The sequence below is a fragment of the Theropithecus gelada genome, chromosome 4 (assembly GCF_003255815.1).
Source record: "Theropithecus gelada isolate Dixy chromosome 4, Tgel_1.0, whole genome shotgun sequence".
Classification (NCBI taxonomy): Eukaryota; Metazoa; Chordata; class Mammalia; order Primates; family Cercopithecidae; genus Theropithecus; species Theropithecus gelada.
Window position 1 is genome coordinate 83,716,780 of NC_037671.1, and position 52,206 is coordinate 83,768,985.

Genomic DNA, 52,206 nt, shown 5'->3' on the forward strand with positions numbered 1-52,206 from the left:
CTCAGAATTTTGCTAATTGATGTAAAGAGTGAGTATGATCCTTCCTTATATAGGTTACGCTGTGCCCCAACCTCCTCTGGGGGCCACCAAGGATTCCTGACCCCCTACATTCCAGAAATCAAGGGTCAGCAACTGGGTGCCTCACTTGTGAAAAGCTGTTGACCTCTGGAAGGCAGCTTGTAAGGAAGCAAGTGTTAATTTTCAAAATGTGACCGGTCTTGATAGCAGCAACCTCACCCCATCACGATGTCCCTTGGAATGTTTACTAGTCAAGGGGCATAGAAGTAATCTGTCATCACTAGTCAGTGGTGCAAGCCACTCATTCTTGTAACCTTGCTTTTCTCCCCTGGACTCAAAACAAAACATACCACCCCATCCCTTTCCTCTCACATTCAAATTTTCATGTGTTCAACATTTGTCAGGGCCTTCACCTTCAATGACATGGTCAACACACCAAGAAATTATATTTAACACATGAAGAATGAACAGCAGGCCCATTTCTTTCTGCCATGTGATTGAGAGGTACAGAATTTGCATTTGGGGTATGCATGTGTGTGCTTATTCTAGAAACAATATTTTTAGACACTAAAATGATTACCCTCGAAAATCATAAAAGGGTTTAATAACACACTTTAATATAATTTTAAGTACTTTTTAATAAAATACAGATATGTAACTATCCAGGTATGCATGTCATTTAATTCAGCAATAAAAGGCTAGTCTCTGAAGTGACATGGTGATTAATATTTACAGTAAAACCTAAAAAACAAACAGCATTTGTACAAGATTGCTAAAATTTTACCACAAAAAAAGGTTAATAAAAAATTATACTCATATTGTAGTATCATCTGAAATTATCAACAGCAAGAAGGAAAATGTTCTTATTAATACATATGGGTATAGAGCATTACTTTCCATGTTTTTTCAAGATGGGAAACTCTCTGTTCTTGAATTACACACCAAGCACTACGGCTGAGATGGACTCATTCTTAACGCCTTTCCCCAAATCTTTGTCAAGCTATTAATGCCATACCCAAACATCTTACATAGATCTACCTACTGCAAATATTTCATGTCCCTTCAAGCTAGTTTTAAATTTAAAAATTCAATACTAATTTGATGAACTGCTAAGGAATCCAAAAGGAAATTTGTTAGTATGTATAAACAGAATCACATCCTGTGCAATTTCAACAGTATATCCCCCTAAATATCTAACAAATTGTATTGTTTCAAAGTGAAACAGCAAATCAGGAGTTGTACCCTTTCCCCACCAAATCCAGGGATGAGTTAAAGCAATTCTGTTTAGCAATGAGAGGAAATCATGCTCTTTTGCTTAAGATATATGAAATGTAATGAATGGGTCAATGCACAGACATGTTATTTTACTTTCTCCTCAGAAGGGGAATGTGCCTCATCATGTATTCTTAGCCTTTTTCATTTATCTCATAATGTGCTCTCAAAGTTACTTGTTTTTAACTATTCAACCATGCATATATTATTTTAGGAATTAAAAACATTTAATACTGATTTTAATTTTTCCAGTTCTGAGGTTACAAATTCTGTTGAGGTTAAAAGTTTTACAGTTCCTTTATCATAATTAGTATCTTCCTCCTTAGTCCTCCAAGAGGGCCTTTATAGTAATGGGCTTTGGCCTTTGCACTATAGCTCCCAAAAGACAGATTGCTGGAGATAACCCACTGAAATTCCTCACCGCGTTATTTAACACCATACAGGCTTAGGAACTATCTGTTTTGGCAAAGACGCAGGCAGACGGACAAGGTTAAGGAGGGGGAAAGGATTGAATGTGTAGAATTACAAGATATAAATAAGTAGCATAAATGCATTTTTTACTTATATACTATGGGTCAGGAAGCTCAAACTATACAAAAACATAAGGTATAGTTAACAAGAGTATTACTCTTGATTTAAAAGATAGACATTTCTCATTGGAATCAATGAATTTGAGGTGGATTTATTTTCCTTTTGCCATTCCATTCATATCACATATTCCTCTCCTGGTGAAAATTGGAATTTAAAAATGTTTATAGAACATTCTTTAACGGTCTATTTGATAATTAAAATAAGCAAGAAATAAAAAATACTGGAAATTTGTTCTCTACAGATGAATAAGAACCTCTTATGTGCCCAATGCAAAGTCAAAAAAAAAATCATAAGCCTCTCCTTTACCTTCCTTAAGAAAATAACAATTATTATGGGTTATGATTTTTTATAGACCCAAGGTCATATGGTATCTGTGGTAAATAAGAATAAGCAGGAGTGAAAAAGTTGATTACAAATACCTCAGAACTAACACTAAGACTTCAACTGGCTTTTGTATTTTAGATTCTCACACTGTGTCCAAGAATAACAGAAATCACAAGACTCTACATGCTGGTTACTATTGGCTATCAACACGTCAAGTATGAAACCGTTTAGAGTATTTTTCTGATAAATTAAGTTATAAGTGTTCATCTGGATAGTATCATTGCCAAGTTTTAAGTTTACCATCTTGTTTTTAAAAGAGTCTGAGAACTTTGCTTAAATATACTACACACATGCCAATACTCTGTGCAACTGGATGAAGCAGGGGAACAATAGGGGCTGTGATACTCCATGTGCTATGTATATACAGCATACATATATACCATAGATAATTACAATCTTACCATGATAAAGTCAAAAAACCCAGTGAGCCTTCATTTTCTATTATATGTACATTTTATAAACTACAGAGAGTTTCCACATAGCTTTTAAAAAAGAAAAAGAAAATACATTAGACAGATTCAAATGTCATTTAACTTAAAGGCTTCATCAGACCATATGTGCAGATACTTGAGATGATGACAGAGTTAAGCTTCCTAGGGTCCTAGAGTCAAAGAAACTCTGCTGACCCCCACTGCTAAGCAGGTGCACTCCTTCCACAGGGGGCAACATCTGCCGATCCGTCATGGTCCCACTCGGTGAGGACCCCAAGAAGCTTCCTTGGGAAGAAACAATTTTCTCAGGACTGGCAGCCAGTTTGGGGGATGTGGAGAAGTTATATCCATACAGTGCACAGGGGCTGTGTAATCTGAAAGTATTATAGGAACCCTGATGGGTCTGGTTAGTGGCGAAGGCGTTGCTGGAGGGTGATGGCATGATATACTGGAGCTGGGGGGACATTCCTGAAATCTGCATGGATAAGCTGGTCTGTGGGCAGCTGAAGGTGTCCCCGTCAGTGCCACCCATGGACATGTTCACGGAGGTGCTGCTGCTCACGCCCACATAGGAGGGAGTCCTGGGTGGGGCGAAGGTCTCACTAGCCTGATTGGTGAGCCTGTTGTAGGTCTCGGCCAAAGATGTGCTGTATCGGTTGAGGGTGAGGCCCGAGCGGGCACAGGCAGAATAGTCAGCAGGGGCCAGACTACACAGCTGGCTGGTGTTGGGCCCCAGATGGAAGGCAGGAGAGGAGCAAGAGGAGCCAGACAAAAGGTGAGGGTGAGTGGCAGGAACGCCATTCCCAGTACCTTGGAGCAAGGTGGAGGAACTTGCATTGCCTACAAAAGAAGTTGAAATGTAAAGAATGACTCCACAGTCATCCTTTCCTTCAATTTTGTAAATATGAGCTAGACACAGCTTGTTACAAGGCAAGGGTTGGGGGAATGCTACAGAGATGAAAAGGAGATGGTCTCAGCTTTCAAGGAATTATCTGGTTGAAAAATCTCATTTCCAATTAGAAAACAAGTTGTTGAATCACATGCTAATACAAGAGCAGAGGTCCAACAAATAAACAGTCCTGTGAAACTCAGAGAGGGTAGTTAACCCTGTGTCCAACCAATGGCAGCGATGGTGCCCCCTCTGGATCTGCTGGCAGACTGATGTTTGCAAACTTGACAGAACTTAAGGGGAGAGGAGAATTCCAAAGGGCTGGACAGGTTGTAAAACCTTCATTGCTCTGGTGATGGTGTTTTGCACAGTGTCTCAAAATAATCCAAAAGCCCAGTCCAATCAATGATTATCTGAAACCCAGCACAGCAAATTCTCACTGGAAGCTGGGCAGGATGGTGGTAAAAAGCCTAAATGTAGGAGTGAGCTGAGAGTGTTACCTATGGAGCAGACCAGAGAGGAAGCAACATCGCTTTCCATGCAGTTCCCTCTGAGGAGAAATCAGCCCTGGGCTGCTGAGAAATATTCAAAGATGAGCCCAGAAGAATCTGCCTGAATGTGCCTGACCTTCTCATCATTAACCCAACAGGAGAACCCTGCCCAGAGGCAATTCTGCTGAAGAAAGAAAACAAACAAGATGTGAAGAAAGGGTGGAGTGGGGGCACCATCAACAATTTCTTGTGAAGAGCACCTGGCATGAGAGCACCTCTAATTTTAATACGAGATTTAAGGATGAGGTAAAGGTCATGAAATATATAAACAGCCTAAGACATCTAAGATTTAATCTGTGACCAAGAGAGCCATTTTTTCCTGATCCATCCCTATACCATGCAGAAGACAGGTGGAATCTGTAGGACAATGTTGGTGATGAGGTCATTATTGTAAGTATAAATAATGACTTGTACACTTTTAGTGCCTGAGTTTCTAGGCAGGAACGGGCTGTATATATGACCCAGGAGACTTTGTGAGTTACCTTGCTTGGGAATTCCAGGGATATCTTCAAAGGTCAGAGTCCGTAGTGATGGTCTCCAGAATGCATATGATTCCACCAAGGCTTCCAAACCCATTCTAAATGGAAGGGGTCAGGATAGGGGTGGACAAAAGAAGTCTAGTTAGGAGCATTTGGAGCTTTCACCAGCAGCAAGCATCTCAAAACAACACTGGTATTGACAGTACCCCCACATTGTCAGGTTAGGAGCTTGCATTGGCAAGAAGAAATGCTTCAGCAATGGGCTAACATTTCTGTTACCAGCAGCAGGAGAGAACTGAAACCACCCACCTAAGTTGCCTGTTAATGTTCTCTGGAAAACTCAGCTGACCTAAGGGGTGAAAAGCTGTTCCCTTGGGCTAAGAAGCTGAGGTGAAGAGAGACCATTCTGGCTGCTGTGAGTCCAAGGCTCTGCTGTGATCTGGCACACACCCTCTCTCCTTGTCCTGTTACTTCTCCCTCTAAGTGAGGAAGGCATTGCCACGAAAGCACATTCCTGGAAAACCAGCTCTTCTCTAAGAGGCATTACTGCCCATCATTTGGTGCCTCGGCAGCCAGTTCAGGGGAGCACTTGTCCAAAGAAGATTGATTGACTTCTTTCTCAGGAGCACAATCTCTACCAAACCCAGTATAGCCAGGCTGGGCTCCCACCAGCAACAGGAGGGCCATGAAGAGACGGCACTGGCCTATCCCTGCAGTGTTGGAGGAGAGCAGGAAGGTGACCTCACAGGGCTATCTGGTATATGGAGTTACTATTAAATCACAAATTATTTTAAAGGCCTGAAATACACTTAATGAATGGATACTTAAAGAGACAGGATAAGCTTGATATAGGCTATTTACATGACATATGTATATTTTAAAACAAGGGCAACTACTCTAAATACATATATCAACCATCTCCTACCATGAATGATTCAGAGACTTCCCTTCTGTATATCAAGTGACTAAGTCCTCTGGGTTCTGGGAACGAGGCCATTCACTCAACTAGATCATTCTCAAGACAGCCACACCTGAGACCTCATCGCTCTTCCTTCAACCACCTCAGCCCTAAGTAATTTGTTGGTCTAGATAACATTATACTTTTCATGAAACCTGTAGCTCTACTGTAGAAAATACTTGCTTCCTGGGATGTCCAATAATAGACATCTCCTGTGATTTCAGGTATCTTTAATAGTTTGACTCAAGGTGCTACCACCTCTGGAGTCCCTGCACCCCAAGTCATAACCTGCAAACTAAGACTACAGTAATCCACCCCAGAGAGTCATACCACATACACAATATGGCGAAAGCTCTCTAAACACCAAAGGTAAGTGACTTGTGCTGTTAAAATTATCTTACACTACTTATTCATCTGTTCCAAGGCTTCACACACAGACTTTGCTTCCTTAGAGTGTTCAGGGTATAGTCTCTGTTAATTGATTTCTGTACTCACTCTGGAGGAATATGCCTACCCCATCTTAGTGATAGAATGATGTAGCTATGCATATGTGGAGGGGTAGTGTGTATACATGCACAGACTTGCATGCATGAACACACCTCATGAGGCTGCACATAAGCCTGACTCATCTCTTAAGTCACAGGCTCTGGGGGTGCAGCTCTGGGAGCACTTCAAAGAGATGTCTGCAGTCCCAGAGGGGATAGTGCAGGATTGCCAAAGAAAAGAGCAGAGCACAGAGGGGACCTGCACCTGCTCCACCTGGCCTACCCTGAGAGAGAACAGAATCTGGCTTCTGATGTAATCAATGTGCCACAGAGACAGAATTATTTAGTGGTAAGGATGCTAGACTGGGGTCACAGGGACTGGGCTGGCACTGCAACTCACTTAAACTCATTGTCTGACCTTAAGTAAATTTGCTAATCTTCCTGGACTAAAGTTTCTCACAAAGAGAGGATGAGATTACAAAAGCTCTGAAACCCTTATTAATCCTAACACTGTTTCATTCTAAGTGATTTTTTTTCCAAACCACTCATCATATCTGTGACCAAACTACAAGCCAAATCCAAGTTCATGCCACTTGATAGTATTTTCTGTACTAGTGTATTGATTTCTGGGCAGTTTGACAGACATGGTGAGTTCCAAACCCCATGTTGCCTGTGGGTGTGTTTAATACTGGACTAATGAATTCTGGGTCCTGTTTAGAATATCACCCTCTATTCAGTTTATACCAATACTAAATTTTGTGACTTTCTAGAAATACAACTATTTTAAATGCAAAAGAATGTTAAGACACAGCTTAATATAAAACAGCTTATTATTATCACATAGATGAGTTTGAGTAATTGTAGTTTTAAATATTAAAAATACTAAAGTGATTATAGAGCAGTCTTGAGGGAAGTTTACTAAGATAATTAACAAGCAACCACTGGACTTAGAAACTGACTACAGAGATGTATCTTACTGCATTATTTGCTTTAGCAGTGTAAACTTTATTATGATTCAAATACAAATCCATAAACTAAATTCTTAGGGAGAAGTTATTGATCATCACAAATATATAACCCTAAGCTTTAAAGAGATGCTCTGAAGGTGACATATCTACAAGTGATCTGATTTGGAGCAATCGATAATTTTCTTAAGGCTGCTGTTTCACACTGCAAGTTCCAGAAAGGATTTTAGATATTTTGCAGGAAACAGTTATAAAATATTTATTAGCTGAATCTGGACATTTTTTAAAAAGCCTTCATTTTCTCCAGTAATGGAGACCTTTCCTGGCTAGTTAAAGAAAAGATAAAAGGCACCTCCTGCAGGAGTGCAGCCAAGGCGATAATTTATACAAGATGCCTTTGAACAATTTCACATTTTATCACCACCCTAATTTCTGCTATCAAATGGCCAAGTTTATTTAGTAAAATGGTTATGTTTTTCCTGAAGTATTTAAAGAGAAGAAATTTTTGTACCTTCCTGAGTAAAAAATTTTATAGGGTCAAACCTAAGGCCTAACTGAAGAATGAAACTATTCTCAGCACATAAATTCTCTCTCACATAGCAAATGTCTTGCAGGAGAGCTTTTAAGGGCCGAAGCTACTGATTCCTGTAAAATAGGCTGAGGAGTCATAAATAGCCAGAAAAGGATAATTTTTAATTAAGGCAAATTGTTTTATAAAGTTTAAACAATCCCAAGTCTATGTTTATTTCTTGTCCTGGTCAATTTGCATATTTCATGTACAGGGTGGGAAAAATAAAAGTAGAATTTATTTTAAGAAAAACACTAACAACAGCACAATAGAACTAGGGGTAATAAAGAAATACGTTAAATTTTTTCTCATAGCCTTACTTCTCTACTACTATATTTTAAAAATCATGCCCCTTCATGCCCATACTCCCCAAACAACTGTGCCCTCCACCAAGTCATACATATAACTTGGTCTCTTTTTTTTAAAGAAACTAATACATAAGTTAGAAATGTTCGCTTATGTAATTCAGGTGACTGAATTATCTCTTCTCCCAATGTGTCTTTTGCATTTGTCAATGGGAAATGTTACAATCAGATTTTTAAATAGAGGAATAATGATTTATAGATAGTTAGCATTCCAAAGTGAGAAGTGTTAGTAAATAGCTTGTCTATAGTAAGGAAGAGAGTTTCAACAAGGAAAAAAGTTGAAACTTTATTTCACTAGCAAGAAAGTCATATATAGGCTCAATGTGCTTTTCATGTAATATAATATTGTTTAAACACTTGGAACAAAATAAAAATTTTAAATTTTAACAAAATTTTAAAAGCATTAAAACATAATTCACTGTCTTCTGTATGTTCCTCCAAAATTTTTAAAGTTTTAGAGTCAGGGAAGAAATAGTAACAAGCACCATGGATGTCATGCCTACATACTCCTGAAATAGCCAAAGGGATAGAAGAATCCATATCAAAGCTAGCATTTTGAACTCACCATATCAAACACTAGGCCTAGTAATTTATATTCAACAACACCACTGTCTTTTTCACTGACCAAATTTAAGTAACCAAATGTATTTTCATTATGCTGAATATCTAGAATTCTTCCTGAAAACTTGTCATATGCATCTATCATCTCCCTTCTTGTAGAGGTTTGTTCATTATTATCTGTTCAAAATATACTTCAAAAAAATATTTTAAATGTATTCCTTCAAAAATGAACTGACTATATACAAGCATGTGACCCCTGAGTCAGTAGCAATGAAGTCTTTGCTAGAGTGATTGATAGCTTGGATATAGTTGCTGGTTGTATATTCTTCAAGCCTGAATATTTCTCTCCTGGAATTTCAGTGTTTTAATAAATTCCTTTTCTGCCTAAGAAAAAACTAAAAGTAATACAAGACTCTTAAATGGACAAATACTATTCTGCTGTAACAAAAAATCACAAAATAATTCCATCAAAGCATTTGCCAAGGTAGAACAGAAATCATCCCAAAGGTTCTCTTCAGTCACCTCATTAAGTGGCCATTTCCAGTTATTAAATGATGGTTCAATTTACATTTAATTTTCAGAAACACCTCTGAAAAACAAGGTTAACCAGGAGCTAATGTAATAAAACAAAAGCCAAGCAATTTTTTTCTCTACATTGAAACAGACATCCAAAAAACAAAATAATTTCAATACAGCAGACAACTTTCATGTGTTAGGAATATCTGCAAACTTTCCTACAGAGTGAAAAATTTCAGAGGGAAGCCCTGCTATTAGTCTTCCTGATCTGCCTGCACTAAGTTGAAAGTTACTCTACTCTCAGTGCATTTTAGCTGCATTTCAGTCCTTGTGTTGCATGGTGTTTCAATGATGCCACTGCATATAAAAATGACATCACGTCTCTGCAAGCACTTGAGTGTATTCTGAGGAAAGGTCTCTGTCACCCATCTTGTCCAATTAACCAACTGAAAGAACTAAGAATGGCTTGTTTTCCCTCTAAAATTTCAGAAGAAACTGTCTCTAAAATAATTGGGGATTTTCAAGAAGTATTAGAATAATTTCAAGAGTAAAGTCATAAAGATCGTTCAAATACTTCTTTTTAAAAACAAGTTGCTTTTAAAAACATTTAAGCAGAAGCCTTACGCTGAAAAGGCATTTGTAGAAGTGTAGTCTCTTATTACTCTCTATTACTACTTACTAACAGTTGCTTTAGAAAATGTTGTACTGAACTATATTGGAATAGAGTCATATCAATAAATTCAAAAACCCTTTGGCACATAGACCAGGTGATCTGCTTTTTGATAAAAGTAATAGAGTGGAATTCATTATTGTGGCTCTACCACTTAGTACAAACACCACAAAACATGAAACAGAAAAAATAAACAAGTGTGTGGCTGTCAGCAGAGCCAAGACAACTTTGGAAACTAAAGAACATCAGCTCTCTTGGCAATGGAGAGTAGTTTCATATTCCAGCTGGAAATATGACTTAATGAAAGACCCTATCATACTCCACAGACAATATCAACAGATAGTTGCATCATCACCAAAGAAATTCTAAACCAATAGTAGAGGCAGAGAGGATATTTAATTGGGATACTGAAGCTTCTGTGCCTGTAAGGGCAGGCTTCTTCAAGGCCCCTTCAGAAACAGCACGCACTGTACACCCTGAGAGCTTCCATTTTCAGCTCAGCAGCACACATGAACATTCACCTTAGGGTAGGTCACACCATTACACTACAAAAATAAGTCATCTCCGCGGCACAATGGTCCTCATCAGAAATGATTTCTATATCGTATTAGTAAATTTAGCCATTTACTCTGTAATAGAAAGTTCATAATAAAATATCAAATATATTTATCACAACCAGAATGGTCTTCACTAAGACCCACCTGTTGCGCCCAGAGTCTCGGAAGCCTTTAGCAAATGGATTCCTATCTATCTTCAGGCGAGTAATCTGCAGAGTAGAAAAAATATATATCAAATCTTATATAAATGTCAAGCAAGGTTTTTACTTGGTTGCAAAACTACAATGACTAAAAAATTAACTGTTAGAGGACTCTATTGTATACCCCTCTTTTATTCCCCAAGTATTTTAATATCCTAGCAGTAAAGCTAAGGAAAATTTCAGAAATCATCTAAAAAATTGATCTGCTCTAAAAAAGATACTTCACTCCTTTTCAATCTGCATTAATAGATATGTTAGTTTTGTTTTTTAATATTCCTGGAAAAGGAGATTCTGAATCATCTGTTGGTAACTTGCCCTATAACTGACAATTCCCTCTCCCAATTGAAGTTCTTCCCTTTAACTCTGAGATGTGGTTTAATCCTGTTTCTCTCTCAATAAAGGTAATGAGGAATAACTAGTATCCAACTTCTATTTAACAGCCATTGAAATGTTGTTAAGCTTCTACACAGCTTTCTCTTCTTCAAAATTAGGTAATAATATGCACACTCCTTTAATTTTCTGCCTCTGTATTTTTCTTTGTCTCTCGTTTAATATTCTTTGTGGCTCTTATCTGAAAGTTTTATTATTTTATCTGTGGAGTCCTAACCTGGTCAGAGCACTACAGTGAATGTCTAAACAGAGGTAACCACTACTTGAAGGTTCTAATGACATCAAATCTCATACTGAATGAAGTAAAAATAAATGATGCTTTCATTTTAACTTTCTTTCAAAATAAATTGTATTGTGTTATACTGAGTTACACAACATACTATGAGATATGCATAGGTAGTGAAATGGTTCCTATATATGACGTTTTAGTTTTAACAAGAGTTCTAATTTGTTGACTCATAACCAGCTTTTTGCCCACTAAGACACCACGATTTAGGGGGAAAATTTTTACAAATGGTTTAATCATCTCCATTAATAGTTTTTTTTTAGTTATGACATCCTGAACTTGACACTAATAAATACCATCCCATCTGCGTATTACCAGATCTCTACTTTGCCCAGAGGAATTTACAGCCTATTTTCTAAGAGACACATCATGTTTTGGCTTCTAAATTCCTGGGCTTAATGAACTCTACAAAGTTAATGAACATACTTCTAATTGCACCATCTTGGCTAAGGACAAAAACTGTTGGATAAAAGTCATCTGCAGTCCCCCTACATTGCCTGTGCATACTCTCCATTCGGCCATGCAACACTTAAGACATATGTGTTCCATATGATGTTATATTAGTATGTGGATAAAACTACATTATAAATGATATAATGAAAAGGTTTGCTAATTAGGTCATCATGTCTGCCACTCTGTCATTGAAACAATTCTTCTTTACAGATCAATATAGCTCAATTTTGTTTATTTTAATAATGTTTAAAAATCATTAAGTAATGTAAATGTTCATTTAAAATATTGTTTTTTAAAAAGTACAGATTTATATAATGGTGCCTTGTTAAAACAGAGATATAACACAATTGCTGCTATCATCATTTTTATTACTAACATATGTATTGAGTGCATAAAATGTACACTGTGCTTAGTTTTATGCACACTACTCATTTAATTACTAGAGCAACTTATATATAGCTATTATCTCAGTTTTGTGTTTTATTTTAAACTGAAGCTTAAGTAAGCCAGGACCACAGGCTGCAGAGCTCATGCTATTAACCACTAATCTGCTTACAATGTTCCATTAAGTTCTTAAAAATAGTAGCCAGGAAACTAAAAAGTAAATATGATTGCATGTTATCATTATCAATTTCCCCTCTAATCTGTCCATCATCTTAATCAACTTCTCAATGTTAATTAATTTGTGTTAGTCACAACATGTGCCAAAACTGCACTTACTGTACCACTGAGGGTGGAAGAAAATATAGAAAGAGCAGTTAATTTGTGTGTGAGAGAGAGACAAAAAAAGAGGAAGAGAGACAGAAAAAGAGACGACGAATTCAGATTGTTAAAAGAATACTAAACACCTCTGCTATTTTCTCATGTGTTACTTTTTCCCCAAAAAAATCATTTTCTGTCCCTCATATATTTTAATATATAAAATATATAATTATATCTCATATAATGTACTAAATGTAATTATATTAAGCATATTATAATTATATAATATATTATTGTAGAGTGTATTATACAATTTATGTATTTATATAGATATTTATTTTAATATATTTATTATATTAAATACATTACATATGTTACATATAACAAATTAAATATGCTATATTAAATCTATTATGCTTGCTTCAGCAGCACATATACTAAAATTGAAACCAAACAGAGAGATTAGCATGGTCCCTGTACAAAGATGATACACAAATTCATGAAGCATTCTATAAATATATATAAAATATTGAATATATTTCAACATATTATTAAATATATTACATTAAATATATTTTACATATTTTTGAATATACTAATATATCTGATAATCTAGTAGATATATTAATGTATTAATAAATATGCATTACATATATTTTAATATATTATTAAATATATTATCTATGGACCTTTAAAAAATAACATTTCATGTTCCTTCCTAAAAGCTTATAAAAGAGTGGCAACATGAGTGTGAGAGGACAGGACAGCTTCGGTTGTGAGACTGATGTCTCCATACGGATAAGAGCCATTGAGCTTCTCAGCCCAAAGAACACATGGGATAGGATCTAAATCTTCTAAGAAGCTTTATAACAACAGAAACCACAACAGAGAGATTTAAAAGCCTTAAATTTGTAATTGAAATGTATATAAATGTAAAGAGAAATGGAGACCTAAAACAATTCTGCTGACCACTGAAATTAAAGGAAAAAAAAAAATCTACCACAGGCCACATTGGCTTATATTACATGGATATTTCTTATGAAAACCAGCTGGAATTCCAGCATGGATTACATATTGCCTCTGATTCAATTCTCCACCTAACTGACCCATATAAACATAGCCTTAGAGAAATATATACGTTTACCCATATAGAAAGGAAATATTTCACTTCTCAAACTATTTCTAACTTTATGAAATGATTATTCCACCATTGCTGATCTCTCAGACTATAAGCATGTTTATCATCTTCTATCACAATTAAAGCATATCTTGAAAGAAATAGCCCTTTGGATATGTACCAAAATGACTATACAGGATGTTTCTGAAATATTTTTAGAATATAGTTTAAAAATAAAGTGAGCTATCAAGTCGCATGCTCTATGATACAATTCATTTTTAATATTTCACATGTCTATTTTTTAGGCAATAAAAATACATTCTAATTTTAATTATGATATCATAATTCAATAGCTCAAAATGGAAAGTAAACCTACACTGTCGGTCATGAGACATGGTTTGTCTAAAGAAGTCAACATTAGAGCAGCCTTACTTGGAAAATCATGGATAAAGAACTGTTATTCACATATATACACTTTGAATGTCATATATGGCAAATGCTTTATGCTAATTCATAACATTTAGAGTGAGAAGGATACCTAACTTCCTCTCTTCACCCAAAATGAAAAGTCTACAAAGATACCAATTCTGAGAACAATACCTGCTGATTCTGATAGGCAGTGACGGTTGTGAAGACAGTTTCTGGAAAGGAGAATGCCTTTACTCCCTCCCCGGATGGAACAGGCTTGATGGGAGAAAGATCGTCTCCACAGTCTTTACGGATGACGTGCACTCGTGGTTGGTATTTGTGCATAGAATGAAGAATAATCTGTATCAAAGAAGGAAAAGCCAAATTTATCAGGAGCCTCTGCCCAATCTCAACACCATGACAAAATATTTAATGTGTACAATCAATTCTGATTGGAAAGGTGTCAATTTAATAAGATATATCAGAACTGGAGAAGGAAGGATGCAGAGGTGTCAATTTAATAAGATATATCAGAACTGGAGAAGGAAGGCTAAGAAGTTATTTGTAAAATGTACATAAAAATACAAAATAAAAAGCACTATTTTAGTGAAACCCTGTGTACAACCATGTGAACTTAACATCAAATTTTCTGTTGCTAAAAACACAGGAATAAATTAATAAGCGTTTTATTTATAATGAGCCCAATGGAGCACAGAGTCCAAACCAATAAAACTACAAACGAGACTGAAATCATCATTTAAATTGTACCACACCCATCCCCTAAAAGATAAGTATTCCCAGACAAGCTTTTTTTTTCAGAGGAAATGTTTCCCCAATTCGTGACTACATATGTCTATTCAAGGGCAAAGGGAATTTTAAGGACACTCCAGCATCTGTTTTTTGTGTGGCTCACAAAGTTTCTAGTTTGCTGGGAGCGCCCGGGGTCTGTGCCTCTATCACAATGAGGCTTCCATTACTCAGACTGCAGAGAACAGAAAAGCTGGCCCTCTCAGATGCTGCTGGGGAAATCTGATAATAGGGTTTAACTACCTTCTACCCAATGATTCCACATCTGAGAATTTATCCTAAGGAAGTATTACAAATTCAGAAAAGATTTTCATGTACAAAGATAGGTATCACATTATTTATAACAGTAGAAAAATTATAAGCCATTTACATATCCAACATGAGTAAATTACTTAGGTGAATGAAATCCACACAATGAAATACAGCATTATTTTGTTTTACCATGTAATAAAATAATACTTTTAAAATCTTAAATTTAAAAAATGACCTAAATTGTTTATAAGCTTGTTACAACTACATAAAAGTAGAGTAAAAATGACCCATAGAAAGATATAAAGAGTGATTGCTCTAGATGATGGAATTGTGAGTGAATTTTTTCTTCTTTATATATTCTATGCTTTCAAGGCTGATGGGGTAGGGTGAAGAAACAGCTTCATCCAATGGGATTTTCTGTTTGCTGCTGGGATTCCATATTCAGGTATTCATTAAGGAGTTTCCTTAAGAAACCTGTATCTTTCCTGAGCTATAAGATTTGAATTCAATTTCTGAGCCATTATGAATTTATAGAACAAAGGTTCACAGAAATCTCTTAGGGAAATGCAGTGGTTGGCCTGCCTTGTGTTTAGGATGTGGGCAGTTTAATAAGACACATTCAGAATATTTGGTCAGCCCAAACACAGATTGTCCTATATCTGGGAAGTGTGTTTGCTGCCACAAGAAGATTCTTTACTTTCTGGCAGCAACCAGCACTGTGGCCAAGATTTTTTTTTTTAACCCTGCAGTTTTCCTTCTGTCCGTGAAAGAAATGCCTAGATAGCACATGATCATGCCGACCAGACACACTAAAGGAGGAAGCATGAGTGTGAGGAAAGGACAACAGGGAAAATAACCCTCACCATGCAAATCTGCATGCAAATCTGCAATCTCAGGAAAATTCTCTTTCTAGAATTCCAGAAATTCTGGAAATTTCTCTTTGCTCTATGTAAAGGGAAGAATTTTAATGATCTATTAGTGACTTATGAAATCAACATAAAGGGTTGCAACAAGAAATTTTTTTAATAAATAAAAGTACAAAATAAAGTAGAAAATAAAATGTATATCTTGATGTGTGTAAAAACACAGAAGCAACATTTAATTATAATGGTTCTAGTGATCAGCACACTCTAAACAGATTTTTAGTGAATATAGAATATTTTTATTCTCATTTCTTTTGTATATTACCTGAGGAATATGTTCACTAATCCTCATTTAAAAACGTATAATCGGCCAGGCATGGTGGCTCATGCCTGTAATCCCAGCACTTTGGGAGGCTGAGGTAGGTGGATCACGAGGTCAAGAAATCGAGACCATCCTGGCCAACATGGTGAAACTCTGTCTCTATTAAAACCACAAAAAATTAGCTGGGCATGGTGGCACGTGCATGTAGTCCCAACTACTTGGGAAGCTGAGGCAGGAGGATTGTTTGAACCTGGGAGGCAGAGGTTGCAGTGAGCCGAGATAGCGCCACTGCACTCCAGTCTGAAGACAGAGCGAGATTCCATCTCAAAAAAAAAAAGGTATAATCTAAATCTAAATTTATGTTCTTGGAAGCATAATATCTCAGCAGGGTTGAAAGGTATCTTGCAGACATGTGGACCCAGTAGATATTATTTTTCATAACTATATTAGGAAAAAGGAGTAGGCAAGATGAATTCTGAGGTCTGTTTACCGCCCTCTAATTAGAGGTGCCTCCCTTCCCTGTTTGATATGCAGGGTTCTATGTGACATTACCTTAGATATATTTAAGTCTGAAAAAACTGACATTAATACTCCAATTTATAGATAGAAAACTAAGGTCTGCATAAGCAAGAGACTTCTGAATCCTCAAGGCTGAACCTGGAAGCTGGGTCCCCTGGCCCATGGCTTGTCCTCTCACCACCACATTCATGTGCATTCATTATGAATTCATATTTTGTGGGCAGGCATCATCACAGGGCCAGGCCCAGCAAAGGAAACTCAAAAAAGGGTCTCAGCCTATAGAAGCAGTTAATTAAGCCCCATCTGGTGTCTCATCAGTTAACGTACCTTTTAACATACTCTTTTAATATAAATATAAAACAGCAAATGACCAATCATGTCATAGCAACCATTAATGTTAACTCTGCTTTCCCTCTCCCTCTTTATTTCTTAATTAATTTATCTCATTAGAAAGTGATATTCACTTGATATTTTGGGGAGCAGTGGAGTTTAAGGGAGAACTCTTCCTCTTCTCCAAGCTAAGAAACAAAATGCCACTGGTAAGCAAACAACAAGGGACAAAACAATGACATTTATAAACTCCCAGGGAGAATTAGCATATCTTTTAGATACAAATTTCTAAGCAGAAGAAAAACTAGAGAAAAGTTACTTTACATTAAACAAACAAAAATAAATGCATAGCCAATTTCAGAAGATTGGACTGAGTTGTAATTAAAGAAACAAAGATTCATTTGGGTTTCTTTTTACTAGTCAATGAAAAGCAGGTTCTTGTTTTATGAGGACTGTTCTCTCTAGCAGATTTCTCCATATAGTTATAAATATTTTAAAGTTACTTTTCAAAATATCCTTACCATATTTCAAAAAAGACTTCAAGTGGGGTATATTGGAGTAGGATACATAAATGGCTGATGTATGTCTTGTTTGCATGTTAAGGAGCAACTATCAATAGTAATCTGAAGATTGCTCAAGAAAAATAATATGCATTCAGTATTATCTACAAGAATTTTGTGTATCCCTGGAATTTTTTAGATACGGAGAAACAAGCCTCAGTTCTTCTTTGTACAATAGCATTAGATGCTTTTTAATGTCTCATGTGGTCCTAGGTCCAGTTAAAGCACTGCAAGGATTTGATTCCTGCAATCATTTTGTGCTAGATGAATAAAAGTCCCAGGTCTATATGGAGTTCTCAAGTCACTATGCTGCACAGTTGCACAGATTTGGCAGAGTAAAAGTAGGAATTGAGAAGAGAAACAAAAGCAATTTAGAAAGCAAGCTAGGAAATCACCTCTCATTTGAGTCTACAGCTTTACTAATTAGAGATCAGTGTTAACTTCTTTTGGAATTGGGGGCTCTGCGGTGGGCAGGGGCACAGGGATGAACTATTTGATTAACTATCAAACTTATAATCATGAATGCTCAACAAAATTTTGCTTATTTAATAGAGCAAATAGAACCAGGAGAAGCACTGGTCTTATAAACAAGAAGACCACAATGATATGATGCCCATCTCCAAAACACAAATAATTCTATGTGATGTGCAATGTTCAATGCTCTCTGATCTGTTCAGAAGGATTATTTTCTCTTGGGTTTAGCTAGTATTACAGTCACACAAGTCCATAAATACAAACTGCATTCACAGTACAGGCTAATACACATTTTTCTACTCTAAGGACACCTAGATTTGTGTCAAAAAAAAGCATAATATTGTATATTTCTCATCCGATGAGTCGAAAGAGCCTGAGATCTCACAGACAGGCAACTGTGTCTAGTCTTACAGGATAGCTCAATAAGAAAACACTCCCTGCTGACTGGAATTTTTCCAGATGACCTAAATTCACATGATGTAATAAGTCAATCAAAGGACCAATGAGAAACAGATAACAAAAACGTTGCTCCCTACATTTTTTGGTAACACCACGTACTGACTCACTTTAAATGGTAGGAGTCAAGGCTATAACAATGTATCACAAACTCCGTAGCAAGGTAGGCTTATTTTTGTTTTACACATTATGCTGTATATAGTGGACTCTTTACAGATAAGTACTTTCGAGTTCATCAGTTCATTTGGTTCACCCTAAGTTCTCTGATTCCAATATATATAACCCATTAGAAAATCAAGCCTCAGAGAGTGAAAGTGACTTGCCCACAAACACAAATGTGTCATACCTCTAAGCAATTGCAAGGTCCTTCCACCAGGGAGACCTCCGCAATCTCCCCTATAACATGCTGCTTCCACACCTGATTCTCAAGGAGAAGTGAGAAAGAGTGAAGGCATCAGTATCACTGAGTCCTCAGCAGCTGGGAGTACAGGTCCTCCCACAGGCCCCACTGTGGCTGTCTGGCCAAGCTTCCTTCCAAAGCACCACAGCACCATAGGTACAAATCCTTATGAGGCTTAAGGTACACCACTACCTGTTAAATGTCTTCTAATTTTTAATAAAAATGCTGATCTAAATGTTTTCCTTCACATGGAAAATTCCAGAGGAATTGGGAAACATGTACATGATGGGAAGGAATTATCCTACTCAAGCATACTAACCCCTCTGCACATGGGTAGCTCAAGGAACAGTCTTGATTTGTATAAAAGCCAGCATAAAGCTGGCTATGGATTCACCAAGGATCAGGCAGACATTAAGGTCTTCAAAACATTCAAAGATTAGCTGTGGAGTGGTGGAACATTTCCACTCTGGAATTTCACCACTATTCCTCTCCAAATAATTCATGATATTTGAACAACTGAAAAGTCACTTTGGGGAAAACCTCAATGTCACATCATCTCATGTCTCATGTGCTCCTATGTCCAGTCAAAGCACTGCAAAGATTTGATTCCTGCCATCATTTTGTGTTAAATTAATAAAGTCCCAGGTCTCCAAGGAGTTCTCAAGTCACTATGCTGCACACTTGCACAGATCTGGCAGAGTAAAACTGGAACTGAGAAGGAAAAAAAAAAGCCATTTAGAAAGCAAGCTAGAAAATCACCTCTGATTTGAGTCTATAGCTTTACTAATTAGAGATCAGCGTTACTTCTTTTGGAATTGAGGACTGAGGGTGGGCAGGGGTAGAGGGGATGAACCTCAACTACGTTTAAGGGTAGAGCGGTAAGTTCCCAAGACATCAGTGCATCAACAAAGGGACGTTTGAATTAGAAAGTCCTACCATAACAATACTACTGTCTTCTTATACCCTGAACACAATCAACAACAGAATTAGAAACAAATTCCTAATATTTAATCTAGCCTCATTTAGGGTCATCAAGCTGAGTAATTAAACAGATTCTTGCTTCACAAAGCCTTTCTCATCTTTTCTGGCTGGAATACGGTGACACTGGCATCTGTACTTCTCTGAGCTGGCAGGATGATAATCTGTGTGCACGGCTTCTTCTCTCCCCACCTAGGCTAGAAACTCACAGAAAGCAGAGATTATGGCTTTTATCTTATTTTTTATTTCTTGAAGCAGAGTCTTACTCTGTCACCTGGGTTGGAGTGTAGTGGCATGATCTCAACTCACTACAACCTCTGCCTCCCGGGTTCAAGTGATTCTCCTGCCTCAGCCTCCCGAGTAGCTGGAACTACAGGCAAGCACCACCATGCCTGGTTAATTTTTGTATTTTTAGTTGAGACAGGGTTTCATCATGTTGGCCAGCCTGGTCTCAAACTCCTGACCTCAGGTGATCCGCCTGCCTCAGCCTCCCAAAGTGCTGGGATTACAGGCATGAGCCACCATGCCTAGGTCAAGCCACCGTGCCCAGCTTTATATCTTTTACCACACTGGATAACATCTTCAGAAGTATGTTTTCTAAATGAATAATGGAAAAGGGCACTTTCCCTCCTACTTCTCCTCTAGTATCAAGTAATACGTATGTACATTTTTACCATTACCAAAGGCAATTCACTTGCTTCCAAATTGCACAGATACATCTCTCTCCCTGCTCCCCACATGTTAATGTACCTCTATTTATTCAACTAGTACATTCTGCTACAACTTTAAAGGAAAATTTTCAGCAGTTAGACAATATACATCTCTATCTTTTGCCTATTTTCTGCTATGTTTATTTCCCTAATAGTAAAATATTATAATTATTTCGGTTTAAGTAACTGAATTTCAATTTGTAATCTATTATTTTGTGTTGTAAACAAATGCTGTGTGACAGTTAATCTTATGTGTCAAATTGGCTATGCCACAGTACCCAGATATTTGGTCAAACACCAGTCTAGATGTTGCTGCCAAGGTACTTTTTAGATGAGATCAACATTTAAATCAGCAGACTTTTGAGAAAAGTGGACTACCCTCCATAACGTGGGTAGGCTTCATTCAACCAGTTGAAGACCGTATGAGAAAACAGACTGAGATCCCAGAGGAAGGGGGAATTCTATTACAAAACTACCTTCACACTCAAGCTGCAACATCATTTCTTCCCTAGGTCTCCATTTGGCTGTGCAGATTTCGGACTTGTCAGGACCCAAATTTTCCTGGTAAGTTCCTTAAAATAAATTGCTCTCTCTGTCTCTGTTTTTCTCTCTCTTTTTTTTTCTCTCTCTCTCTCCACACACACACACACATCCTATTTTCTGAAGAATGCTGTTGTAAATAAAGTCTACTGAAATCATATAGTTAGTATCACACAGGTTGATAAATTACTAGATCTACATCTAATATTTGGTACATCAGATATTAAATAGAAAACCAGTAATTCGAACTGAAAGAATTAGAACTGTAAAATGACTATATTGATTTAAATTATTAAGAAGCTTATACCTTATACATGATGGCATATAGTTTTTATCACCACTTATCTCTTTAGAGCATATGTTTTTTACACTGTAGAACTCACGAGAAAAGGTAGTGTACTTAAGGTTTTGATAACAAGTAATGCTAAAGACATTAAGTCTAAAATGTTCTATTCCAAAAATGGCCTTCAGTGAATGTGCTGAGCATATTTCACAGTCAGCTGCCTCAGTGACACAGAAGAAACCAGTGTTATTTCACTGAATTCCTGTGAAAAATAGTTACAACTGTGTTAAACTGTAAAAATAAGGAATAAAAATAAGGAGAGTGAAGAAGTAATGCACTAAAATATAGGACATGAAGTTGGGTGCAGAAAAGAAATCTACTATGTTACTTTTTTATTTCTATTTTAAGTCATAAAAGGCAACAATCAAGAAATAAAAACACTGGCAGTGTGAGATCTTACTAGCTACATCTTAAAAATCCACCTACTGCATTTGTATCACAGTGAAATTTATACTGGAATGTTTTCATTAAGGTCAATTTCTTAAGATACTGTTTGGCAACTTCCAAATCATATCCTGTCATCACTATTTTACTAGTTTATGACAACCTGCATTTTGTTTTAAAAGATATTCTCATAAATATGCTATCTTTATATCACTCCTTTAAGAAATAAACAAGTTGATATTTCTTTTATGTATGACATATTCTTCGAAAGGCATTTTAATCCTGCCTTAATCAAAACTCTCTTAAATAACATAAACCTAATTTTAAAAATGCTGGCTTTGAACAGAAATCAGCAAGTATCCAGTTACGTATTTATTAACATAATAGTGTAGAAATCTTGCCTGGGAAGAATACTGCATAAAAATTACTAAGGTGTTAAAAATGACTGCATTATTGGAATGACTGAACTTTGATTTATGTATCATGTTTCAGCAGTTTTAAGAATAAAAGGAATGACTGTTGCAACATTTTGACACATTAGATGTCATTACAAAACAACTGGAAACTTGCAGATGGAACACACAAACAGCATAAGCTTAGGCAATTACTGAGAAGCAATGAGTCTCCGCTGACAAAGAGCTGGATGCAGGCAGGACACAATAAATCATTATCCTTATTAACCCAACTCCAAAGTGTTCATATTCACAGTATAATAATTAACACCTCATGAGATTTCACACAAATATTTTGCCTAAGAACATCTCTGCTTCCAGTACTTTCATTCCAATAAAAATGCAGTACCTAGTTTTAACCTATTAAATGCCCCATAGGATAACTCAGGCAACAGGCACAGTCTATGCAAATATAAACTTGATTTTGCACAGATTATGTACATACTAATCAATCAGGCAATGAACATTATGATCTTAGAACCATCCATTTCCTTCAGTCAGGCACAGTGTAGATGTGGCTGTGCCATCTATAGATGCAATAAAGAGGCCATCTACTCACATGGCCTTGGTCATCCAGTTCATTGTTGGTGAGCTTCAGCTTGTCGAAGCTGATCACTTGTCTCATCCAAGTCTCCCCCGAGGCAGGCGAGTCTGGATGAATGTACACCCGGGGTGGCACAGGGGAGTCAGCATTACCTGCCACCATCCACTTTGAGCTGTGGTAAACATACCTAGAAGGCAATGACCAGGCGTTCAGTATACTATTTGTACCTTGGAATGTCCAACTCAGTAGAATCAGACAAAATGTGTGCCTATTTTGTTTCAGGTTTAAAATAAATCAATTTCCTCTTAACACTAAAAATGAGATTTCAAGTGCTTTTCAAAACCTTTCTAAGGCAGCAGTGGCCTGCTGACAATTCAGACTAAGGGGCGTGTTAAGGGCTTCGTGAAAAATATGTACACTATCACGACCATAAATGCAAGTATCTTCATTCTTATGAATGACACTTATTCACCCGTGACATTCCAACTCTGATATTTTCCATTTTTCTTCTGAATATTCCATCAACATGAAAAAACAAATAGCTTGTCAAGCTCACCTTTAAGGAAATCTCAAAAATACTTGAGAGTTACATTTCAAAGTGTCCCACTTCCTTCAAGATCGCTTCCCATGTTAGACTATGTTCAGGCTTATGGAACAGACAGTAGAAAGGCAAGAGGAAATAGTCAGAAGTTCTAGAAACTTTTATTTTAATAGGAAAAAATGTTTTATCTGTTATCATTTGGTATTTTTTGCAATACTATGACACTATATATTGAGGTATATATTGAGGACAAAGTATTTGGTTTAATTGGAACATTCTGTATTATCTGTATTATCATAAAATGTAGGCCCTTATTCATCTCCTATATTTCTTTCCTGAGCCTTTTAAAAAAATTCTTTCAAATCATTTTCAAATATTACTAATCAAAAAATAAATCAAACTTTGAAAATAATGGTATATCTAATTAATATTACTTTTCTAATTAGGAAACAAAACATCCTATTCTATTTCTTTATATGACAAATATATTGACTCAGTAAGAATAATACATTTAAATAACAATGCCTCAAGAAATATTAATATTTAACTATATTAAGATTACCATTTAATAATTTAAAATAAGCTAATTAAAAAATTAGAAACTAGTATAACAATGAAGAAAAAAATTATAAAATAAAATTCTATACTTAGATATTTTCCTTCCATTTATGTTAAGATTAGCATACAATTTAAAGTCGTAATTTGCAAATAGTCTCAGAAAAGTCTACCTGTGTTATATACACGTTTCTTTTTATGAGAGTATAAAATATTTCAGAACATCTCTGATGAGGCCCTTTGTTTCAATTATCCGTCACATAGTTCATTTTGGGCTCAATACACCTTCTAGTCTTTCATTTCTTTTCTTGGGAAAAAAATATGTAATCATAAAATTAGGGATACTCTTTTAGAAATCTTCCTTTAGGCCAGGGACTGTGGCTTATGCCTGTAATCCAGCACTTTGGGAGGTTGAGATAGGCGGATCATGAGTTCAGGAGTTCGAGACCAACCTGGTCAACATAGTGAGACCCCGTCTCTACTAAAAATACAAAATATTAGCCGGGCATGGTAGCAGGCACCTGTGATCCCAGCTATTGGGGAGGCTGAGGCAGGAGAATGGCTTGAACCTGGGAAGCGGAGGTTGCAGTGAGCCGAGATCACGCCATTGCACTCCAGCCTGGGCAACAGAGCAAGACTCCATTAAAAAAAAAAAAAAAAAGAAAGAAAGAGAGAAACCTTTCTCTTTTAATTGGTATGATGTAATTTCAATAAGTTCCTAATTGTGGGCTTTTGTAAATATTAATTTTATATTCTAACAAGTGACAATAATTTTTAACTTGACCAAATACCACTCTAACATTAGAAAATGAGCCAAATTTTTTCCTAATGTTGCTGAAAACATTGATAAATGAAATAAAAATCTTAGAAATTCAAGAAAAATTACACTGTGGAAATGAATTGAGTTACTGCCAAAACAAATAGAGTAATATGCTCTAACAAAACCTTGAAAAAGTATGCAATTAGAATAGTCAAAACTCCACACCCACTGACAGAATAAAAGCTACAAGTTACACATTCTTTGTAAAACATTCTAAACACAAATAGTACAAATAAATTTCTTCCTGGGAAGCAATATAAGTGAAAACAAATTACGTTTTACAATTTGATCTTTTAAAATCTGGCATCATAATACTAATTTCTGAAATGTCTTTATTTCTATACAGTAAATTTGAATCAATTAAGTAAAATAAACCAACTGAAATGTAGGGAAGACATTGGGAAAACAAATAGGAGACAAACTTAGAAAAGAAAGAATAATTATTAAGCTTATTAAGAATTACATCATCTTCCTCAGCACAAAACCCCAGTTTAGAATATGGGTTTTAAATCAAGTATATTTAAATAATGAACTTTAATGTTTTCTAGCTTCTGTCATGTGGTAGATCATTTTAGCAAAACTCCCTAATGACTTATTTGATTAAAATAATATAACTTATACACAAAACAAATAATGAGACTGTCTTTTTTATTACCCCTTTTTGTAGTATTCCATATGTCCACAGACTAATTAAAATCTGTGTACTTTTAGTAGGCTATTTCGAAAAAGCAATTCCTTAAATTGCTGAAGTGATAAAAACCATTTCTGATTTTGTTTAAAAACGTATTAAAAGCTCTGTCCCATACAACAACAACAACAAAAAGTGAGAAATGAAGACAAGCAAAATTTAAAACAGTATCTTCTAATCTTCCAAACACACAAAACGTCCTTATTTAAATGTTAATGTTTTTAACGCTTCAGAAAAATATAAAGCATTGTCACTGAAAATTGCTGATTTGTTTTCTTGCAGAAAAAAAAAAAAAAAGAGTAAAGACTGGTTTCAAACTGAAGAACATGTATATTTTCAAAATTTACTTGATCTTTACATAAATACGTTCCCTTTCAAAATCCAAATATTAAAAGTTTTTAAAAGTTACTATAACACAAACCAAAAAAACAACAGAAAGGAAAAAATTTATTACTAGTTTAGTGATGTCCTAATATCACATAAATTATATGATTTTTATTTTTCTTATTTGTAGAAAACCTTAAATAATTTTCTGAAATTAAAAAACAGTCTACAAACATTGATGGTTTTGTATGTAACAAGATAAAGGAAATTTACATGACAAAAAGATCACGAAGAAATTATGACTTTCCATTTAATATAATTTATATCTGTAAACATTACATAACATTTCCTCTCAAAATTCGCATTGAAATGTAAGTCAATATAAAAGACACATTTAGTTTAGCAACACCAAATCATCCCCTTTTAAAAGTTCTCAATATTTGAAAACATTTCTGTGTCTACTAAAAACAAAACAAAAATTAAGTTTCCACATTTGCTGCAAGAAAAGGCACCATCTGGGCCGCTGGCACCCATGGGCGTTAAAGTACGGATCTGGAAATTCTACAGACTTCTGGAAACAAAGATCACAGTCCTCACAGATCAAACAGGCACTAGCCTGCAAAATCCTAGTGGTTTTTTTTTTTTTTTTTTTTTAATCGTTCAGTATCTAATCACTGTACCTGTATCTTTTGTTGTCCACTGGTACAATATCCATGGCAATGTAATATTGCTGGTGAGGATCTAATCCAGAGATCTTCACTCTCATTGCTGGAAACATGCGCCTATTTAAAAAGGCGAAGAGAAAGAGGGTTTGGGGTTTCTGGTTGTGACTAAGGATGGTGACTGAACAAGCAAAGAAACCTCTTGGATCTCTATTTTTAATATGGATAAATTTATAGTATTCACTTTGCCAATGTAATTCAAGGAGTCGGGACATAGAACATATCAAAACTGATATTTTTAAATGTAATTTGTTACGCCCTGTGTACATGTGTTCTGTGTTTACTGAAATGTCAGTATAGCTAAAAGTAATTTTACACTGAGGGAGTAATGGCACAAAAGAAAGCATCTTATTTTTTAAACAAAATCAATAAGCATATTTACTTTAGTAATACGACTAATAAAATGTAACAAATGGTAGAAATACAAAATTTGGATCTCTGAAAGTGATAAAATACATTATAATGTGAAATTTTTAAAGGGTTATAAAAAACCACAAGGAGCCAATGTGCCATGCTATAACCAAACAATATGTTCTTTATTGAGACAGGACTTCCTGTCTGCAGCATGGTAAAGGTGAAGTGCAAAAGTTGCTTTAAATTTGAAAGGTATAGTAAAACTTCTTTATTGAAAGCAGAAACTAAACACAATGTATATTTACCAAATCATTTCTTCCCCCGCCATACCATGAAAATGTTTTCTTACTTAACCACACTTACTCAAAACTTTGCTAATTAAAACAGATGAAAATTTGCATTTATCCTGGCTTCCCAAAGATGTATATCAAAGGAGATGCTAGCGTAAATGCACCCATCGTTTTAAAAAGGCACAGCAGCAAAAAATACAACAGTAAATTAATGTATATAAGAAACAAATATAGCAGTTTGATTTTTTTAAAATCATCTAATGATTTACGTTTAAGTCCCTTCCAAGGAAATCTAATTTTTGTTAATTTAACCTTTTAACAGAAATTTTAGTAGTTATTTACCAAATTTTTTTCTATAACAACCATGAAAGACTGCTTCCAGAAAAAAATAAAGTCTATTACTCTTAACTAGGTATGAGAACAATTTAATACGCTGGCTGTTTTAGTGTTATTTCAGTGCACCTGTAAGATAAAGAGTAAAGGTCTTTAACTACATCCTTTATAAGACAACTATTGCTTTGTGTTGGTGAAGACTGAATTTGGATCATTAATAAAAGCTCTGTGAAAATGTAGAAGGTAGCATATGGATTCAATAAAATATGTTTTTTTTGTAATTTCTAATAAGTTTGGATACTTTTTATGCTATCCAGGTTTTTACCATGTGTACTCCCTGAAAGAGTTGTGTGTGCTTTTAAAAGTTCCGTTTAAGGAACCTTATTATTCATAGATTTCATTGCACTAAATAAACTGAAAACTTAAAATGCAAATATTCATGTACCTACCTTAAATTAATATGATCTGCCCAACAAATCCATTTATTTTACTAACCAATGGATGGGCGAATTTCACACTTTTTTAAAAACCGATGTAAGTTTTTATTTAAAAAAAAAAAAGTAAGTATTCCTTAGCAAATTCAGGCTGTGTTGGATTCCATTTAGGACAAAAAATAAATAAAATAAAATAACCAGGTACTCCATAAACAGGATGCTTTTTAAAAATCAGGGTAATTATTCTTGCACCTATACATAATTAAACATGTATTGTGGGTGAGTCCAGTGACTTTTCTTCCTAGTCTAATATGAAATAGCAGGACAGATCATGTTATCAAATTGCCAGGATATCTTCTGATAAAGAACCAATCTGCCTGGGAGTTTCAAATCTGAAAAAGCAAATCATAGTTTACTGGAGTAAACTGCTGTTTAAAAATAAAAGAGAAAAGGAAAAACAAAAAAGAATTTGTTTCCTAGTTCCAGAACTGACAACTAGAGCCTAAATAAATACCTGGACAAGGGTAAATACGACCTCAAATTTATAACCACCCTGAACCCAGAACATCAACCGCGACAGCTGTGGCATCAGCGGCGACAGTAATTTTCTTCCTGGCATTCAACCAGAGAGCAGTTGGACTGTGCACCGACTGCACTCGTGGTGGGTAGCCAAAGCTAGCCTCCAAAGTGAACCACGGTCTGGGGCCTTGTCTCGTTTGACGGAAAACGCTAACCAGAACCCCTGCGGAGCTGCAGTCCCTTCTTCCTGACTGAGCTAGAGGTGGCTGAAGACAGGGTCTGGGGTGGGGAGGGGCGTCCACGCCAGTTTGCCCTTTACCTGCCGGCCTTGGTGATGATCATCTCAGTGCCTATCTCATGAAAGCGCTTCCAAAGCTCGGCTCCCTGCAGATCCACCCGCGGGGCCTGCGGCGACGGCAGAGGGGTCCCGGGCCGGGCCAGGGAGGGCGCCGGGGACCCCTTCGGGGAGCCTCCCGGTGACGCCAGAGGGGAAGCTCCCTGCTGGAAGCCGTCCTCACAGCCGCCTGGACAGCAAAGGAAGAGAGAGGGTACCGGTGAGGGAAACAGAGGGGAAGGCAGCCGCTGAGACGGGCCCACCAAGTGGCTGAGAAGGGGAAAATGACCGGGAGAAAAGGGGAAGCTTTGGTGCCATCGGATCCTCCTAAAGAACAAGCCAGTCGATAGACACCCACACTGTGCCTGTCGAAGGGGCGCATTCGGGGCTCCAGTGTGGCCTGTTTGGTCCCCGAGAGTCCTGAGCCTGGGAGAGGCGCGCGGGCAGCGTCCATCCCACCCGCTGGGCCTCCGCAGGGTCAAGGCCCCAGCAGAAAAGGTTTCACGCCGCCGCCGGGGTCTGGGACGCTTGCCCGACGGAGTCAGAGGAGCTCCCGAGTCCAGAGTCCCCAGTGCAAACTCCGATGTAACCTGCGCCTCTAAGCGCACACAGCAAAAGCGCCCGGACTCTGGTCCCAGGAGACTGGGCCTCCTTAAGCCATAGGCGTCTGCGGCGCCTCGTTTTGGGCCTCGTTTTGCGCCGGGCCGGAGGCATCTTCTAAAAGGCTCTGCGGACCCCGCTTTCGCCAAACTCCCGGCCGCCCTGCGCTTCCAGCCCAGCAGAGAACGTGTGAAAAGCAAGCCCGAGGTCGCCGTCGGCCTTGGCAGAGAAATCAAGAGAAGGGAAGGGAACCGCTCAACTACCCTGCGGGAAACCAAGTTTCCAAATACGCCGCCCTCTTCCTGGTTTGCACAAACGGTTTAGGGCATTCGTTCCGGTTTCGGGGTGGGGTATGCCGTCGCTCCCCTCCTCCCCGCCCTGTGCTTTTAAAAGTTAGGAAAGAAAAAAGAGCACCCATTGGCTGGAACCCCAAGGGAGGCAGACGCAGGAAGCACACAGAGCTGCACCGCCAGACGCCGCAAACAGCCGCGGCCGAAGGCGCGGATCGCCGAGTGGGCGGCGGCCGCCCGCGAGGCAAGGCTGGAAGCAGCATCTTAACTGTCTGGAGGGTGACCAGGTTGCGCGGCGAGCTTTGCGCCTGACACGGCCAATGCGCTCGCGGCTGAGTGGCCTTGGCCACGTAGGGACGCGGCGCACACGCACACCCACAGACTCGCAGAAGTTCAGGTTAGCGCCTGAGAGAAGTTAGGCAGAAAGGGGCCCACTCACCCGCGGCTCCGCGCTCCAGGTCTGCGCCACTCCGACCCGGCCCAGACGCCGCCCCAGCCGGCGGCGGGAGCGCAGTGCCTTCGTCTCCCTCAGAAGGGCCCTTTTCGCCCGCGCCGCCGCCGCGGCTGCAGCCTCCGTCGTCCACAGCCCCCGCCGCCTCTTCGGCGCCCAGTTTTCGCCGCTTCTTCTGAAGCTGTTGCTGCTTCTCGGCGCCTATCAGCGCCTCCACGGAGAAAGCGTGCGCCTTGAGGCTTAGCATGCTGCACGGCGAGCCCCTTCGCTTCTCGGCCATCCCCCCCGCCCCGCGCCCGCCCGCCCCTCTCTCATATACACTCACGCGGGCACACGCGCGCTCTCGCTCTTCCCCTACCAAAAACTAATAGGCTCTCGGGGCCTCCCGAGATCTGCCCCCTTCCCCACCGCGGGCAAAAAACAGATTTGGCGTTTCCTCTTTCTCGCTTGTGTTGGGATCCGAGGAACCGGCGACGCGCCGGCCAAGTCTCCTTCCCTGGGTCTCTCGCGTGCTCTCTCACTGATGCACTCCTTTGCTCCCACCCCTTCCACCTCCTCCTGCTGCTCCGAGGTCTGCCTCAACTGATGCGCCAGAGAGGACTAACATGGGTAAAAAACACTCTGTGGACACAAATTAGGGATTGTAATTGAAATTTGTTGCCTTGATCTGTCAGCACTTCCAGGCAGGAGAGCGGTGGGAAGAACTTGCTCATTAGTGTCAATAAAGCGGCGGGGGCGGAGCCCGGGACCCTGTCCATCACTCAGACGGCCGGCCAATCGGGAGGCGCCGACTCCGCGCAGCCCGCGCCCACTTCCTTACAAGGTAGCGAAAAACCAGGAGTGAAAAGCGCCGCCGTCTGGCTTGGATGTGCCAGCCCCACGCGTGCTGAGCTCGATCTGTCTCTCTGACGTCCATAGCTGAGTCCAGCCCCGTAGTCTCCAGTTTTCCTCACCAGGACCTGGAAAGGCGGAAGCTCCCGGCTTTAAACTAGACGTTCAACAAGTTAGAATATCAAGAATCTTTCAAGGTTCCGTAATTGCCGTCCCACTTCCGTGTCACTTAATGTTGCTACAACTCAGAATATGGGGAAGCTGGGAAGAATTCGCAGGCCCCTCCTTTCTCATTTAAACGTTCCTGCTTTTGGCAGCACTCAATCTGCGCCAGATATGGCTTAGGCTTATTTAAATTTTACTCCGTGATTTTTTTCTTGGGGGATACCAGGTTAAGAAATATGTAAATTCTTTAGGAGTGTAAAATGTTACGTTAACGCTCAGTCCCTCATATAAATGTCAGAAAAAGCGCGCCCTTTCCGCAGCCCCGCTCTTCTTTCAAAGAGTGGTAGTTATTTTAAAACGTAGGTCATGAGATTTTCATTCTGTATGTCTTTAACGATATGGACAACTTTAAAACCCCTTAAAACTTCGCAAAATGAAATAAGTATAAAGGCGCAATAAAATTCCCCATTTGAAAAACTTCTCTGTGATTTAACTAACTTTGTATTTGTCCTTCTTTTGACAATTTACCATTGTTACTTCAGGCTTTTAAGGAGTCCACTGATATATTTAAAACAAATTTAATAAAATCAGTGATTTTTAATTAAATGACACCAAACATATATATGTACAATTTATTTTGTAGTTTCCACTCGACTTTTGTTAGGATAAACAAAACATATATATATGTTTGGTATAAATGGAGCAAATCTCTTGTGGAATAAAATTAAACATGCACATTACTCCATCTTTAGTATAAAATACACACGGCAGGCCGGGCGCAGTGGCTCATGCCTGTATTCCCAGCACTTTGAGAGGCCGAGGCGGGCGGATCACGAGGTCAAGAGATTGAGACCATCTTGGCCAACATGGTGAAATCCCGTCTCTACTAAATAAATAAATAAATAAATACAAAAATTAGCTGGGCGTCGTGGTGCACACCTGTAGTCCCAGCTACTCAGGAGGCTGAGGCAGGAGAATCGCTTTAACTCAGGAGGCGGAGGTTTCAGTTAGCCGAGATCGCGCCACTGCACTCCAGCCTGGCGACAGAGCAAGACTCCCGTGTCTGTGTCTCTCGCTCTTCTCTCTCTCTCTCTATATATATATATGTATACACACACACACACATATATAATCCTTTGTCATATATATATGACATCTCTCTGTATATAATCCTTTGTCATATATATGACATATATATATGACAAAGGATGTTTTTCCTCTCCCTCGTCTCCCTTGTTTAATTCAATCTCCGCAACCGTTGGCTGCCCTTTTATCTCTGACTTCTCTGTAAGCTTTCAGTAGAGTAGTATTTGGGGGTAGATTCGCCACTGAGATTGATCCTTTTACTGTAGAAGACAACGCGCGGTCCCTGGAGGCCAGACACCACAGCAGGGGCAGGAATCTGGCAGGCGATGAGCAGAGGCACGAGCAAGCCGCCCAGCCAAACCTGGCAGCCTTGAGGTCAAAAATGATTTTGTAATATCCTTGCGGAGGAAGAGTCCTCTAGACGCCTGAGAAACAAACTTAATTAGGAGGAGCTGTTTTGCATTTACAAAATGAAGGCTTTGCGACCGGTTTAGAGCTGTCTCGTCCCTGGTGGGTCTCCAAGCTCCGGGGTACCCTAGGCCGGTATTATATCCTTAAAAAGAAACGCAAATTCCATTTCTGAAACTTAGCCGAAGGCGGGCGCCGGCGGGGAGAGCTGAGAGGCCACTTAGAGAGTTTGGGCCAGGAGTGGGAGTGGGACAAGACAGGAGCTAACTTAGCAGGAGTAGACGCCCAAAGTTGCATTCAGCTAAGGTGCCCCGCCCCAATCCCAGGCTCTCCGGGACCCCAAGAAAGGAGCGACCCGGTGCTTCTCCGAGTGGTCCTTACAGCTTTAGAGACTCGTAGACGCTGCTGCCCAGGGGTAGAGTCGTCGGAGCCCTCCGGCCTGCTGGGGCTCAGCGGCCAGGGTAGGGGGAGCGGAAGAAATTGCCAGGGACAAACACTGTTTGCTGACGCAAAGCCTATTCCGCAAAGAAGTTCTCCCTGTATATGTCCTGCAGCTCAAACTGATTTAGAAAGGGCTACACAGGCCTGCAAGGCACTCTCAGGATCATATAGCCTCACGCCCTCTTCTTTTCCTCTGCCATTTCTTTATTTTTTTCTCCTTCACCCTTGGCAGCAGACCCCAGAAGGGGCGGACACCTGGGGACTGGTGTCCGCACAGCCGAAAGCCTGGAAAGGAGGGCCTCGTCGACATCCACGATGTTTCTAGAATGTGGCCCTTAGAAATAATTCAAGTGCGAGTAGGGCACTGAGGACAGGACAAGGCGTTTGCCCCCTCGTCCTGGTACTGGCTAAGGAGAATCATAGCAGTAGAGCCACACCGCTGCTCCCGGCCGCCTCCGACTTGGGTAAAGTTCGGCTCAGGCTACTGGATTGAGCAGGACCAGCTAACCCAGGTCCCGAGGGGCAGTGTGTCACAGACGCCCACTCAGGCCTTGGCTTCTGGAGAAGGGGCGTCGAACCTCCCTTGGGCATGGGAGGGAAAGACATACCGAGTTGACTGACGGGAGGAGTAGCAGCCTTGAGAGTGTCCACAGCAAAGCCTCCTCCTAGCAAGGCCTTTTACCAACAGCGTGGCACGCCCTTGCAAGGAGAGCGCCAGGCCCTCGCCCTTTGCAAGTCAAGAGAGCAAAGAAAGCAGGGACAGGTCACGTAATCTCCCGGGAAAATTCGGCTATATCCAGTCTCGCGTGTGCATGTGTCTCTGTGTGCATGTGTGCGTGAGCGTGTGCACCTGCTCAAGTGTAAATGTGTCTGTTGGCAGTTGGGGTCTAAATACCTGAGAGTGTGTGTCTTCTGTTGCTTTAGGAGATAAAATGTCTTTTCCCAGTATTGAGCTACATTGAGGAAACAAAACTGAAATCAACTGTCAGGCCTCTCTCAAGACCAACCGGATTCTATATTAAATAAAAGTCAGCCAGAGGAGAATATTGTCAGAATGAATCAGTCTCAGGGACTTGGGGAGGGAAGGGCAAAAGATCCTTGAGCTCCCAGATCTGGGACAATGGTATACGGTGGAATCCATGTCCTGCAACACTAACTGGTGGGAGGGGGCGTGCAGGGCCAGGAGATGGACTTTTAAAAAGCATATCCGGTCTCTTCTTTATTTTTCTTGGTGCAGTTTAAAATTGGACAGTTCCGAAATAGTGTTTTTTGTTTTGTTTTGTTTTGTTTTTTAAAAAAATTCTGTCGGCTTCCACTCTGCTTTTTAGGCTGGAGCCTGTTTACCTAGCATTGACACATGGCCAGTTGTGTATAGTTTGCCATTTCATCTTACGTGATTTATAAGATACTTACATTTTATTTATAAACAATTGTTTCTTTTTAAGTTATAAATGTTAAAGCTCTATGAGTCTGGTCTTCATTCTTTCTTTCGAAAGACTGATTTTTTTTTTCTTTTACACTTGACACTCGCTGTATTTAACCCCTATATTTGATTTCTCAGACTTGATAAGGTAAGCCCTGATTCTGTTCAGACAAGAGTCTGTTCTTTGTCCCTGATCTCAGGGCACATCAAATGGTCCCCGAGTCTCCAAATTATCTGGACCCAGACTTCTTTGCCACACGTAGAGAAGTTTATTATTAGTAAAAGATTAAGTGAGCTAGAAGCAGAAATGGGAGGGAGAGTAGGGGTGGGCAAGGGCCAAATCCAAACACCAAGAGGGGTACTTATTTGGCTGCGTTCCTCTATAGTTTAATCTGGGAAGGAGCCATAGCCTAATTGGGGACGTGAACTTCAGCCTCCGTTCTGAGTCACCAGGCAGCGCCGCACAAATGGGCTAGGGCTTCCCCTCTCTGCCATTCCCGTCCCTACTCTTTCCCACTCTTTCTTCTCTTCGCACATACTCTTCTCGCCTCTCCTTCTGATCTGGGTTAATGAAAATATTTTAACTTGTACAAGTTTATAAAGGCTATGGGAGTAAATTCAGTAGTCCCAGGGCTCAACGACTGCACTCTTGCGGATTTCTCTGCCGGGTCTGCAGCTGCAGCTGCAAACCCAGGCCCCGTGAAGAAAGCGATCCGGAGCTGCAATTCCTCCCTGCTCACTCCTCTGGCTAACTTGCACACGCCGACATCGCCTACCCACTTGCTGGCGACTGTTTTCCATTCTTCACCCTGAACAATTCGTCCTTGTCAATTCCGATTAGCTGAGACTGCGGCCCTCTACAAAGGACCTATGCAGCTCACGGAAGAACTCCACAGTTCTCAGGTAGAAGAATCAGAATCAGGTCTGAGCCCGCGGAGTTTCTCTTTAAGCGCTGTTTTTTTTTTTTTTTTTTTTTTTTTTTTTTTTTTTTTTTTTTTTTTTTATCAATGATAATTTCTCATTGGGGTTCCAGGGAGGTGCGCGGTTTCTGGAGTGTGGAATGAAGAGTATACTCCCAGGGTAAGCTTGTCTTCATTCCTCTCTCCCTCCAACCGCCCCCCACCCCTACACACCCAGTTTTCCAACTTGGAGAAAGGAAGGGGAGAAGGGGGCTTTTGGTCCACCAAGTCGAGGGATATTGAGGAAGTAACGAATCTGTAATGCGTCCAGAAGAAAATTCACCCTCTGCGAGAATAAGCTTCTGTATTCATGCATGGCCTATCTCCAGCGGTATCTGCTTTACCTCCAAACTACACTGCAATTATTTTTTTTTTCACCCCGTGGGTGAAAAACCGCTACCCTATCTCCCTCATTTATTGACTCACACCCCTCCCACAACACTACAGTGTTGAGGGATCAGTAACAGAAATGTTTAAGAAGGCCACACTTGTCTCTATCACTAATATGTGACATATAAGATGGCTTGAAGGAGGTACTGAAATTAACACCCAGATGTAAATGAATACTCGAAGATGCCTAGCTGGACATTGCTAATACCAACATTGCAACAGATCAATTTGGACATAAAGCAAACTATTGAATAGGGAAGCTAACTAATATTCTCTAATTAGTTATAATGAGCATTTTAATAGTCTATGCTATATAAAAACATGTTTAAATTGATATTTAAAAATACACAGCTTCCTATTCTTTGAATTAAATATTTAATGTTATCTTTCCTTATAGACAAAAAGTTACCTTGAGTCTGCTGGTTTTATAAAATGAATTGAAAATGGAACTAAATGTCCCCGTTTAGGCCCCATTTAAGGGTCACTAGATTTAGTGTTTGCTTTTAATAAAAATTATTACACCCTCTAATTGGCTGTAAATTAGGTCCTGTTCTCATATTTTACATCTGTAGATACCGACAGTTCTTAAACAGTGGAAATTTTGTGCACATTCATATAATCTACTGAAAGTATAAACAATGAAAAACGTGGCTGGAATTTATTCATATTTTTGTACTGACAGATGAGGCATTTCAGTTTAGCTGAATGAAAGGATTTTTAATGGATTAATTTAAAGCCAGCACTGGAATTATGCAAAAAGAAATAAGCTATTGAAAAATTAAAAAATAGTATTAGCATTAGGAATGAACCCTGCATTTAAACACATGAGCAACAGTTTGACAAGAAGTTATGACTTTGCAGCATGACTTTTGCTTTGGTTTTGTCTTCACTTTAAATTGTGTAAACTCTTCTGTCCTTTAAAAAGTGTATCATAAACAATTAAGAAAAATTAAAAAATGAAAGAGCTTAGGGATTTTTCCCACTTCAATATAAAATTCTTAAAATTTATTTCAAATGCAATAATCATATTGGAATACATTTCCAAGCTGAATTTTCAGAAATAGTCAAATGAGAATCTTCAAGTAAAAGGCTAAAGAGTAGTCATAATGAGAGGAACTCTACCAAAACATCAAATTCAGTCACATGAAGAAAAGGGAATGAAAAAAAACAAAAAAACAAAAAAACAAAAAAAAATACTATCTCAGGCCATGCATAACAGATGATGTAAATTTAGAATAACTAGCATTTCTAGAAAGCTTTGTGCTTTTTAATGTTCACCTTTAGTCTTCAGTGCGGGTTCCTTCTCAAATTACATAAAATGTACTTTAAGAAGCACTCACTACCTGCTACAGATGTCCAGGAAAACTGAATTATGGAAGTCGGAAACATATGGCAGTTGCCTATTGCACAAGGAAGGTACATATGAAAGTTATAAATTTCTTTCTTTAAGTCAGCATTGTAAACGCATTTTATAGGGTTCACAGTGTGTATTACATCTGTAGATCTAATTTTTGAAATATATGTTTTTTGAGATATTCGTGGTCTGAGATTCTAAGATAAAGAACTCATCTTGTTGTATTTTTTTAAAATCAAGAAAAAAATCCCTAACAAATAAATATGTGGAGTGGCAAATATTTTTCTTTTATTTCTCAGCTTGTTATACTGAAAAGGACATCAGGCCATCCATTGGCAAAGAATTACTCACACACAACACGGGAGGTACCCGTCAGCAGGGCGTGCTATATTTATTGAATTCCCTATACAAAGAAGCAGATATATCAATTGAGCAAGGCCAGCTTGGGGCTGATATTAAAACCATCAGATTAAGATCTGGACCATGCAAATGTCAAAAACACACCAATTAAACTTGCTTTTGAGAAAAAATTCCAAGTACTTGCTGACTTTTTTTTCCATCAAAATATTCAATTTAATTATTTAACACGTTTGAAACCACATTTTGATTGCAATAATAATGTAATACTCCGTATTCAGTATTATCAATGGATATCAAGTACTATCAACTACCAAGACATCTCCCTTCACCTTCAAAGTGATTAAAAAATAATCGCTCTAATTTTCTACCTGAAGCACCCTGTTATCTTTAAATATACATTTAATTTTGTAGATTTTAAGATTCAGAGTTCTCTTGTTTCAGTTTATTTGGAGAAATGTTTGACGCAAGTTATCTGAATGGTCTCGGTCAAAAATGGGTTCAAACAAATAAATACCCTGAAAGTAGGCAGGTGCCTACAGGTACGTTCGCTGTGAGTTCACTTCAAGAAAACCATCTTTAGATTTCCATCGTGGAGGCATAGGGAAACACGCAAGATTGGTCTCCACTTTGTTGTAGAAGAATGAAATGGATTTGCGGAGAGAATAATGCAAAATTACAGCAGATGTTCCCTACCCAGGCAGAAGTTTTATTTGGTTGTGTTTTGAATTTCCCCTTTGCGATCAATCGAGTGGTCTGCCTGTATTGGTTTTCTCTTCTTTCCCAGTTCCTGCCTTGCCCAGTGCTCCCCATGGCCAGGCATTGGATCACTGGGTCCTTGTGAGACAGTGAGGAATCGAGCGGCTCATATTATGGACTTTCAGAAAGACGAGGGAGACGAAATGAGGCGCAGAAAAACCGATCAGTTTCTTTTCCATCTGCCTACGGAAAGGTGGAAACAAGGAGAGCGCTGCAGAAATTTCTGATTTTTTTATTTTCCAAGTTTTTGTTGCTTCTTGAGCTCCTATATGGCCCTGTACAGGGCATTCCACGTCCCCTTGTTTCCACTTATAATTAGAACTTTGTAAGGGGACCCCAACCTGACTCCACCCGAGAGTAAGCTTAGTTCGGGATTATTCATTTTTATGTAGCATTTATTACTTGATATTATTTAGTAACAAAACTCTGAATAAAGTAAAAAGAAAGAAGTCTAGTTTCCGGGGACACCCTAAAATCCCTGGGGCTGTTCCCACTGGTAAAATAATAAGGAATTCATATTTCCGATGAAGTTCCACACCTGAAATTAAAATCCAGTCTGGGTTTCTGAAGCTCATATTGTTTTGGGCAATATCTGCGTTTTCTTTCATTTAGTTTTCGTTCTTTCTGGTTTTAGTGCTTTTTTTTTTCTTCTTTTTACATTGCCGAAGACAATCTGATTTACAGTTTGACTGAGAGTTGCATTTCTGTTTAGAAGGTGAAACGTCCAAATCGGTTAGCCAAATTATTCCCCGACGGCTCCAATATTGTGCCAGGTTCCAGAGTCAGTTATTTTTATGTCTGACTGTATTTCACATGTGCAGGGTGATAAATAAAATCCGTCTCAAGCTACAAACTATCTGAGTGTGATGAGGAACAATCGACAAAAATTAACCCAGCCAAAGCGTTGGGGTTCAAGCGAGCGACTGGACCATAAATCAGCGTCGCGGTGGCGTTGGGAAGCTGAGCGCTCGGAGGCGCACTCAGCAGCCTCTAGGTTCGCCTAGCCCGAGAAAGCGGGGCTTGGCCGCAGGAGCCCGGGCAGGAATCGGATTCCGCCAGGGGTTCGGAGTCATCTGGGGAAAGGGCGTGTTGGGAGAGAAAGGCAAGACTACGCAGGAGCGACCTCCTAATCAATCCATCACTGAGAATTCTCCAGTGGGGTGTTTGTGTGTGCATGTGTATAAAATAAAAAAGACTTGGGGGGCAAACTTGGGTGGGGAGCACTGAGGAAGGCGAAACAATTCGCAACTTCTCTCGATCCCAGAGTCGTCCCTCTGATTGCTTAAGTCACTAGAAAAGGAGATTCGTCTCAGCGATTAACAATGATACCCTTTTTAAGAGAGATCAAAGAAGGCGCCTAGGAAGCTCTACAGAGCGGCTTCTTGAAGTTCTGAGGCCGCCTGCTCATTCACTTTCCAGTGTAAGCCCCCGCTCCGGAAGCCCGGCTCCAGCCCAGCCCGCGCCCCCTTCCCGGGAAAGACCTAGCCGGCCGCGCCCCCGAACCCCCGAGGCGTGGGTGTCAGCCTAAGCGGGGCTCGTCCGACCGGTGGCCTCCAGCTCTCTCCACCTGTTGGAAAGCGCAGGCCCAAGAACCGCGCCAGCGACGGGGGCACGTCACTCGGCGACCACGGGGAGTCAGGGGCCGCGGAACGCGGGTTTCTGTTGATAAGTGCAAAGTACAGCCCTCTCGGTGCTAAGTGCACAGTAAGTGCGAAGAATAAATACATCATCTCCCGGGGCGGCTGTCTTGAACAGGCCTCTTAGCCCCCTGCGTTTCAGAGCCCGTCAAGGGTTATAGCTTAGTGCCGGCGTCCGCGCCGCGCCTGCGCCTCCCAGCGCCGGCCGAGACGGGTGCGCAGTCACCGCCCCGCAGTCACGGCCACCGCACACCACTAGCCACGCAAGGCGCCGGGCTCCTCCAAGGGGAACTCGTAATGCTCACCAAAAGCCTCAGAAACCCTGGAATCTATAAGACCGCACCACCGCGCAAACGGTGTCCCGGACTGCACTCCCGCACTGCACCGGCAACCTGGGAGGTGAGGCCAACCGGGAGACGGCGCGCGGCGTACGTGCGTGCGCCCGCGGATTCGTCTCAGGCGGTTGGTGTCGAATACCCCGGGAGCTCGGGTGGGAATGGTGTTGCGGAGAGGGAGCTGTCATTGTCTTCTAGATATTTGAATAAAGAGTTGCTTTTTAAAAATAGGTTCAGAGCCAAGTGAGTGAAAACTTAAAAGTCCCCGTGAGGAGCTCTAGTTCCTGGGCGCGCGGCCCCGGCTTTCTCGTCGGTAGCGCTCTGACGTTGGGCGCACGCCGCTTTGGCTGTGAAGGTCCAGTGGCCGCGTCCCGGGGAGCTTGGGCCTCCTTGCAGCTCCGAGCCTCAGCGGCGCCCGCGCCCGGACTCTCCGGGCCCGGCTGTCTTCGGTCCCTCACCGACTTCGCCAGCCACACCACCCACCGCCTTCCCCCGCAGACGTAAACCCGAATACGCCCCGGCCTCGGGCCTCGGGCCTCGGCCTCGCCCCGACCGGCGGCCAGCCCGGCTCTACAGGATTCGGGGGCGGGGTAGGCCGGCAGACCTCAGTTCGCGACGTGGGTCCACATGTTTTTGTTTCGTGACCCTGACCGCGTCCCGGCCATAACCTCCTCTGCGTTACAACGGGGATAATAATCCCCGGCCCGCCTGCCTGGTGGTGGCGGGATAATATATCCCGGTGGGGGAAGGACCGGGCTTGGGCAGAGACACTTAACTATCCTGCTGTGTGGCTGTTCACAATCCGCCCAGATTTAGCGGTGGGTTGGGAGGTATTCGGGCTCCGGCCTGCGCCCCCTCTCCCCACCCCGCAGAAAGGGATTCGTGGGCAATTTAGGTTCCGCCAGACTCCCCGGGCTGCGGGCGGGTGAGCACGTGGCGCCCTCTGGGGACTGTCCGCCGCACTGCCTGGCGTCCCGTCTGGGGAGGCGCAACCTAGCGCGGCACCTCCGGGCGCCTCAGGCTCGGAGGAGCTCTGTACCTGGCGCCGCGCCGACCCCTCCACCTGGCTGAAGGCAGCAGCCCTGGGAGATTGTGGCACTCTGGGCCGGAGCAGGAGCTGTGCCCATGGCAATCCAGACTGAAAGGGAAGCCCTGTCGATTGCTCTGTGCTGCGGACTCGAGGGAGGTCGTCTCAGAAGCGACCTAAAGAAGGCACTGCCCTCTGCGTGCCGAACCTCCGCGTGATAGACTCTAAGTCTCCCAACTGTTTACAAAAATATGAAGCCATTTGGAAAAGCTAGCAACCACATGCATGGAGGGAAACAACTAAAAATAAAAGGTAATTAGGAGGAGGGACCTGAAAGGAATATTAACGTAAGTGTTCTTTGCGCTTGAGTGTGAGGTAACCCCAGATTTTATTTTATGATGAAGAGGTTTGTCTAAACCTCAGAATTTTAATGGAACAAACGAACCAACTGACAAAAATGCCAAGTATCCCCAAGCCCTGGTCAGCTAAGGGATATTTCCCAGTCAAGTTCCCACGATCCGTTACCATTATCATCGCTCCATATAGTGTTTGATGAATGAGCAACTCCTCCATTGCATTTCCATTTAAAATCCCAGGGCACTCCACCTAGAACTTTCTTTGACTTCTCTCATTAGTGAAGTTATTTTTGCCCCATCTTTTTTTTTTTTTTTTTAGAAAGGCACATTTCACAAGTTTGTAAGTATATCAACTGTTTCAAACTGCCCCCATCTAGAATGATAGCTGACCAAAAAAAAAAGCGCAAAGTAAAGGCATATAGGGGTGGTGATCTAAAGTGCTTACGGACTCTCAGTTGCATAGTTATTTCTGAGACTTCATTTTTTACTAAATGAAACATTTTGGGGCAGTTACAGTTACATTAGTACATGTTGTGGAAATAAGCTTGCATTTAGGGAAAAATTATTAGAAACAGCTGTGATGTTAATGATTCAAACCCAAAGTACTCAGTATGCTCAGTATCTACTTTTCATCATATTTTTTGTGTGCATCCACATAATGCATACTCTCTGTGTGTAATACAAGACACTTGTTTAATAAAGCAAACGATTGTCTGTGTCAGGGAGATTTGGTCCTCTCTCCCTCTCCCAATCCATGTGCAGAACAGATCAAAGACCCGAATTACCTCTGTCTTTCCAAAGGCAGCCAGATGGTGTCTTGATTTTTCTTTAGAATTTTTTTAGCAATAGAATTCAAAGGATTAAAGAATCTGTGTGATGCTACAGATGAAAGCCCTACCCAGGTAAATTACTTTTCTTTTTAATGTCATGCATACCTTACCTTATTCCATTAAGGTTTTGCGAAGTCTCTGGAGAATACATATAATAAATATGTAAATGGTGAGTAAAAGATTAAAACCAGGTAAAACTGAAATCACAATCCAGAGTCAAGATTAGAAGAAAATGAGAACTCTGATATGCATAGAAATACTAGATAGTTGTAAAAGAGGAACTTCAAATTTGTCTCAGAGCTTCCTAGCAGCAAAAGTAAAAAGCAAAACATGACCCTATCAAAAGACAAGAAGAAATCATATCAGTTACTCACAGAAAGCAATATATTCCCTAAGATGATGATGATGATGATGATGATGATGATGATATGATATTTGCTTCAGTAGCAATAGTATGTTTAACATGCTGCTCTATTTGGGAAACCAACTGTCCCTGCCTCACCTCAACACACACAGCTATTCTTCCTGGACTATTTTTACTTTGTGACATATAGATTAAAGCTGCTTCTCTACAGAGAGGCAGTTTGCTGTTGAATTTTGGAATCAGACAGACCTGGATTGAGTGCCAACTTCCTGCTCCGCTGTAACCCTTGGCAAGGCACTTAGTCTCTCTCTCTCTCTCTCTCTCTCTGTCTCTCTCTGAGACCCAGTATTTTTTATTAAAATGGAGAAAATCTATCCTATTAGCTGAAAGAGAGATTATTCTATAACCTGACATGTCAGAAACTTTTTATCAGTGTTAGGCTATTATTGTTGTTTTAATTGTCATCAATGTACCACAAATGTTAGTTTCCTTCTTCCTTTTTCACAGTTTCATAGCATTCAAGGGTACTGCTTCTTTTGGGCCTCAGAGCAAAGCATAACGCCAAATTTGAACTCAAAGACCTGTCGGTACAGTAAGATGAGCAAGATCTCTGAGCTCCCTCACCTTCCCTGCTTGTCTGTAGTAAAGAGTGGAGTCAGTTTCTGGTAGAGAGAAGTGAGTGCTGGTAAGATGTGCATTAGATCAGCAAGTACAGGAGAGGCCAGTCCCTGACTGCTCTCTGTAGCAGCCACACTGCTAGTCACCAGTGGGGATGGCAGCTGACTGAATTGCCTTAATATTGGGATAAGTCATGGCATGAATTAGTTCCAAAAGGAGGTAAGTATATCCAAAAGAAGGTAAAGAATATTATTTTGGAGTGGGAGGTTTTGCATGTCACTACAGAAAGTCAATATTCTTTTACAGTATTAAGTACTGGGGATTTGGGGCAGCCTAAAAAATGGTCACACTCTCTTCCCCACATCCTTCCTCATCCTGCCACTTCCTGTGTAGTGCTTTTAAACTGAGTACTTGCTGAGACCCAGCAGTGGTGCTAGGTTTTGTGGAGACAAGTTTTCTGTTCTGGTTCCATCACCTAAGACGATCCAGACAATTGGCCTCCAGAGAGGTCTTCTGTTTTTGGTCCTCTTCCGTCTTCCCTTCTTTCACCTGCTAAGCATCCACTAAACTCTTACCCTTCTCTTCCTGCAAAAACTTGTGGGTTGATAATAGATTAAATATCAATCCCATGTATCTAAGACCCTATATTGTATTTCTCAAGGTTAATGGTATCTTAGAAAAGTATGGAGAAATGTATGTGCATGTTTGATGTATTCTAGTAAATTGTAAGCTCCCTAAGATCAGAAACCTCATGATGTTTATGTACTGATTGGCCAAATCTAGAACAGCAGATAATTTGTTTCAGCTTGATGTAGCCCCATGACTAAACTGCCAGGAAGCCACATGACAGCAGGGAGGACAAGGACTTGGAGTCAGAAGAGGGTGCCCAAGGCTTGTTGGCTCCATCACTGGCTCTATGAACTTGAGTAACTACTCCCTGAGCTTCTACTTGAAGTATTTAGACAAGATGATCCCAATGATGACACATAGCACCAACATTTTATGATCCTGAATCCACTTTATAGCTGAGAGTAACTTTGTCTTTCTCTGAATTAACTGCCATGGCATTTTCTGTCTTCCTCTTTTGATGGATATAGCACTCCTACCTTGTATTATAGTGATTGCAAACTATTTCTTATCTTCTCTGTTAGGCATAAGCCCCATGAGTTCAGGACAGGTGCCTACATCAGTGTTTCCAAAAGAGCTAGCTCCGTGTTTTTCACAACTGTGCTCAATAAGTACTTTTGAGTGAATAAAATCTGACCCTTTATTTATAACATACACTAATTTGGTATAAAAAGAGGGCAATGTCTGGGCACAGTGGCTTTCACCCGCAATCCTGGCACTTTGAGAGCCTGAGGCAGGAAGATTGCTTGAGCTCAGGAGTTGGAGATCAGCCTGGGCTACCTAGTGAGACCCTGTCTCTGTTTTTTCAAAAAATAGCTGGGTTTGGTGGCATGCATTTGTAGTTTCAACTACTCAGAAGGCTGAGATGGGAGGATCGCTTGAGCCCGGGAAGTTGAGGCTGCAGTGAACCATGGTTGCACCAATGCACTTCATCCTGCATGACAGAACAAGACCCTGCTTCAAAAAAATAAAAATAGTTAGAGAGCAAGCTAACAGTCTTCTATTGTTTGGCAGAGACAGCTAGACTTTGGGGGCACTGGTACACATAGGTTCCTTCTCTGTCAAGTATTATTGTCTTGTCTGCATGTCAGCCAGGTATATACAGTCATGCTTGTGCTTGTTATTTTTGTTTGAAGGTACAGGCCGAATGGTCTAGAGCAATTATTCAGCTCTTTCCCTTAGCTAATGTAGAGAATGTGGCAGAAAAGAAGCAGGCTTTATAATGGCAGAAAGGAGAAAGGCACATGGGGGGAAATTTTTTCTCATCTGATGAAGATAGGTAGTGGGTATTGAGTTGTGTCTTCCTAGTCCCCAGTATGGGCAGACAGAGAGGCCTGCCTATTCCTGTGGCATGGTTTTCTTGGCCGTATTTGCCAACTCTGTAAAACTCTCCAAGGAAAATGGAGATTTTAAAAAAAAGGAGTGAGAAGACAGCTCTACTCTGTTTGAAAGGTATCCCTCTAGATTCCTCTTCTGTAATGGATTCCAGAATAACCAGTAGACTACTCTTTAGATCTTTAGAGTAATCCTGCTAAGAGAAGGACACAATAAATCCCTATAGTCCTTTTTTTTTTTTTTTTTCTGCTTCTACCAGTGAGGTCTTTGGGACTGCAGCCCTGCCTCCTCCTCCTCCAGGCCCTTATACTCACCTTAAACTGAAGTTCCCCCAAGCAGCCTTTTATGCGGTAGGCAACCCAGAGCCTCAGCCTAGGCCAGCTGGCCCAGAATTCACACACTTTTTCCCTAGAAGATTGGTGCTTCTAGAGCTTCTGCTGCTACTGCTGAATGCCACCAAGTTGCTGAACTTTGCTGTTGCCTCTGTTACTGATGCCATCTCCATGGTCAACCCAATTTCCCATTGCTGAGCCTGGGTACAAGCTTGGATCTTGCATGTTGGAGGCATTGCTAAAGTGGTCCAGTTTTGTTGCCTTTTCCTCCTGCTCTGGGTTCTCCTCCCTTCCCAGCCCCATCCTCACACAGCAGTGAAAGTCCTTTTCAGTGAGCTAAGGCACTCTGGCTATTCTTGCTGAAGATCTTTCCTTGACTGCCAGGTCCAAGGGTGTGGTGGGGTGTGATATGAAATAGTACTTCCTTTGTACCTGTCCTTGTAGCTGTAGGAGTCCCCATGTATTGACACATGGAGACTGGTCTCTGTTCTCCTTCAGGCCAGTTAGGTTTCCTTGAGCTCAGTTGGATATATGTTTATTCCCATTCATGTATCATCTAAATTCTTTATATGGTACATTTTTGGTACATTTATCTTGAAAATCTTAGGATTATTTATTTTAGGAACTATCAACATTCTAGCAGTTATTTATTAGTCATCAAAATTAATGCTAACTACAATATAACATAATCCCTGAATAACTGTGGAATAACTCAATAGTTTTCTTCTCACTTAAGAGCCCTGAGTGAATCAGATGGCTCTTCTGTGCATCCTTCTTTCAACTGGTGACTCAGGGACCCAGAAGTTAACTCCTTTTTGTAGCAATGCCATTTGGAACTTGACTTTCATGTTTGCAGTGGAAAGGGAGGAAAGAGTATAGAGAAAGTGCACCTGTTCTTAATTACCTCAGCCTGGAAGTGACATTGTGACTTCTGTTCACATTCTACTGGCAAGATATCATCCCCAAAGCCCATTGTACCTGCAGAAGAATCTGAAGAAATGTAGCATGTCTTTGTGCCCAGGAAAAAGAGAATAAAACAATTTGATGACTCCCTAGCTTTCTGTCGTAAGTTTTGAAGGGAAACTTTTCTCTTTTCTGTGCTGGAGAAACACTAAGGCCAGTATGCCCCTGGACTCAAATGACAGAGAAAGTGGAATCTACTGTTGAATCAGGTGTAAAAGCTAGGTTGGGTGCTGTAGGCCATTATTTGGCTTTGCACTTATGGAACTGGTTCAAGGCCAAAGTTCTCTTTGAGGTCAGGGAGAATTATATTTCATGGAATTGAAACAAGGTGCCCGCAGGAAGTTGAGGATGTGAAGAACCAAAGGATACCCACTTATTGTGGTAACTGCCATATCAGTGTTAAAAGCCCCAAAGCCATTCTATTACATATTTCCATAGTCTTTTTATTACCAGAGTAGTTGCCAGTGACTTGAAACTTGGGATAGTTTTGCCGACAAGCTGTAGTGATATTCCAAAATCCAGGATTTGATCACCTCCTTTCTGGTCTTTTACTTTTAGTCCTAATGCATGCTGTCAGCACTCATCCTTCAAACTCTGTCTTGGTTAACACTTTATTTGTATCTTTAATGATTTAACAGATGTCAAATCTTGTTATTGGTTTGACAAGGGCTGACATTGCTCTAATGTCTTTGCTCAATTCTGGTTAATTTATGAGAGGATAACAGACCACTGATGTTATTTTCATGTGCTTTGATGGAAGTTTTAGTGTCCCAACTACCCTGTGGAAGGAGCTTTATACTTCTAAAGTGGTTACAGTGTTCTTGTTAAGTTTTTTTTTCCATTACAGTCTTGCATTTTACCTTCTCACCAAACAGTATATTGTAATACCATTTAGGATAGTTGGTTCAACACCAGTACCATCACATTTTCCAGATGATAAGTACAGCAGAGAAGAAAACTTAGAAATCTTTCTATTCTAGGAGAGACAATGGACATTGCAAGCTAATCTGTATTGGGTCAAAGAGACTAGAAAAACATCTGTGTTGTCTGTTTTTAGAAAAATTGCATTTATTGTTTAAAATAGCTTAACATTATTCTTTTTTCTGAACTTGTATTGGAGTCTTAAAAGTCCTCCAAAATCTTAGAAATTGCTGAATTGGCTAATGTTCACTGGCCATATTGAAAACACCCAAGGAGGACTCTAGCCAAAGAAAATAATTTAATGGAAATCCACTGAGTGACAGGAGATACATGCTACAAACTGTACAGACCACGGAGAAGATGTGGCCTTGGCCTTCAGGAGTTTATAGCCAAGTAAACTGTATGGTAAATAAAAAATCAATTAACTCTACTAATAAAGCAAGGAAAGCATAGTCAGAGGCAAACCAATGAAAATACCTAAAGAAAATGTAGGTAAAAATATGTGGCTAATATTCTTTTAGGGAAAAATGTCCAAAAGTGCCCAAGTAGGAGTCAGGACAAAGCAAACCATAAGAATTGAGAGGTTGTTTCTGGTACAGATTCTTTCACTCACTACCTGTATGACTTTGGGTAAGTTCTTTAACTTTTATGAGCCTCCATTTCCTCAAATGAAAAATGAAGAGTGTAATGTGGGCCCTGGCAAATGCATTAACTGACTGTGCAGGTTGGATGAGACTATACATTTTAAAGTGCTTTAGGATGGTAAAGTGCCACATAAAGTAAAGGCAAGGAGAGGCCCTACTCTTGTACTTCCTCATCTCATTCTCTCTTCTCTGCTTTCTCCTTTCCCCCCTCCACACCCCCACATCCACAGACAAACTGCTGTGACTCTTCATTTCAGCACATGGAAGAAGCCAACAGGAAACAACACATTTTGGGGAGGTGGGATGGGGGTGAGAATTTTTTGATATGCTATTTGGCATCCTGAATATATGTAAAAACAGTAATTTTGGTGAATAATTTTTCCACCAAACATTTGCTTGCAGGCTGCTGAAAACATTTGCTTTGTGAATGAAGACATAATTTAACTATGAGAGGAGGTAGCCTTTGGTGGTGACTCTAGATCAGTTGTCTGAAAATCAATTTGCCAAATTACCAATTTCAGGGTAACCATCCAACAAATACATTTTACCAGAAAGAGGAGAATTTTAAAAGTCTTCTCACGAGCAGAAGTAGAGGCAAGCATGGGGCATATGCCACTGGGAAAAGAGAAGGCTATAAAGTGTATGTAAAGGAAAGATTGTCTGCTCATGTTTTAAATGTTAAATACTGGAAAAATGCTTCAGCATCGGAAATGTGAATCACATGGGAAATTGACATTGAACTGAACAGACATATGAAATCATCTGTGAAAACTACTGATGTGAACAATCACTAAAACTAACATTTTGAAAAAAAATCAATAACAATTCAGTGAATTAGTTATTTAACAACTTGGTCAGACCAGTAAAGGGTGACTATTGATTCAAATGAGAGTGGGTTGTGTCCAAACTGCTTTCTTCACGCGCGCATACGTCTGTGTGTGTGTGTGTGTGTGTGTGTGTGTGTTAGGGAAGGGGGAATACTGCAGTGGTGTCATTTAGGCAGTGGAAATTTTTAAAGCTGGGTAAGAGAGTCATACTTTTCTACAGTTTATGCAGTTTGTAGAAGGATATAGAATGGTGTTGACGGTAAAAGATAGGAGTGGAGGCAAATGCTGGGGAATGCATCCCATAGAACTCAGATGTGCAAGAGCCATCCCAGGAACACTGAAGTCTGGATATAAAGAAGCCAATCAGATTTCAGAAGTACCCACAGTAGGTTTAGAGCTGTAATGAGGAATGGCTATGGAACCCCCGAGGTGGTCAGAGATGTGGATTGGTGGCATAAATGCCAGCATCTGAAGAGTTAAGAACCTGACAGCTAATGCTGGTCCAGAAGTCAGAAATCCCATGTTCTGGCCCCAGATCTTCCCTTAAATTGGCTTAGATCTATGCTTCTCAAACTCTATGTGAAGGACTAATTTAAAAATTTTCCAATTCTTTTTGGACTGATACATGGTCCTAGTATACATGACTTACACACAGCTTGTGCCACATATGATTTACTGAGAGAATTAGATTACACTCAAACTGGTATGTAGTCTATTCAACGAGGTAAGTATACTGATCATGAGCTTAGATGTTACAGAAATGTAAAATTTCTGTGAATTTTTAAGTGTTTATTCTCAACTTTTGATCTTACCTCTTTATGGACTAGTAACAAATCACTTATAGACTATCACTGGAGATGATCTCTAAGGTATTTTCTACTCTGACAGTAAAATGCTGATGTGAGAGGGCCACTTATCTTTCAAGTACAGAAATGCTTCCTTTATGTATTGTTGGAGAGTGAGACTGAGACTGTGTATTAGGGAATTCCTCCGAGAATGGAAGCTTGAAATACTGGGTAAGAGGATGCTGATGGTCTTGCACCTTTTATTCCTCCTTCTTCCTTAGTATTGGAACCCATAATCTTTAGGGGAACTCATAGCTCCTGGAATAGAAACTACATTTCCCAGATTCCTTGCAATTGCTGCAGTTATGCACTAAATTCTGGACAATAGGATGTAAGCAGAAGTGGTTTTTTCAGTGGGCTGGTTCAGGTTCTTGACTTCATCACACAAAATTTGAGAGCAAGTCCAAAGTGAAGGTAGGTAAAGAAGTTTATTGCAAAATGAAAATACACTCTGATCAGAGCAGACTGTTCTAGAATAAGACATTACCATCTGGCACTGAGGAAACTTCCTTTATGGGAATCTTGCATCATTATTCACAAAGGGATGGGAATGAGCATTGTTGTTAAGTATATTGTGGGTGCTCTCCTGGATGTGCATGTGATATTGCTGTACGTACTAGTACATATATCACGTCTCATTAACATTTTAATTCTCCACCCAGGGGTGTGTTTTTTATTATTATAGTGAGCATAGGTCAGCCCAAGGAGACTAATCATGGGTTTCTGTACTTGCGTGAATATGAGGATTTCCCTTCTGCTCTTTTACTCCCTTGTTGCAGGATGTTCTAGCCACAAATTCAGGGTGCAATTTGTGCACTGTTGAGCAGTTTGTTCTCTCCATTATTATAGCAAGTTTGTGCCCCTTTAAGAGAGGCTATGATCACCCTTTCTAAGCTACCTTATTGTGACAACTTATGGGAAGCCTCCTGAAAGGAAAATAACTGGAATGTGGAAATAATTGCTTTATAGGTTTAGCTGCCTTGGGAATGGAGGCCATGTAAAACACAGCAACAGGATAGATGGAACCTTGATACCTTCCACCACAGCCTAGTGTGTATGTGGGAAAGGTGAATTTAAAGCTACATTCAGAACTTTAAGTGTTTCATTTGTGAATTTTGTCTTTGTGGGCACTTTGGAGCATTAAAGTGATTCATTTGTGTATTTGGGTGTTTTTAAGCAGAGTAATGTTGTGACTTTCAATATTAAATCTTAAATATTAGGAAAATAAGTCAGACAACACTGTGAAAGATATATCAGATGGAGAAAAGAATGGAAAAGCAGGTAGTAATATACTGCAGTCTATTATATACTACAATCTACTACAGCACAGATGAGAACATGACACAGGCATCGGCTGTGAGGAAGGGAGATGCATGTGAGACACGGTTTTACAGAAACAAAGAGACTTGGGTATTGGGCAGGTATGTGGGATAAAGGAAAGTGAGGAGTCACATAGTTTCAACATAGATGATGGTACTTTTAACTGATATTGAACTCAAAAAGCAAAGTTTAGGGAGAAAGGTGATTTTAATAACTTGGGGAAAGCTGAGATAATGCCCATAAAACATGAAGGTTTAATGGTCATGCAAATGTTTTGTCAATTTCTATAATCTGCTTCTGAGGGCATGTTTTTCTTTTTTCCTGTAGTGTCCCTAACAAATGGTGTTAATGACAAAGTAATTTACTAATTGAAAGTTCTCGGGAGGAGATGGGAGTTGGAAGTCAGTGATATATGTATAATGCTCAAGGCTGTGAGAGCTGGTGAAATGAACAATCATGAGCAGAGGTAAAAAGAGAATTTAGGAACCTTAGGAAATCTCCTCCTTTAGGAATAAAGAGGAAAACTAGTGAAAGAATATTTCAGAAGGGGTGACCAGACAAAAATGTGTTCAAGAAAACAGAGTTTCAAGAATGAGATGTTGGTGAGTTATATTAAATGCCACCAAAGAGGCAAGTTTCATAGAAACTAAGGTCAATGAATTTGGAATTAAGAGTTTGACAGTGATCATTGAGACAGCAATTTCTAGAGTGGTGATTCTTACACTTTAGAATCATCTGGAGGGCTTGTTTAACACAGAATACTGGACCACACCCACCCTCCTTCCTCCTATTCTGATTCAGTAAGCCTGGGAAATTTGCATTTTTAACGAGTTACCAGGTAATCCTGCTGTTGCTGGTTGAGGACTATACTTGAAGTATCACTGCTGTAGAGCACCAAGAATGGAAGAGTTGTTGGACAAAAAGAAAAAGAAGAAGAAGAAGAGGAGGAGGAGGAGGAGGAAGGAGGAGGAGAACCAGGAGGGGGGAGGAGGGAGGGGATGGGGGGAGAGGGATGGGGAGGGGGAGGGGAGGAGGGAGGAGGGGGGG

General features: G+C 40.0%; 1 protein-coding gene and 1 non-coding gene across 2 annotated transcripts; one reads left to right on the plus strand and one right to left on the minus strand.

Moving 5' to 3' along the window:
• Positions 1-612: 612 nt before the first annotated feature.
• On the minus strand, positions 613-30,334 carry TBX18 (T-box 18). The gene is made up of 8 exons (XM_025384547.1): positions 29,994-30,334; positions 28,650-28,854; positions 26,359-26,460; positions 22,766-22,937; positions 14,009-14,176; positions 10,405-10,469; positions 4,619-4,713; positions 613-3,536 (listed from the first exon to the last, which is right to left on the minus strand). The coding sequence occupies exons 1-8, from the start codon at positions 30,283-30,285 to the stop codon at positions 2,812-2,814; spliced, it is 1,824 nt and encodes a 607-aa protein (XP_025240332.1). The 5' UTR covers positions 30,286-30,334; the 3' UTR covers positions 613-2,811.
• LOC112623892 lies at positions 12,709-12,810 on the plus strand. The gene has a single exon (XR_003119251.1). It is a non-coding gene; the product is annotated as a U6 spliceosomal RNA (small nuclear RNA).
• Positions 30,335-52,206: the final 21,872 nt, after the last annotated feature.

What these genes read in the sequence shown, in the direction of transcription:
- TBX18 (XM_025384547.1), bottom strand. Translation starts at nt 30,285, where the DNA reads ATGGCCGAGAAGCGAAGGGGCTCGCCGTGCAGCATGCTAAGCCTCAAG. An exon ending in CCTGGAGCGCGGAGCCGCGG is followed by an intron (nt 28,855 to 29,993) that starts GTGAGTGGGCCC and finishes TTTGCTGTCCAG; the next exon opens with GCGGCTGTGAGGACGGCTTC. An exon ending in CGAGACTCTGGGCGCAACAG is followed by an intron (nt 4,714 to 10,404) that starts GTGGGTCTTAGT and finishes CCTTCCATTTAG; the next exon opens with AATGGGTTTGGAAGCCTTGG.